General features: G+C 40.6%; 1 protein-coding gene across 2 annotated transcripts; it reads left to right on the top strand.

Moving 5' to 3' along the window:
* The first annotated feature begins 13,287 nt into the window (after window positions 1-13,287).
* Window positions 13,288-69,518, top strand: UBE2E3 (ubiquitin conjugating enzyme E2 E3). Of its 2 annotated transcripts, XM_083864638.1 has the most exons (6): window positions 13,288-13,382; window positions 14,669-14,871; window positions 17,041-17,091; window positions 63,986-64,118; window positions 65,765-65,912; window positions 66,935-69,518. In XM_083864638.1, exons 2-6 carry the CDS (start codon window positions 14,678-14,680, stop codon window positions 67,030-67,032), a joined length of 624 nt encoding a protein of 207 aa, XP_083720764.1. In that variant the 5' UTR covers window positions 13,288-13,382; window positions 14,669-14,677; the 3' UTR covers window positions 67,033-69,518. The 2 variants fall into 2 exon arrangements, with proteins under 2 accessions (XP_083720764.1, XP_083720765.1); XM_083864639.1 differs by lacking the exons at window positions 65,765-65,912; window positions 66,935-69,518 and adding an exon at window positions 38,711-38,735 and having other exon boundaries at window positions 63,986-64,108.
* The last annotated feature ends 2,571 nt before the right edge of the window (window positions 69,519-72,089 follow it).

Genomic DNA, 72,089 nt, shown 5'->3' with positions numbered 1-72,089 from the left:
TGTGGTGTTCAAGAATTTTAGCAAAGTTAGAGGCCAGAGAGCAATTAAAATTAATAACTAGTCACTTTCTGTGAAGAAGGTTATATAGAAATATGCTTGCTGTCAAAAGTGTTAATTTATCACTTACATGACACCTAGGGAACACAAGTATGCTGAAGCATGAAAACACTGCACTGGAGTTAAAACATTTTTTTTCCTTTCTTTTCTTCACTCCTTCAAATAAGATATATGATGTTACTACTGAAAACCTATTCATATTTTAAACAAAATCAGGTCTGAATCACATTTAATATATTCTATCTGAGGAAAACAAATAACTACATAAGAAAAGTCATTTATTTACCAAACCCCTGCAGCCATGGTATAACTTAACCCAGTGCAAAATGTTACAAAATATGAAGCGTGACATTCCACACAGGTGTAAATGAATAATTACACACTGAACATGGAGTGTACAACAGACTGCACAGGATGCAAAAAATGTTTCCATTTTTACTCAGATTAATATTTAACTGTCACTAAATCCACCTAAGTACAATTCTAATTTTTTCCATATCCTTGGGTTTAATTTACTTTTGTGTGTGTGTGTGTGTGTGTGTGTGTGTGTGTGTGTGTGTGTGTATGAAAATATCTCAAATGTACTCACTGCTCCTATATACATTAAAAAAAAAATAGGGTGACTCAGGTACATCAGGAGTCCTCCAGGAAGTTTTGTGAAAAAATATCTTTACAAAAACCCAGATTTTTATTTATTTATTTATTTTTAATATGTTTTCTGGTGTTGTCCAGTACATATTCCTGGCCAGGAGTGATTCTCTGCCATTTTTGTAGGACCTGGGCTCATTGACAGCAAGATGAGTCCATTCTACTGTAGACTCCAGTCATTTCTCATCATTATGCACTGCACATCTGCTTTTTACTGTAATTCATGTCTTTTCAAGTGATTTAGGTATTTTTTGCTTTGATTTCAAATGGTGTATTACTTAGTTTCACTCATTATTTCTTACAGCATGTTTCACACTTGTAAGTTCTATATTCCTGGGAAACACCTTTATTAAGAATTTCATAGTACCAAGTTAAGACTGAAATATTCCAAGAATGTGTTAAGGAATCTTCATCTTACTACTGTCAAAAGGCAATGCAACTGAAAGCATGTATTTTCTTTAATCTTCCTAAAACATACGTAACATATAGAAATGTTTAAAAATATGGGAACCATTTTTCTAACTATAACCATTGCCTACTATTCCAATACAATATAGTGATCACAAAAACCCAAAGATGATGCCTTATCCAAAATATTTATTACCTCAATCATACAGTAGATTAAGAAACAAGTGCCAGCAATTCTGTGAATATCTAAATCCATGAAGTCTTCTTTCTATTAGAGTTTCACATTATGACTGACTGGTTTGGATACTCAGTAATATTAATGAGATACCCTAAGTTCACTTTTTATTTGGCACCAAAGAACACACACAGCAGAAAAATAATTTCAAGGCTGCACCTGTGGGAAAGCCCAAAATCAAACTTTGCTTGTGGAGAGTCCACAGAGAGGAGAAACGCAGACTAAGAATATAATCTCTGTAATACCTAATACATCGAGTCCCTCAGTTCTCTGCAGGGATTTTCTACTGTCTAGCAAAAGTAAGATCAAACTGCATTCTTTCTTTTCAAATGAATACAAAATACATTTCTTTTTTTTTTATGGTGGCCATCTTCTTTGATAAAACTTAAAGACACTTTAAATCTTTTACTCCTCTTCCAAGTTTTGCCAAAAGTTTAAGATGCATTTGTACAGTATAACACAGACATTTTGTTTCCTCAAGAAACCAGTCCTGAAACCAGATGACAGGAGAACTAAGAAGGATCAGTTGGGTTATTATGGCAAGAGGTGACAAGGTGGGACAAGCAGGCACTTAACTGGAAAGAGCCAGAATGAAAGGTCAAATAAGGCAATGAGGTGGGTGGCCAACCTGACACAAGAGAATTTAAGAAAACGAAAGCAAACAAACACAAAGAGAAAGAAAGATGAAAAAAAATCAGAGAAGGGAAAAAGAAATACATAATGGATGAGAATATGGAGATAAAAAACTAGCTTTTTGGGGAGTAAAGACTGACACTACTTAATAGCTAGACCCTCTGGAGGATATAATCTGAAATTATTTGCTAGAACATTCATTCATCTTCACGCAAATTATGTGAAGAAAAGGAGGAGGGTATCTCAGAGGAGATGTTATCCACTCAGTCCTTCCACTTCTCTGAGGAAACAGCATCTGCTCAGCATTTCCAAGGCAAGGAAGTGAAAACTAGCTTTATATAACAGCTACAGATGTAGACTGCCAGGAAGTCAAAGTAGTTCATTGCTTCTTCAAGAGTCTAAAAATTCACAGCTCTGTGATCCACTGGAAGCTTGTTGGGGGCTGTAACAAACAGTTTGAAGAACTCTCCTGTGGAGAATATCAATTGTGGGAGCACAGAGGAATGATGCAAGCAATGGAACCTACAAAAGAAAAAAAATCTATATATTTCAGGTGACATAAGAGATGGTAGTGATCAGAAGCTCTGGATGTCATTGATATTCTCCAAGATGGAGCAGAGAGGGCAAAAAGAAAGAATGTTGCATACTGAAACTGCAAGAATGAGAAGTTGTTCAGAATAGATATTTGAACAATGCTGGAAAATGGTCTTCAGTTAAAGAAGGCGCATTCTCCAGAACTGCCGTGGGAAAGAGGTCATGGTGAGAGGAGTTATGGAGCTCTGCAACAGCTAATGAGTAACTAATAATCAGTAAATGTATGTAGTCACTGACACTATAACTGTTTTGGAAATGTTATAAAAATGGGAATAATTGTAAAGATTACAACTAACCCGATATGAAGATGAGATAGATAACAAATGAAGGTCTTTGGTTTTATTTAGTAATTTATTGTGAGTTTAATGCTAATTTAAAACCGAAAAATGCTACTGAATTATTTTAATCCTTTCCTGACATTAGTTTAATGAGAGCCAGAGCATCTCATCAGCTCTTGTACCCTCCTTGCTGTTGAGCGCACTGTGGCGGGTAGTGCTGAACACAATGTAAAAGCAATCCTCTCCACAACTGCCCATGCCCACCACGTCACTGCTGCAAGCCTCATTCTGCAGAACTGGGGAAAGGCAGACATCAGGAAAGGAGCACAAGGGCTGCAGCTCTATTTGCATCATCAACCCCTACAGAGCTGAGATCTCTCCATTTCTCTATTGCACCTTTTCCAGAAAAAATGCCCTATAACAGTAACTATTGAACAGTTGTTTGTTTCTTTTGGTGGCAGGAAAAGTACATGATACAGAGGGAAGAGGTAAGGTTAGCATCTCAGTTTTGGCTTTTGCAAAGAAAGGAACTCTTTCCTTCAAAAGAAAATGTAAATTTTATTTCCAGAGAACAATCCCACAAGGAGCCTGAGCAGTCAAGTCTGAGGCTTGATTGTGTGTCCTGCTAATGGCCAGGGAGGGTATTAGTACTGCTCCCCTGCCTTAAAATTAGATGTTTCACAACAACCCTTTATTCTCCTAATTTTTAAAACTGATTATTTTCCAACAAACTCTGAATTGACAGTACCTGTTTTTAAAATTACTTTGGCTAGATTACATAGCCATACAAAAGACAGCCCAGAAGACAGAGGTTATTCTGTATTTCCAACTGTTGGTCTCAATAAGCCTTAACAATATGCACTGATAGATGGTTCCAAGGATCCTGAAATGTAAATAGGGACAATTCTCATTTTACAGATGAGGGAACTCAGATACAGAATGATTCTGTGACTCTGGGGTCAGAGTGTAGCAATATTATCTATGTCATCTGTCAATCTCTGCTGCCCTTTCCCACAGTGTATGATCTTCTCTCACAAATTAATAACCAATATTAAAACAGGCCACGATTCTAAATTCACTCTTTCCTTTCCCCAGATAGGGTTTACCTGATTTATTTCCTCTTCTCACTCTCCATTCTGACCTTTTCTGCTTTCCTCTTTTCTTCTTAAGCTGAGTATATTGTGGGACTAGCAGAGCTAAAATAACATGTTATATTTTACCCTGAAGGCTTTGAATGTTATGATCATTCCTCTCTGTTTCTGCAAGGGGCTCTGAAGTCTTCTATGTCTTCTGCTGTCATGAGACTTACCCTTGAGTTTAGGAGAAACACTGTTTATAATGTAAAGTAGATGGCAGGAGAGAACATTGTCTGAAAATAAGCTGTTCAGGTAGTGACTAGAAAACAAAGCTTTTAAATTGAATAATGTTATTCTGAAACTGACCCAAATTCTGTGAAGGACCAGCCTACAGAGGGAAGCAAATCTCTTAGATTCCAGGCAGCAGGGTAACTATTAGTGAACAGGAACACCCAAAGACAGACTAGAAATCTCCCCTTTCTCATGCCTGGCAGAAAACAGCTATTTATGTTTTAGTTGGAAGTTCTGTTGTATGAGGAAATGTTTCTAACTTGAGTACAGTTCTGAACAAAATACAAGTTTGCTTCTTCAGATATGATCCTGGCAATTTCTCAGCTCCTTTGCCAGCTGCTGAAGCATTTTGTAGCAAAGGTGGACAGGCCTCACCCCAAAGCAGAAGTAGACATTTTGTACATTTCTAAGGAGTTCCTTTTCCCAGAAATCTGTCAACTTCTTTGAAAGGTATTAAGTCCTGTGACTGCTGCATGGTTACTGCCCACCAAAGAAGGCTGATCTATTCTGGTCAATATGCTCAGGTCTCCCTGCAGTACAGCCCTTCCACATTCACTGCAAGTTCTCCCACTCATTTCTCACTTTTGTTTTTTACAGAGGGAACCAGAGATTATCACTTCCCAGGCCTGAGCCTCAGGCACAAAAGCAGTTCCTATTCCACTGGATATTTCTTGTATGAACTATGCTTTTTGATTGTTCAGAATGACCCCACCAATAGCATAGTAACTGCTAGGAAAGAATGCAAAGAAAAGAAGTTGCATTGCACTTTTAAAACCCTTTTTCCATTTAAATGTTTACTTCTTGGGTAGAATTCTGTGAAAGATAAATTTGCCAATGTAAAGACTGACTTGACTGCTTCCTTGGTACAAGAAGCCAATGAAAAATAGTATATAATTAAAAAGAGTTTTGTTTGTTTCAGGATTTCTTCATTGAAAGAGACATCAAACAAGTGTTTCAGCCAGGGCTTTATTAGCACCATAATAGTTCAATGTGAAGATTGAGTAATATAAGTAAATAGAAAAATGTCTATTTTTTGTGGAGACTTAAAATGCAGATTGCAAAATTATTAAATGGATATGCTGATACTTCTGATTTACTGAATCACTGTGTTTCTATATCTCTTTTATCCTTGATTTGATGCTGAGACAGTAAAGCACCACACCAATTCATAAAATAACTATATACTGGATATTAGGAGGTATCATAGGTAAAACATTGATGGGAATTACTAGCTTTTCTCGAAACAACCTGGCCATCTGTTTATATGTTGGCATTTAAACACTTAACTTTAACCTGTGTTCCAGTTCAACACTAAATTAGATTAATTCGATTGACCAAGATGTTCTCTCTTGAAATTTCTACCAGCAGGATTAATACAGTCTACTAGGAAGAACATTACTATTTAAAATCATGATCAGCCTGACAGCAAAGGCCAGAAGTTCATTCTCACACACAGCTGAAAGAGAGACAAAAATAAGCAGACCTCAGGAATAATGATCTCCATTTAGCTAATTAATTAAAACAACGTAAGGTAACTTAGGAATAAGAAAACCCCTTAGAGATTTTTTGGTGGCTTTCAAGATCATGGATACAGTACAAAGTAAAGTCATCTTTTGATGTTAGATGAGTGGAAGCAGCTTCATTGGCATATTTTTTTCTGCTGTTTTGAAGTTAGCACCATGTTCTTATTTGTTCTGTCATAGCACCATCCTCTCTATTTTTATTTAACCCAAAAGCACTCATAAAACCACCGTATGTTAATATTCACATTAAGTACTAGTAAAAACATAATAAGTGGTAGTAAACGATAACTGTAAGAAATTCCAGTATGAATAGGCAATATTATAGTTAGTCTGATCCAAGCAGAGCTGGCATGAATTAAGCTTGCATTTCCTACACTTTCTCACCAGTGTTACAGAGAACACAGGAGCATCATTTCAGCTCAACTCCACTTGGAGACATTAAAACACTTTAAACTTAGGCTTTAACTGACACTTTCATTGTGCTAGTTATGTTTTAAACTTCCACCTCAAGTTCCTGCCCCACTGTGCCATCTTCATGAATAGCATATTCTGCAATACACAAGTGCAGTCATATAAGTCTCCTACCTGAAGAGATGGAGTAGGTTAACATACATATTTATTAAACATTGTAAGTAAAAGCACAAATTGCAATGCCACACTGCATTGTGAAAGAGGGCTCCAGTAGCAGTTGGGATTACTGCACTGGAAAACACACAACAGTCAGTATGCTGACATACATGTGAATAGAGGTAGGGAAATTACACAATGGCTATGTAAGAAAAAAAAAAAAAAAAAAAATTGAGAAATACCTTCATTCAGCAGTGCAGCTGTGCTCCACAGGGACACAGAGAACATCCTTGGTCTCACATTCTCTGCTGGGAGGCCAGGAAAGACACTCAGCTCCTACCCAGCCAGCCAGTGAAGGACTCCAGAGAGTGCCTGGTTCAGTTCTCACCCAGAAAGAGGAAGCTGCTCCAAATTGTAAAACAGAAATTCTCATTACAAAAAGGAACAAAAGCTCAAAGAAGAGTTTGTTGTTGAAACCATGGGACAAGACTAGAATCAGACTGGTCTCACACCTCCTAATCATAACTTTTTTCCTGTGCAAAGATTTCTGGCTGGTGATACTAAATGAGCTACTTGAAGATAGTCACATCTTGACATTACACAGACGGGGTGATAAAAACAACTGTAACATTGAAGCAGCTCAATTAGAAGTTTGCACCACTTCACTCAAATACTTCAGAGCAACATTTCAACATACTGAAGGACAAACAGAAGGCCTCCACTTGCCCTGACGATCCAGTCCTTTCTTGCTCTTGAGTTTTGCCAGTGTATTTCCAGGGCCTGATTTTCCATCTTAGATGGCTCTGGCTGCAATTATTTGAGACCTCACCACTCAGGTTCTCTGCTTGTATGCAACTGCTCCAGCACAGGAGGCAGCAGACCAAATATGTGGGAGGTCTTTAGCTGAGGCTGCCCTCCCCTCTCAGCCCTCACCACCACCATGGGTGGAGATTCCTTCTCCTTCTGCAACTGGAAACACTGGACACAAGTCCCACTAAGGGAACATGTCCCACTGACCAGGGCACAAAAGAAACTACTGGGAATTGCAACACCATCTGCTGTTGTAGAGACTGCCCAGCACGCTGAGTCAGGGCTCTGGAGGACCAGCCCTGCCCAGTTATTTGCAGGGGTGATTTATCATGATAGGGCACTGACCTGACTTTCCTGTCCCTTTGTGGGAGATCAGGATTCCTGTACATGAAGGGAGTGCACAAATGTAGCTAGTTTTTTTGTTCCTAGTCAAAAAGCAAGATACCACAAAGCTACTCCACAGGAGTCTTTGGTAATCCTGATCTTCATAAGCTAAAAAAGGCATTGCTTTTCTTTATTACCAAACAGCATCAGCCAAGCCGGTCTTTACACAGTGCAGACATGATAATGGGAAATATGTACAGGCCTTACCCTATAATTAGGGTGCTTTCAGAAGTGTCCCTGGCTTTCCAGACAGGCAAATGTAAAGCACTGTGACTCATCACTAGAAGGTGTGATGGCTCCTAGGAAATTCGTAAGATTTTCTTTAAATGCTGATGGGTTCCTTCTTCGATGGGATGTCAGAATTTGAAGAGCCTGATGGGGACTAAAGTGTCAAAATGCTGATAAGGAAGATGAAGCTATTTGTGCCAAGTGTCACCAGCCCTAAAGTCTATGAAGGAAACCTTTTACTCACCTAACCCCAGGGAAATAAATAGGGTAGTCAGACTGAGGCAGTAAGGAGCTGTCCAGGATCCTTTTTCTTAATAACACACTCAGGATGGGCCAATTTAGTCATGTACTTTTTAATTATTACTTCTCTATAAAAACATCCATCAGCTTATGAATAATGTCTGCCTCATGTGTACGTTTCTTTCTGACCTCAACTTGATCAGGTGAATTTGACTTTATAATTATCTTGCCTTCTCTAGGCTGGCATGAATGAGGATATCAGCTCCATTACTACCAGCTTATTCACTTTCTGCTTTCACTCAAACTGTGGTCTTTTGGAGCCAGAGCTTTTATGGAGCCAAAGGTTTCCAATCTAAGCAGTCCGTAGATAGCACTAAGACATATGCTTGTGTGTAGACTTACACATAATTCAATCTGAGATAGTTTAGGGGTGGAATGTCTCTATTTGTAACAGGGAAATGTAATTTTTACTAGGCCTTCAACATTATTCACTATTACAGCTTTCATAGCAGATTATCACACACACCAAGAATGACTACACTGTTTTACTACACCCTGTGAGCAGAAAAGGGGCAGATTTCATATTGAAAGTTTTCCAGAAATGCTGGTCTGCCAGGGTTGTATCTGTAGAGCCATGCTCTCCCTAACTTAGGACTTACACACCATACTGCTGAATATACACCGCAAAATCATTTAATGGAATTGATGAAGTTACTTATAGACATATTTTTCTCATGCTTTGGTACAGGTAAAAGTCTGCCAGTATTTACATTTTACTCTACTGTAGTCAAATATTCAAGACACTGCACTAAAAATTAAATGTATTAAAGCAACTGTAACTACACATCAAGAAGAAATTTACAATTAAAATTTCAAGGGAAAAAAGTCCTCTTGATTACAGATGAAATAATGCTTAATTATTGAGGGAAATATCCCTACAAAAGTCAAATTGCTTTTGTCCAGTAGCCAAGAACAATTCCACCTGAATTTTCTCAATTTTTTCTTGGTTTTCCTAAATCTTTACAAGTAAAATGAAAACTGTGGCAATTCGAAGCTGGTGAACATAAGCCACTTTCAACAAAAAATAAAGTATGGATTTTTTTAAAAGCACTGATACTCATTTGACACGCACAGCACTGAATTCATATGAATGACTACAGGAACTCCAACAGGGCCACTGTGTTTTTTCCTTGCATCAATAATCCACACACAACGAAAGAATTTACACAACAGAACACAGAACTCCATGGGAACACATGCAAACATATCCACATGACTTTGTGCTTCAAAAACATGCATTTATCTGGTACGTTTTTAAGCACTTGATGCTAATCTGCCCATCTGACCATTTAGTCTTCTAGTGTGTAAAACGCAACTACCAAATACAACGTATGCCGAAGAGTAGGAGTTACTGTCTACTTCTTAGCATTATGATGAAGACTAATTAATATCTGTAGTGCTTTAATGAATGCTAAGTATTTTTCTATGGATTTAGATACAGCAGTATTCAATGTTACAAAGAATCCTAGCTAACAACTAACTCCTGTGTTAAAAAAGAAGTTGGCAAAATTCTCCTCCTGATTCTATTCAAGCACGTAAGAATTCAGAGAAGGAAAGATATCTTGAAAAGTCCTGTCAGAATCCCAATTTCCAGGCCTCATGACAGGCTGCATTACACCAGTCTCAAGATTATTGCTGAGCTCCAGCAGCCTCCAAAAAGTCATTCTTCAAACAAGAATTGAAGCACAGCAGCGATCTGGCTCTTGCCTTCATCTCTTCTGCCCAGCCCCCTTCCCATCCTTCCGCCACCACATTCCCATGCCAAACTTTGTAAGGTGGCAACACAGAACCAACAGATGGGCTAAACACCAGCTGACAATGGGACCAGGAGGTGGTTTCCTAATGGATGGTTCCTGCCCACTGCCACGTTGACTTTATTTCTCAAAAAACTTACCTCTGCTGTTCTTGTAAATTCTTGAGAACACAAATGAAACCTAGTAGAGACATTGCTCTTTAGGGGCTTATTTTTCCTTCATAAACCCCAAATAATCCACAGTATCACAATATAAGAATAATCCCATTTATGGTGAAGGCACAACAGCATGAGCTGCAGCTACTGCAGGCTCCCTGTACTCCCTTCTGTAAGTCACTACATCCCTTCTTGGCCCAAGATTTTTGCCTAATCTGCTTTCCTAGAACTCTCTGTTAAAAATGCTAATATCTTGGGAAAAGACATGAATATTTGAAGAAGAGCTACTTCACAAGGAGCACTAGTTGCTACTGTGACACTAACTACTAATAAAACACTATCTAAATTTTACCCCATTCACTTAAAAATATAAAAGTGTTCATTTCCTGGTTCTGCAGCTTGTGCCCATCCATCTGTAGCACAGTAATAGGGTGCTGTAGCAGGGCTCCAGCGGGGGCTTTAATACAACCTGAAATGGGAATACACTCGGGACAGAGATGCATTGCCAGCTTGAGTTGAATTTATTGTCAGGAAACAATGATTTTGTGAAAAAGAAGAGGAAATATACAACTATAAACATTGAGAAGTATTTTCAGTTGGGCTGCTCTTAATCATGAAAAATGTAAGCTGGCCTTATTTTACCATCTGTACACCCTTAAAATGATTGGGGCCAGGAGATCAAAATGCTTTTCACCTAGTTTTGGTCCCATTGTTTGCTGTAGAAGCACTTCATGTCAGAGGGAGGAGACTCCACTGTGAACTCCTAAACCTAGAGAAATATTTTGAGATGTCCATGCAGTCGAAGGCAGCTGTTCAACTTCTGTGTGCTAACAGAAACTTCATACCTGTGCTCTGACAGTACAGGGAGTGAGACACACCCAAAAAGACATTGGGCTTCTGAAAATAACATCTGCCAATCTACCACCTTTGCAACAGGGCTTCTAAAAAAACCCCAAAGAACACAAAACCACCAAAACACAAACAACAAAGGTAACTGATTGGTAAAAAAAAGCAGGCCTCACTCTGAGTGCCCAGTACTTAGGAAGGCTCTGCAATGCCAGATGCCTTTGCACAATTTGGGCACCTGATAAACTGACAGAGAAAACACACTCATGATGGTACATCAGTTAAAATTACACTGAAGTCAAATTATAAGGGATATGAAAAGTCACAGAGATGAATATATGTAGATTTGTAACAATGGCTATTAAAATTGTCATTTCTTCCTCTCCTTCAAACTGTATCTTTCAGTGCAGCCTTCTTTCTGTGGATGACAACATAACAAACATACCTAAGGAACATACAACTTCATAAGAACAAAGTGTCATCCTCTGAGACCTGACATCAAAGAAATATTAAATCAAATAAATATCTGTTATGTCCACACATCGCTGTACTAAATTCATTTTAATGTACTAAAAAATGCTGAGAAAAAATAAAATCTAGAATGGTTTTTCTATTAGTCTCCATTAAATGGGCTTTATTAATTTTCACTTCGTATCCTGAAAGCCACAAAAGCTACACATGTAGTAGCTGATGTGGTGTGCAACTCTTGGCCAATCTACTTACTTTCATTCTGAAGATGTACATTCTTCTCCTACTTTTTTGGGATGACTGCAAATTTTCACCTGAAATAATTTTTAAGACTTAATCCTGACTTTCAAAGTTTCAGCAAGGCTTCATCTTCAGCATCATCAACAGAATGGGAGGAGGGGAGGGGAAAGGCTCTCTGTGCTGACTGATAGATTTTTGATATTGCTGTGCTTCCTTTTTACTAATTATGCCCAGATTGCTCATCATGCCAGATACTGTTTATGCTAGGAATTTTCTACAGCATACCTCAGGGGCAAATTGCCTGTAGTGGTGAGCTGGGAATTCTCTACAGCCTACTTTAACAAACAAACTTCCAGTATTCCTCCACATCACATCATTCAACTTTCCTGCCAAATCTTCAGTATACTTTTCAACTGAGCTAACTTCAGCTAGCCCCAGAGCAGGGTATTCCTTGATGCACCGATGGTTTATTCCCTCTAGAGCACAGTATATGCACTCTGACCCCTTGATCTTGCACAAGCTAAGAAAATACAGTAGGTTTAAGTCATTAGGTTGTTTATAATGAAAGATATCCAGGCAAAAGCCCTTGTGCTGGACAGCAACTCTTAGTCTTGAGATTTCGTGCAAATTTCACAAACACTTATAGTAATTGTTGATTTCTTTTTGGCAGAATGCAGTTATCCACCAGCTCAACCTCATCTACTTTTCACAGATGGACAAGATCTTTTATAAAGAAACTGGATTTTAATGCCCACATGACCAGGCTCTAAGATTGGAGTATTTCTGTTCCCTGGATTTGTGGATGGCTTTGGGCAGACAGTGTGAGAAGCTGGTTCAGTGCACACCACCGGTCTGCATTCGGGATGGGCCAGAAAATAAGCTACATCTCCACACTATACCACCTCTCTGTGACACCACAATTGCTATCAATTATCCCCGTTCCTCTTTAAAACATTTGCGATTGGGTGTGCTGGCTGCTCGCAGAACTACTAACTCTGTTTTTGATGGCGAACACTGCTGTTCGGAGCGGTGGGGCTGCAGGGTGGCCGGTGTTTCCCCGGCTCCCACGTGTGACAGAGTGCCCAGGGCAGGCACTGGTGGTGGCGGGGAGCGAACCCGCCGAGGGTCCCGTACCCGTGTCCCCGCCCTGGCACAAGGCACCGGCCGAGGCCTGTGAGGTGTGAGGTGTGAGCTGGCGGGGCCGAGGCCGTGCGGGACCCCTGGGGCTCGGCCGCTGCCGGGGGCCGGCCCGGCAGTTCCGCGGCGGCTGGAGGCTGGAGCCCTCGGGAGCCGGGCTGGGCTGACGGCCGCCAGCGCCGCCGGGCCGGGCCGAGCGGCCCTGGAGGGGCGATCCCCCCCCGCCATCCCCGGGCCGCCGCTTTGTCCTTGCCCGGCCCGGAGCACGCGCGCCCCCGGGAGCGGCGGGAGCGCGCCTGCGCGCACCCCGGCGGCCGGCGGGCGGGAGCGAGCGCCCCCTCTCCTCTCCCCTCCCCCGCCCGCCGGGAGCTCCGGCGGCGGCCGCGGGCGGGCGGGGGAGCCCGGGCGGGGCCGGGGGCGGGAGGCCGGGGGCGGCCGGGCCCCCTCCCCGCCTCCGCTCCGCGGCGCGCGCCCACCGCCCCCCGCCCCGGCCCCCCGGCCCGCCGCGGGAGCCCGCGCCGCAGAGCGGGGCCCGCCAGCGCCACCCGCCGGCCGCGGGGCCGCACCGCGCCTCCCCCCGTCCCCCCCTGCTCCGGCTCTCAATGTTCCACACTGCCCGGCCACAGAGCCGCCGCCGCCGCCGTAGAGCCCCCCGGCCGCCTCCGTCCCCTCCTCGGGCGCCGCGGGCCCGGCCCGGCCCCCCGCCATCCCGCCCCTCCGACCCAGCAGCGGGACAGGACGCCGGCGAAGGTAAGGGAGCGGCGGGCGAGGCGGCCGCCGCGGCGGCTGGGCGAGCGCGGTGGGGGGAGGCGGGGAGGAGGCGGGGGGGCTGGTAGAGGAGCTTTGTTCTTGTTTTCGGCGCTCGCTGCCTGGCGGCGGCCGGGGGCGCGGGGCCGGCCCGAGTTCACGCCTCACTTGGTGCACACGCACGGTGCGGAGCGGAGCGGGGCCGGGCGAGCCGCCGCCGCCCGCCGAGCCGAGCCGAGCCTAGCCGAGCCCAGCCGAGCCGGGGCGGGCTGGCGCTCCCCACAAAGCGCGGCCGGGCGGCCGCCTGGATCCAGCCCTGCCGCAGCTCCCGCCGCTCCTCCTCGGGCCCCCCCGGCCGCCGGGGCAGCCCCCTCCTTCTCCCCCCACCCCCCCGCCTTTCCCGATCGGCGGAAAAATGTCGGTCTGCCTGGCGGAGCTGCGCGGGGAGCGGCGGCGGGGAGAGCTGTGCAGAAGGTGCAGTTTGAATTATGCTTCTTCCCCCTCCGGCAGCTCTGTGGTGGCCAAATGCAGTTCTCGCTGCTGGCCATGTAAATAACCGGGGCTGCTGCTACCCCAGTGGCTTTAAATGCATCGCGGGGCTTTTCCCCTTCCTAAAAATAAAGCCCTCCTACCGACAAAAATCCAAACCTCGTTCCCCCCCCCCGTGCCAGCCCTTTAAATGCTCAGAGCAAGTGTAACATTTCCATCTGAAATCAACCCAAGTGTTACTGGCAGTGTATTTTCTCGGAGAGAGGGGAAGAGGGGGGATCTGGCGTTTGGACCCAATAAAATGCTCTGCTCCAGTGTAAATATTTACAGGTTATTAGTGACTTTTTAAAAAACATTTTCAGTGAGGTCTGTTATTTACAGTGTGTCATAAGTTATTAATGTTCATTGCCTAAGTACCCTGCTAAATCTGTCTCATGCTTTAGAACAAAGTCGACAATTGGCATATTGTTTAAAGTATGAAAAAAATGCGAGTGGGTTTAAAAATTGGAAATATCTGTATTTTCAGAAGTGCAAATATTGCTTTGTAGCTGTCAAACTCCAGCCTTTGGGTATGAGACAAAGAAGTATATTTTGATTAATTTCTCACTGAAACTGACTTGTCACCTATTCAAAGTTTTCTGGAACTTGGGGAATGCCAAGAGAGAGTCTTGCCTGTTGTAATGAACTCTGCTTCTTTCTGTCCCCAAAAGTCCAGTGATAGGCAGAGGTCAGTGGAACTTGGGGAATGACAAGAGTCCTTCCTTGTGTATTGATTCTGCCTCTTTTCCTTCCCCCAAAAGTTCCCCACGATGTCCAGTGATAGGCAGAGGTCAGACGATGAAAGTCCAAGTACCAGCAGTGGTAGTTCAGATGCCGATCAGAGGGATCCGCCTGCACCTGAACCTGAAGAGCAAGAAGAACGAAAACCCTCTGCCACCCAGCAGAAGAAGAACACCAAACTATCCAGCAAAACTACTGCTAAGCTATCTACTAGTGCAAAAAGGTAAAGGGGAGAGTGAAACATCCTGCAGTATCTTTGCAGAGTGTTTGGAGTCAGAGTACTTGTGCTGCACTTGTCAGGCAGAAGGATTCTTCTTTTAAAGCTATGTGGAAGGGAGTGAACTGACAACTTTGGTGGTACAGGAGTCTGCTAAGCTGTGTTTTAATTAATCCAAGTCTTGTTGGGGTAACAGTTGCACAGACTTGTCCTGTGTCTTTAGAAGAGTTGGTACAGAACTTGGTACCTTACAGGCTGACTGGGAGGGGGTACCCAGGTGCGTTTTGTATTTGCAATATGCGTTAAAGAGTTTTGGCACTTTTTTTTTCTGAGTTAGGTTTCCATGCCTGATTGGTATAGGGTGGAGTCCTCCTGGAGTGTTTTATTATGGTCTGTAGACTGATGACAGGTCTGTAGACTGATGAGTGCTGTCTAATTAAAGAACTCGTAAAACCCCAGTGGTTTCTCTGGGCCTTGTGAGAACTTATGATGATGCACAGGAGAGCCTTACACACCTTGGAGGAAAGGGTTCATTCCACCATTCTCCTGGGAGAAACTTAGGTTCTCCCTTAGGATCTGTGGATTTAAACCATGACATTCTACAGGTAGCCTCTACCTTTAAGAATGAGACTCTTCAGAAATTTTGTTTAGTTACATTGGTTCCACTTTCATTTGCATATAAGCTTATTGACAGTCTGGCTCTCATAGATGTATACTCTGGTAATTTTCTCAAAGATCAGCTGTGTGAAATACTCAAACTTTAAATTCTTTAATTCCAGCTGTCTTTGGAGATGAAAAATAACTTTCCAGTCCTTTTCCTCCAGCTGCTTTTCAACGCAAACATTTACAAGTATCCTGTAGCAAGAAAAGTTGTAAAATAGCTGTAGTAGCTTCAAATTTTGCTTATTCAGCGTGAGTGTTGTAGTTCTGACTTTTACTAACAGTTTAGTAATTTTGTATTGGATTTAAACTTTGTAAGTTCTTTTTGAAATATGTTAGAATTGCTGCAGAGAATGGCTGTGTGGCTTTGATGACTTTTGAGTTTGTTAAAGAAACCCTTTGAAATAGGACGGGCTAAAGAGAAAAAAAGTTTTGTTACTACTATGTAGCGCTTGTAATTTGTTGTAACTTGTCTTTATTTGACTAGCCTGAGATACAGGTTTTTGACACTGAGTTTTCCCATCTTGTCTTTATTTCACTTAATTGTTGCATGTCTAATTGCATGCATCTCATATAGCTCAGTAGGCTCACTGAACTTATTGGTGTTAATGCAAAGGACATCCAGAGCAGTTTCTGTTAGCTCATCTTTTAACACCTCCTATTTGAATGGAATTCACAGTATTGCTCATATGGGTCCTTTTGTGAAGAGAAGTCTTACTTGATATTTTTAAAAGGAGTTTAAGGTGTGTATTTTGAAATTGCACCTCTTAGGTACCTGAATAAACTTAAATTGACATGAAGTTTTCACTACTCATTTTTCAGATCTTAACTCCCTGTGAATATTTGTAATAGAGTAAAGTTATGCACAGATTATTTCAAATTATTGTATCACTTTTTATCACATAAATGCAGCTACTGTATAAGGTTGCAGGAGGAAAGGCAGCAGAAGGTATGGAGAGAAGCAAAGTTGATCCAGAGAGATTATTCCAGTAACAGAGACAGCCTGGCAGATCTGCAAATCCATTTTTTAAACACACTGCAAAGTAGTAGGTAAAATATTGTGAAAAGAGTGTGTCTGCTGCCAGCACGGTTCACTTGAGCCTCAGTCACAGGTCCTGTAGCTCTGGTTTAAAGTCATTGTCAAATCTGCCTGTGCAGGCTCCCCCCCGCCCCCGCCTCATTTGCATATTAGCTTGAAAAGAAAATCTCCCTGCTAAAAAGTGCTCGGATGTGAAAAAGAGTTACTTTTCTGAATAGTTGTGGGAAATTTCTACCCAACTCAGCTGTAAGCGTTCTGTTTACATACAGCATGGAGCAGGAAAAAAGCTGCAAAGTTTCTCAGCTGTGGGATTTGGTTTATGCCTCTGAGAACAAAGAGGAAGCAGCCATGTTAGCATTACTGAAGGCAAAGCCAATCTTGCATTTAACTGCATGGTGGTAGAGGGCAGTGTAATTCCCTGATTTATTCTATAGACTATCTCAAATGCTTTGTGTCTGTTCTCATTTCACCAACAGAATCCAGAAGGAGCTAGCTGAAATAACCCTTGATCCTCCTCCTAACTGCAGGTATGTAATGGCTTCTTAAATTGTGGTCGGTGCTAGGAAATTAATGTGCTCAGGTTAACAAAAGGCAAACTTAGTGTTTACGATGGGTGACTGTTAGACAGGAATTGCTTACAGCAGGTTGAACAAACATACAAAACGTTTGAAACTGAAGTTTGATATTTTGTCTGCATGTTGGAGGTGTAGTCATTAGTGATTGATGTACACAGTAAAATCTATTCAGTTTGTTGTTCATAGCTGGTCACTGCCTTCTCGAAATATTAATTATATGAATGTCAAAATATGCTGAAGCTTTCAACTTAATGTCTGTATGTAGTTTGAACTGGGTTTTTGAGTGCTGAGTTTCTAGAGTGATTTTCATGCTGAAGTAAAGAACTGTATGTGATTTTTATATGCTTTCTCTTAGTATGTTGTTTAACAGATAAACTGAAGTATTGCCTCTAAAATTATGTGTCTGTTGGTCAAAGTTGTAGTCTCTTGATAAAGAATATCTTTAAGGAAGTTCCCAGCTTAGGAGGCACTTCTGTTAAGTTTTAGAAAATGAATTTTTAAGCATGGAAGACTGAGTGATTTAGTTTTAAAGTGATGGTTTGGAACTGAAGCACTTGCACCTGATCTGTAGGAAAGTTATATAGCACAGTTAGCTGATTTCTTTAAAGCTTTTGCATGTTTTGCTTTTGTTTAAAAGATGTATAAAATTTTTCATTAGCTGTGAGCATACAGTGTTTAGATTTGCAGTAAAGCTAGCTTTAAATGGTGTTGCTTTCATTTGAGGCATCTCAGTAAGATTTCTGACTGGAAGGTATCTTACCCGTGTTACCGTGAACCATGTACATGCTTTTTAAAAAAATGCTGGAAATGCTTTCTGATTCTGTGTTGGAATTGTTTGGCTTTTGAATAGTTGGAAAGGTTTGGTGGGTGTTTTGTGAATTTGATAAAATATGAGCTGTTCTTCTGGCTCACTAATCCATGAGCACAGGGGCTAAAACCAGAGCAGTGTTTTATTGAATTTGTGGTGAAGGCGTCTTGTCCTGAGGACTGTGCTGTAGATTGCCTGTGGCAGTCTGATGTATTTGCATGCAGGGTCAGTGTCTCTGTTTAAGGATTTGGTGTTTTGTTTTGGTTTTGGTTGGTTATTTTGTTTGGTTTTTTTGGTTTTTTGTGGGGAGATGGGTTTGGTTTTAAATAACTGCTTTAGATAACTTCAAATAGTTTACTGGGATCTAGTTCTATGTTGGTCCTGCACTTTATATTTGGACCATCAAAGGGGCATGGTAGAAGAGAAACGATTTAAATGAAATAGAACCCTGAGGCTTTGCTTACAGTTGCCAAAAAGATAATTGTAGCAGTTTCGGGTACAGCAAGTTACAGCTTTTAGAAGGAGAAGCTTCCCCCTTCACACTCGGCAGCACTATCTGATACTTGGCTCCCTGGGAAAGCATGCTCTTCTCATATTAGCACAAGAGTATTGCAGAGCTTTTTGCTTGTGAGCTGGTACAGCCAGATGCCCAGAGATGCTGTTGAGAATGATGAAAACCCCCCAATGTGTCTAAAATTATTCAAGTTTCTTTCCTACAGAGAGTAGGAAAACATGTTATTTTTTGCCAGTGAGGAAGTCAATGCTTCTGTTCCCATAGGTATTTTTAAGAGGAATTCAGTGCATTTACTCAGCAACAACTTTATGAGGAGTGCATTTTTACCTTTTGCAAAATAAAAACAGTATCTACAAGAGAAACAAGCTTCTGTAACAGAAGATCTGGGTTTTCATGATAAACAGTTTGAACAGAGTTTCAGTACCCAAAGTATTTACTGTTCCATCGAAACTGACGTTTTTGAAAGAGCCTTTCTGATACCAGGAGATAAATACATCTGTGTGTTACATGCAGAAACAGTTGACACTTTTACTTTCTTATAGGGTGTAGTAGCACAGATTAGGCTACAGACAAACACAGCAGGCTGATGACACCTCTGCATTGTTCATCAAGCAGCAGAATGCTACTTATTGCATTTCTTGTGAAAGGAAAAGAATTTGTAAAAAAACCCTCAAAACATGGATACGAAGCCTGAATAATTTGGGCATGTTCACATGTGCTTTTAAAATAAAAACTGTGTCTAAGTTCTCCCAGAAACAGTTTTGCATGCACAGTTGTTTCTCTTCCAGTTCTAGAGCACACCCTTATCATTTGCAGTCCACGTGTTGCAAGCTTCACAAGAACACAACTGGCAACTAATGCTCTTGGATGAGGATAGTCCTTCTGGTTATTCAGTTACATAAGTAATGAAAAATTAGCAATTCTTAAAATGCAGTAATGACACATATAAAATGTTAAATGTTGCTTTAACAGGATACAGTACAAATACTGACGATTATGTTGAACTCTCTCATATCATGTTAAACACTGATATCTGCTGCCACTTCTCACCTGCCAGTGCAACTGCCCAGAGTCACCCCATGGGAGTGACCCAAGGCTGATTTAGCTACTTTAAAACGGCACCGACTGGCTGCACTGTGATTCTCATGCAAAAGAGGTGTAGATTTCACCAGCAGTTATTTTTTCTGCAGTCACATCTATTGCTATGAAATCTGCTTTATAAAAATGCCAGAGCCCCAAGAAAACCCTGTTCCTGGGTAGGCTGAGCAGGCCTGGGCTGCACATTAACTTCTATTTTGGGCACTGGGATAGCAGAATGACAGGCACTGTAAAACTGACTAAACAGTAGTTTTTTTGCTTGCCTGTCTCAATAGTAAAGATTGATTTCTGATTCTGTTAATTGGACACTGAACTGTTGAAACAATCATGTTGTCGTGTATCATGCTGTCATGTTTGTGTGCAGGGAATACAAGCTGCATCTCAGGGGTACCAAATATAAAGCTTACTATATTCATGCTGATAGCTTGACTCTTTAGCATGCAGTAGTACTAAATTCCTGTGATTTTGGTGCGATTTTCAAGAAAGATAAAGCATCAAAAGCAATAAAATTAAGTTCAGTTTTCAGCCACTAAAGATGTTGGAGAAAAATTAAGTGCTGCTTTCTACTCATGTTTTCTTCTGTCCAACAGAAAAGCCTGAAACAAGTCAATTACTGTCCAACATACACCGTAGCACTAGGACACATAGGTAAACTGAGGACAGGTATCTGATTCCACTTTTTCTTTCTTTTGCTAGCTTAACTCAAAGCTGTGCTACTTGGTGCAGTGTGCTGTATTTAATTTCTTTTGTGCTTTTAATAGCATAAAGCAAAGCTAAAAAGATCTTGGCCCTATTGCTCCTAGGCAGCTCAGTTTCAAACCATGGCCAAGTACTTGTACATACTTCAAGGTGTGGAAGTGTGCCAAACCCCACTGTTACAGACTCTCAGGTAAATACTGCAAAGGTTGTGCACAAAGTGCATGGTAAATCTGGGCTGCAGAGATGCTTCTAAATAGGTTTGACATGTCTGGAATAACTATTTTCAGCTCATAGCATAAAACTGTTTAGATCAGAGGTCACTGTTCTGTAGTTAAGGTTATGTCTGAGGCTGCTGTTGTGACCTGCCCAACCTGGAGGCTGCAGCTCAGGTGGAGGAGGGCACTGCTGTCTCCAATGCTCATTGTATTTCCTGGATTTTAGGGCTGGTGCAAGTGGGGCTGTTCCCAGGAGCACTGTGATTTATAGCAGGTTCCTTTAGCTGTTCCTGGCTGCCCTGCTGATCTACAATCACAAAAATGTGTACTCCCAGTTTTCTTTGCTCACTCTTCCTCATTTCCATTCCTAAATTAAATATTGTTCTTCCTTGTGGAAAAGTTTTTGAAGTTCAATTTAATAACACTCATGTCAACTTTGTTTATAGTTTACAGTTGATTTTACAACAAATCCACTTTAGTGTAAACTTTGCAGGAAATGAATGCAAACACAAAATTCAGTGTAGCCACTCAGAGCTTAATTCATGTGGTTTAAAAAGTGGTAAATTGAAATAGTGTATCTTTCCCAGACAAGTGAGAGAATGTAAGTCCTTTATATCCTGTACTGTAATTTGGCTTTAGTCTCTTCTCTTTGTTAAATTGAAAAAGAGATATTTGAAAGTAAGTGGTTAAAAAGAAAAAAACGTAAAGTGGAAAGGCCAGGCAAAACACATGCCTTGGAGCACTGGTCAGAGAAACAACTTGCTTTCTTTGTTGCTGCTGGGAAATGGGACTTCATTGCTAAGGGAAACCCCAAAGGCACCCTGCTCTGTCTCATCCTCTAGCCAGTGTGTGCCTGACCTTATAGGTCTGTTGGAAAGATTTTCCTTAATTGGGATTATCATATTGATTCCTATTTATTTTCAGGCACTGTATGCTAATGCATACTAATGTGATTTCTTGAGCAGTACTGCAAAAGGTGGCAGTTGATTTTGCTGTTTGTAGCTTCTCTGAGACTTGCAAATAGGTTGATGGTTTATGAGTAGTTCATTTTGAACTTATGTATTTTAAAATAACACTCCAAAGTATGTGGACTAAGAACAAATGGAGGCAAGACATGTAAGGGGTTTGTTTTAGCACAAGATTCTTCTGCTTCCCAAGAACTGCATTTGTCCCTTTCATTAGTGCCACATCTTGGGCTAATTCCACCCTGCAGAGTGCTGCCAATGCCAGGGTCTGGAGTTTGACTCAGAGAAGAATGCCTGCAAAACCCTGGCAGGCGAACACTATTACTGCTTCAGTTATGGACCCATGAATCCAGATGTTTGTAACTGTCGGACTGTGCTTGTTATTCCATCAGTGTGGGAGCACTGCAGAGTGTGTTTAAAGCAATATTGTGAAGGTATTCCTCAGACCAGCAATTGAAGCTCTTTCAGTTGAGCTGTCTGAAACAATGAGGAGCAATGAACAATTGTTCTGGTGGTGCAGAGGTAGCGCTGGATTTGAGCTAAAGCAGCCTTGTGTTTGTGAGGAAGGTGCTGCAGCTAAGCTTGTAGAAGCATTCCTTTTGTTAACATACTCTGTCTGCAGTAAGGTTATAGGCAAATGTTTACTCTGCAAACAGTTGTGCCTGTTGAAGATGTTACTGCAACAGCTGTGGTTTGTTCCAGTTCTGCCACGGAGGTGACTACTCCAGTCAGAAAGTGAAGCAGATTCATGTGATTACTCTGTAATGTTCCCCGTGGAGGGGGAAAAAAAAAAAAAAAAAAAAGGAAAAAATAATCCAAATTTGCTTAAATGGTTTAAATAGGTGATTCAAATAAACTCTGCTGGGTTTTTCCTCTCTCCTCTCAGACCAGGCATTGTTCACACAAAGCTTTTTGCCACACACACCAGGATATGAATAAGCCAATCCATTCCTTTGTCTCTCAAATGTAGTAAGTTTCCATCTCCCCTTTGTCAAAACGAGGCATTCTGTTGCTTTTATGAAATCAGGAGGAGAAAGAATATATTGCATGCAGTCAAATAGCAGGCCTTTATACAGTAGCACAAGGATGTATCTTCATGTGTATGTTTTCTTCTTCCACTCGAACTGTTGACTTTTCAGACGGTGTAAATCCCCCAGTTTTGTGTTTATTCTGTTAATTTCTCGTTGGGCAAATGTCTTCATAGTACTAAATACTGAATCCTACAGAGAAAAAAAAAATTGTCAGTTTTTCTGGCTTCCACCTCTGTAGTGAAAACCCAGTTGTGAACACTAAATGGTTCCCTATAGAAGAGCAGTTAAGCTGTGTGAGATATAGTTATGTTAAGACTTCGTCCACAAATGCTTGTGCTGAAGGTGAATGAGCAAAATTTAGAAAAAAATCACCCAAACTCTACTTGATAATTTATCTTGTGACACTTACATTATGCTTTTTATTGTCTCTCCCTGCCCAGCACTTTGTCACCACTGAGTGCAATAAATGCATTTTACATGAAAAGAAAGCTGAAGTTTGCAGAATGGTTTTGAGAATACAACCCACACGATTTTTTTCTAACACTTCCTCCCTATACAGAAGTTTACAGTTAAAAAAATACAATGAAGAGGGTTCATGTCTTCTCTAAAAGCACATTTGAACTCTCAAGTGAATATTGGAATTCTACTTGTTTGTCTAATTGCCCATCTCTGATTTACTAGAATTATTTTTCCTAGGCATTTTCTTCCCTTTTCTTTCTTCCTTCCTTTTTTCTAACCGGAAGGCTATAGTCCAGGTCAGAGTAGGAAAGAGTGGTGTTATTTAGCACAGCAATCAGACATCTGGTATTTTTGTGTTTCTGTCCAGTTGTAGTAACAACCTTTATGTTACACAGGGGCTTTTACCTTATTTGCTGGCAGTGAGTGAAACTGCTTGAGGAAAAGGGATGATGCAAATTTAGAAAGGCATTTCAGTAAAACATTTAAGTGTTAACTAGAGCCAGAGTTCACTCTTATTTAATATACTTTCATTTAAAAAATGCAATAGTGAAAGATTGTGTAACTCCTGAACATCTTGAATTGTGAGAATATTTAAATTACTTTCTTTTCAGTTGAGACTAGATGACAGATCCTCAAAATGCCTCAAATTTTGGGTTTTTTTCCTCTCTGCTAGTATTGACCTCCTGCAAGCTATAAACCAAGGTTTTTTTTATCAGCCCCCACATAATGAATTTCTCATGCAAGTATTCTCAGTGGCATAATTAAGAGAGGGTTATGCAACACAAATCAACATATCTCCCTATGGGAGTAAGTTTTCATGCCTTCAGATTTGCAGGTTTGACACTTGTGTGAGCAGTGGCCGCAGTACTGTCCTACCTGCTCTGAAATCTCTGTGTTAGTCCAAACATTTTACAGATATTTTACTAGTTTTCAATGGAACTACTGTCAAAATGAAAAGAAAAATAAAATTAATGGTTGTCTTCCTATTTTAAAGTTGCAGAAATATTTCAAACACTTTTCATTCAGCTATTGGTGTTAAAGAATTGATGCTCATTTTGTCTTGAGTTTTATCTAGAAACAATAGAAAAGCCTGATCAATTTTTTAAACAATTCTTTAGGTATTGTTGTGCAAAAATTTGTGAAAAATGCCAAGTAATGGGTCTTAGAGTTAAGGACAAATCTGCTTTTTTGATTTGTATAACTGTACAAAGGCCCTTCAGGCTCTGTGATAAAACTGACCAAAATATGCCATGTGTGTGTTGTTTTTTTCGGTTTTACACTCAAACAGTGCATTGCTCACTCCTGTCAGCCTGTCATACTTAGTTTGTGATCAACAGTGTACGTGGCAAGGTCCTAGCACTGAATGCTTCCCCGTCAGACTGACTTGTCTCTCTGTATCCGTTTCTTTACTAATACAGACTTGCGACGCCTTCTTTAAATTCAATTTAACAAAGTGCAAATACAAAACAATCAGCTAAATGGCATCAAACCCTTTATGTAAAATTACCTAATTCCTATAAAACTGATGTGTGGAGATTTCCTGGAGCTGGTGTAACTCAGGTTTGCATAGATGTGGAACATTTTGAGACAGATAATACAGAGATCAGGAAAAACACCGTGATCATATTCTGTGAGTTGAGGGCTGGGTAGGCAGGAGCAGGGGTATGCAGCTGCCATCTCGGGCAGGGACATGTGTACCATTAAGCTATACAGGAACTGTCCTGTTCCTTCATGTTGATGCCTTACTTAGAGCCAGTAACTGCTGGTGATAAATGAGTCCTAGCCTGCTTGCATTAATGTGGATTAATTTTCCCTGTGCAGAGAGTGCGCTATACTGTTATCTAGTTCAGAACTGTGGCTGGAGCAGTTGTTAATTTTATAGCATTTACTGTAAAACAGACTGGCCAGACCTTTCAGGAACTCATATACAAGTTTAGTTGTCAATGATTAAACTACTATTGTAAGCATTGCTTTCAGAAACAAAGGAGGGGTAAGATTTTTTTTTTATGAAACACCATAGTGACCTGTAGTTAGCAGTGAGTCACTTTTAGGTTGGAAGAATCTGTAGAGGACCATCTGACAGTCCCTAGTAATCAATGTTTTCCTTATTGACCAGGATACTGGCCTAGAGCATATAAATACTGCATTTGGAGTTAACAGTGGGGACAAAAGCGTTGTAGGCGCATTGGAGGACAGGACTAGAATGCCAAGTGATGGGGGCAAGTGTAGGAAGTCACCTTAAAAATATTGTGTAATTTAATAATGAGAACTGCAAGCTGATTATGCTTTAGTAGGCATAATCAGCTGCACAAATCCGTGGGGAAAAAAAGTCTGTATGAGGAGCAGTTCTTCACAATAGGTATAGCCAGTTTGAGGATCATGTGCTTTGAAGGAAGGAGGAAAGAAAGGAAAAGATCTTTGGATATAGAAGAAAGTTGCTGCACAGGAAATAAAGCAATTGTTGCTAGTCCAGTTGGTAGTTATGAAAAGCAACTTCAGTTGCCATAGTGAAGACCTAATATTGATGTAGGAATACCTGGACATAAAGACAGCATGCAAAAGGTGGTGGGTCTGCATTGCCGAGGTTTTTAAGAAACAAAGGACTGACGGGAGTGGTTTAGATACAGTTGATTCTACTTCAAGGAGGAAATTGACTTAGTGACCTCTTAAAGACCAGTTTGGCCAGACTAGCATTTATACTGGATTTAAATTATAATGCTAAAGGAAAGCTTGTGGGAAAGTGATTTTCACTTCATTTAAAAACTGTATTTTAGTCAGGGTTTGGGAGTATAATCACCTTGGAAATATGCAGGTGCTATGATTCCAAGCAGCAGCAACAATTACTAAAAAAATCACTGGAAGTGCACAGATTTTATCCTGTTGTCAATTAAAAAAAGCAAATGTCTTGTGATTTTTCCGTTGATTTGTTGTTCCACTCTGTCCCACTCCCTCGTGATTTTTGCTTTCTTTTAATTTTTTACCTAATCCTACTTTAATTGCAGAAAGTTGTCACCTTCTGCTAACTAGAAATAAACTAGGCATGTATCCTCAGTTCTCCAGACGTGTGTCACCTTTGTGAGGAACAAATAGCACAATAGATCTGCAGAAGATCTTGATTTTTTTGGTACTTCATACGTTCCGTGCTTGGGTTTCTCTGTGTTTGTTCCACAGGCACATAAGTATCTCTAACACTGAGCTAAACAAAAGCAAGGCAGTTTTTTGTCCTTACACAGAGGCAGTTTGCAGTAGCTCTGCAAGCACTAATGCATATTGCCCAGCACCCCAAATGGATTCAAGCACATCAGAAAGCTGTTGTGTACATGTCTGTGACCATGGATGCTGTCTTGAGGCACCCTCTGGAATCAGAGCTCAGACGATTGTAGTGAAAATGTAAGCAGCCTGGCAGGTTTCCAGCTGATGAGTTAATGCTGCTATAAACTTGAGTAGTTCCTCTCTGAGGCATGCAGAAGGGTGCAGGCGCTGGGAAGGTAGCCAGCAAAGTCAAAGAACAGACAGCAAAGCTAAAGGCCAGTCTCAGGGATTCACAAAGAATTGTCTTGGAGGTGAGTTCCTCCCTTGCCAGAAGCCCTTCATGTAGCTTCAGTGGCAGGGCTGGACGTCAGTTGGCAAATTAAGCTTTTCATTCAGCGTAAAGCCAGCCTGCCTTTTGGGAGCTTGTTTAACATAGCTGGAGCAAAGGTAGCTGTGCCCAGCACTCAGGCCACTCTGTGACTGGCTTAGCAGTGCAGGTGCTGCAGAAAGCCAAGGATTCTCAGTCAGGGCTGGCTCAGTTCATTGAGCTTGAAGCTGCAGAGAGGGGGTTTAGGTTTGAACTCAGGTTATCACTTCACTCTGAAGCCTAGACATGGAAGTCACCAAAATGTGACAGGGTGAATCAGTAGAGCATCAGCTGGTCAGATTTCATTGGACAAATGGAAATATGGATGCCCTCCTTTCTGCAAGGGGAGGATAGCAGCAGTGTTTTTGCTGTAAACGCTTTGAGCAGAGTGGGTTTTGAGTGATTGGGAAAGTGTTTCAATAGCAATAGTTCAGCTGATGGCGGCTCTTGCTGTGAAGGCTGCTATTGCAGCAGACAATGGGCAGATTCCCCCCCAAATACACCTTTTCTGACAAGAGACCTGTCTGCCATGTCCCCGCTGCCTGGGTTTGGTAACACTTTAGTTGGTGTTTGTCCTTCCCCCTGGTGTCCCAACATCCAAGGCTTCATCTGGGCTAGAGGATCTGAGGGATGAGTGAAGTGGTGCAAGGATGGTTAGCTGACACAGAGCTCTGTGTTGTCATTGTGCATCAGTGCCTGTCCTAACTTGTTCATAGGTACCTAGGGCACATCTGTGTCTACTTCATTAATATCAATGGCAAAAGCTGTAGTTGGACTTTACAGATTTAGCAACATCTCCCTCTAGAGACACCCTGAGGGCCCAAAGAATCAACACCCTTATGCAAATATCTGGCTTTCTGTTCTGTTCTGGCTTTGGACTTAGAAGGAAAATCATGAGTACTGGGTTGATTTCTATAAAGCTAATGCAAAGAGAGGTCTTGAGAAAAATCAGCGTTCACTGAACACTCTAAAGCTGTATTCACATGGAAGCAATTCTAAGTGATCTAAGTTACACAGCACAGCCCACTGCATATTAAGCATTGCTCAAGTGATACACATCCTTATGCAAAAGGTAGAAATACTATAGAACCTAAAATTCTCCAAGCATGATTAAACATAAATTTGAGAGTGTGATCTTCACATGATAAACTATTTGAAGCACAGTCAGTGGCTGAAAAAGTGTTTCTTGTCTGGAGTAGAGATTTTATGTGATGCCCATACAAGTTTTATACAGCCAGGTACAGCTCCACATTTCCCTTCTTCCACAGAGTCTTGGATTGCTGGGGTGGAGTGAAGAATTGCAGTAGCAACCTGGCTGCTGTGTATTTTGAGTTTGGTTTGCTTCTTCCTTTTTTTTTAATAAGCCAGAATTCCAGGTGGTGTACTTAGTTACACCAGAGCAAACACACCACAACTTGTTGGCTTTTTTTAAGAAACAAGTTTCTGAAGTGAAAGGAACATAATCAAAACAAAGCAGTGATTTGTTTGATAATACAGAGTAACAAACTTTAAATAGATCCATATGTGGACAAGTCGGTTACTTTCAAGGTTCTCTGAAAGCAAATGCAGTGAAACCATTTTACTTTCAAGTTTTTTGTTTGCTTTATTTTTCATGGTAATACTGCAGACTAGCATTATTTAAAGTCTTTCTTTTTTTGTTAAACTTGCTTGGTTTTTTTTTTTTTTGTTTGTTTGTTTGTTTTAAGAATAGAAGAAGCAAAATAATTTCTTATCAGTTAGCAGGCAAGCTAACAGTAGTGGCTGTCGATGCTACAGCAGCTATTGTGGGCTGACCCCCATGTGGTTCTCCCAGATAGAAAGAGCATTCTGGCAAAATTCCTGTATGATCACCAGTGTGCTTTATTAGAAATTTGAGCAGTTGGGGTCAGGGATGGAGGAAATGGAGAGTGATGTGAGCTGTACTACTCTGACAAATGATTTTTCAACCTTCTGGATGCTGTTTATGTTGTTTGCATTGCCTCTGAATTTCTCTGCAGACCCTGCTTGTTATTTTTGCTGTAGATGGCTACTGCCCACTTTTCATTCAGGCAGGACTGAAAGAGAGATTTTGATAAGTCTGCTTTTTTTTTCCTGACAAATGCAAGTTGATGTGCTTAATTTTTCTTTACTCCCAGATTCTGACCTTGGAAAAATAAATATAAATAAAGTCTCTTATCTGGATTGTCAGACTCAGCTGTGCTTGCACTCTCTTTTTGTTTTCAAACATGCAAGTAAGGAGACAGGAATGACAGTGAACACACCTCTCTCCACACCTGAGATAAGCTGGATACCTCCCTGCTAAAATCATCCATCCAGGCTGGGCAGCTTTCCAGTAAAGATGACATGTGCCCACCAGTGTGATAGCAGCTGGCTTCAGGAGGCAGGAAGATAAGAGTGCTGTTTGAAAAAAAAAATGCACCAATAGAAGTATCACTTTGGTTTTCTGCTTCTTGAAAGTGTGTGAAGAACAGGTAATTTTGAGAGACTGTATTGCCGAAGGTCTTAGTCCAAATCCATTTATGCCTAGAAGAGTTCCATGTTTGTTAACTTTGAAGCCTGAATGAAAAAAAACAAAAGCAACACTAAATTGAGGAGTGAGCAATCCATGCAGTGCCCTGAATGTTATTTCTGACAGTGTTATTTCTGATCTGTTGATCTTTTTCTGAAGTTGGTCGCTGGTCAGTCCCGGCGGGCTTTGCAGTCGATGCCATAAGCAATACTTGATGAGTGTCTGAGGATGCTGTGCTACATCTGCTTGTGCTTTCCATATGCAACTCTGTTCCCTTCAAAGTCATCTGGCAGAGTGCAAAGCACTGTGAGTCATCCTGGCACTGCTGGAGTGTGTAACTACAGTCTCTTAGCTAGGTGCAAGCCAGAGCCTGGCTTTTATCCAGTTTGGATTCAGAGCAGGACACAGAAACACCCCATTGCGCTGTTCTGTCCTAGGTGGGTGGATAAACTGCAGTATGGAATTGCACCAGCTGCATGTGTTCCTAAGAGGCTGAAAGCTCTGTTAGGAGTGAACATGTTCCTGGGGCACCCCAGCTCTGTTCCAGAGCCAGCAGTGCAGCACCAGGCCAGGGCACCTCTTTCTCCTGCCGAGGAGCCGTGCTGGGCCCATGTGCTGGTGGAGCATCCATGCTATGCCTGTAGTGTGGCTCCAGTGCCTGTGCTGATGGACACTGCACCTCTCAGTCTGTCAGTAGTTTCTCTGAAGTTTTAATGGTGGAGTCTGGATCACCACTGGTGTAGAAATTTGGGCAAAAAGATTTTCCTGAGGGAAGTTTGAAAGATGGAAGCTATACTATAAAACCTTTCTATTCTCATTTTTGGAATCTGCAGTAAGCTGTTCCTGATATTATTAATTCTTCTGGCATATAGAGTTAATTTATGTATTAGTTTTCATGCGGCTGTATGAATTATAGATTTAATTATGGTCCAGGTGCTCAGAGCTTTGCCGTTCTTCTATATGTTAAATATAAAGAAAAAATAAGTCTGAGTAATTTTTTGGCTTATTGAATAAATGTAAACACTTGGAAACTGTGCCAGAGTATAAATAAATAGAGGATTTACTTTATGTCATTATCTACTCCAGGGTATTCTGCTTTGTGGGGAGAATTAGTACTTTGCATTATACTGAGACACACCTTTTTACAGCTACTACTCTATGCAGCAGAAGATTAAAAAGTTTTCCTATAATTCCTTGTATTTCCAAATTTTCTTTTGCAATTACAGCTCATTACTAGGGGCCAAAGGTTGATTTGAGTTTACGTAGCCATGACGAGAAACACTCTCTGATTCCCTGGTAGGTGTAAATAAGCTACTTGTAGTACTCCTCTTCTTCTGAGTTACTTTTTTGCCTGACACAGTTTTATTCAGAGGACTTGAAGGTCCTCGTACAGCAAAGCTACTTAAGTGTGTTTGCTTCTTCTCCTAAACCAGTTTTCCATCCTACTTTCTCCTAATCTATATGAAAATTTAATTTTTGATTGCAATTTAGTTCCACAAAAATTCTTTCCATAACTATCTGTTCACAATCAGGCTGGATACAAGATCCATGAAAAAACCCTTTTTTAATTGAGATTTCATGGGATATTTGGGAAACGGGTAAGTATATGAGGCATGTTAAATAACTGGGACTTGCTTCTCTTCATTCCTCTTTTGTTTCTACATTTTTAGTTATTCCCTTTCTGCTCTGTGGCCCTGAGTCAGAGAAAGCCCACCTTTCTCACCTTTTCCAGGAAACCATGTGTATGTTTAAATGCTTTTCCAAAGGGAGTGTGAATTACTTTGTTTCAGCTGCCACTAAACATCACTTGACAGAGCCTATGGGATAATATGCCTGTGTGATTGCTGCAGAACTGGGGGCAAAAAAAATAATTAAGACTATACTTCTTTAATATATATCACTATTAGAATATGCCATTTATGCATGTAATAGTATGAAATTTTCAGATGAGGGTCAACTAATTTATTCTTGCAGTAGTCCCCTTATGCTTCTTCTAATTTGTGGGTCAGAAAAATGCGTGTCATGATTTCATTTTTCTTTTGGCTGCTGCAGCTACCCTCAAGAGTCTGCTCTCCCTTAGGCACAAATAACACATTTGATGCATCTCCTGAAGAAGCAGCCAAAAGTGCATGTTCTGACCTCATCTTTAAGCCTTTCCATTTCCTTTACTCACACTTAATGAAGTTACTATCACAGCCATTAAAGATAATTTTCTAAAAGTAGATTATGTAATTATTGTAGTTGTACTGGTTTTAGTATAAAGTCAAGTATTGATTCTGATTCTTTATTTTGGCCCAGTGTGGCAATGCCAGTTTGCTCTGATTGTTGGATTTGGAAGCCTGTGTTGCTTGTTGAGGTAGCTAGGGAGTTTGTTCTGAGGAAATCAAATGGTTTAGAGCACTTTGATACTTTTGTTTGAGAAAAGAAATTAATTTACATTGAAGAGACCCTATTTTAATGTGTCAAAAGTTTTTCCCATGTCTCTTTGATGCTTGGGACAGGGGATCATTTACAAATTTTTGCCAGTATCACTCCCTTCAGCTGTGGTTCACTAATATTGATGCTATGAGGAGCTGGGCAGTTGTCTTTTAGATATCACTGGTGTGAATGGATCTGCAAGTGGGTTCTTACACTTTTTGTAAGCTCTCTTGATGCACTGTGCTGTTTGATAGGGGAAGTACACATGCAGTTTCTTTACTTGAATACACCTCTAATGTGGTTAAGTTTAGACTAAGATCTGGAAGTAAACTCTTCATAGGGATTTTCCTATAACAGAGCCTAAATTTAGCCTTCTTTTATATGTGCATAATTTTAGATCATGAAGTACCTACACTTTGTGGGAGGTTAGTGAATGAATGGGCTGGGGGCTGACAGTGTATAGGCTTTCAAGTCCTTTACTCAAGAAGGAAATGCAATTTATGTCAGCATGTTCATTTGATGGAGTACATTTATAGGAGGATTTATAGAGCTGTTGGGTGTTAACTTAAAACCATGTCTTCATTTGCTACATTTGTTTGTTTGTTGTGTCCTTAAGTTATTTAATAAAACATGCAGTGAAACACTAGTAAAGCTCCTGGACTTTGTCTTCCAAACAGTTGTTGTTGTTAGTGTTAAGGTTTTCATGTCTTAAACAAAACAGTAATTTTTCCTTATAGCAGAAGTATGATTTTGAAGAGGTATTTACTCTTCATGTGTCATTGTGTATTTTTCTTTTAAAACTTAATTATATCAATTGGGCCTTTTCTGGATGTTGGAAATCAAATCAAGTCACTGTGACTTCTGGAGATAGAAATTCTACTGTATAAAATCCTTATTAGTATAAAAAACATTCAGAGAAACATTTCAAGGGAGTGCCCACACTCTTCAGATTCCCTTTGTCTCTGAAGGCCACTGTGGTCTTGACTGCTGTATTTCTGTGTCTGTGGTAAGTAAGTGCATACAGTGGTGCTGTGCATAAGGCAAGGTTGGCTTGGCACTGCTGAATTGTCATCAGGCTGGTCTTGTTATTACTCATAAACTATGGTTCACTGTAAGCACTCTATGGATGCTCCCAGTTTAGTGCTCAGGAACTCTTTCCTTGGAAATTGTGCGCCTTTTTAATGTGTCATGGCTCAATTATCACATTCATTTTGGCTGCCAAAATAGCCATATATATTGTCTAGCAAGTGACAGCCTGGGCCTTTATCTCTTTCTGGCAGTTTGCCAGCTGTTTAATTGCAGCCCCGTGTTTGCTTGCTGTGTGTCACATCTTGTGGTATTCTATTATACCCAGCTAAAACAATATTTTGAAAATGTTTCAAATGTAAACTAATTGCGAGACTTTACATCCTGTTATTTACATGATCTGCTAGGAATGTAATGTAGGTCATTTTCCCCCCTACAAATACGAACATTTGTACCTCCGATCATCTTACGAATTTCCAGGGCAGAGAGAAGACAAGATGGGGATGCAGAAATGCTACCTCGTCCCCTTGAGAGATGTAATTAAAGCTGTACACTTGCCATGCAATTTTTCATTTCTAGTTTCCAAGACGTTTTTAAAGCCAAATGCTCTCTTTGTTCTGCCTTTAGAAAAGAGCAAGCATACAGAAACTGAGCTGACATCTCAAAAGGAATATCAAAGCCTGTCAGCCGTATTTCTGCCCAAATGGATACTTTGGGTGAAGATGATGTTGGGGTTTGCATGAATGGTGTCTCAGAGAGGCAAAGAATGCTGCAGGTGCTGTGCACAGCACGTTTGGTGTGGCAGCCACCTGCTTTCCATCAGGAAAGACCTAAGGCAGGGCTGGCTCTGTGTCCTGCCACCCCAACTTACCTGGGGGATGGAGCCACTCAGAGTGAAACCAGGATATTGGAGGGCTAAGCAGTGCACAGCACTTAGGTGTTCAGGGAATCCTTGAGCTAAGGATGAATTTTACCTGCCTCTCTTTGTACAGATATTAATATCTTTCTCATTTTTTCTCTGAAGAGCTTTTATCTTGAGAGTTTCAGCTCCTGGATGGATTCCTATGTGGTGTAAACTACTTTAGCCTTAAGAGCAATGAAGGTACATTAGCTAACAATCTTGGCTATGTAGATTTTTTGGCAGAAACGTTGTTTTTCCACTGCTTTAAGAGGAAATCAGGATTTGTTCTATTGCTTGTTTAATAATAAGAATAACTGTTTAACAAGAAAGACATGATAAAATTCTTAGGAAACAGCTTTACAGTTCAGAGGAAGACAGAACAGAAGAGCACTTAAGAAAGATCCCATTTTTGTGCAAAACACTAAATTTATAATTTAGTAAGGATTAGCTTTAAAAAAAAGGAGAAAGAATAAGTTATCCTGTAGGCAGGATTAGATCTAAAGGATTTTTTTTCTTCTTAATTGGAGGGGAAAAGATCCCATCTAGCTAAAGACATGTAGCATACTGGAAGAGATTTAATATTAAAATGGGCTTTTAAAAAATAAATAAAATCATTAAGAGTGCTCTTAAACGTTCTGAAAAATCCAATACTGTGTGAGGATAATATACTCAAGCATGTGCACATATGATTTTTCTGGTTAATCTACTGGAAAAGTTGTGGTAAATAATCCCCTTTTAACATACCTTTTTGAGAAGCTGACCTGTTAAAGTAGGGTTACCAAGTGAGTATTCTAAGGTATTTAGGAGAGAGTTGTGCATATATGGGGCAGCTGGAGTGAGAGTGGTTGTGGCAGTTCTGCTGTGCTGTCACTGTGTGTCTCTTCAGGAAATGCATCAAAACAGTCACTACTATTTTTTTTTTTTTTTTTTTTTTTTTTTTTTTTTTTTTGTAGCAAGATCTGCACAATTCCAGTAGTTTACAATGTGACCAGTCTATCCAGTGTCAAAAAAAAATGCCACTTTGCTTGAGTTTCTGCTTGACAAAACTCCTCATTGTTCCATTAAGCTTTTGTGTAAGTGCTGTATTTAGTATGTTTTGCACATGAGTTTCTTACGTATCCCAAATCTCTTTACTTTCTGGTGAGTCTGAAGACATCATCAGCTAAGTTTTGTAGTGTACAGATAAAGTAGGTGCTGAAAGGCAGCCTGCAGAAACCCTTCCTCTCTTCATGCTGCCTGGTTTGATAAGGCAGGTGTGCATGTGTACCATTGACACGGAGGTGTTGATGTTTACTTGATTTGTTAAGAAGTTGTTATTTCTAAGGAGAAGTTCTAACACTCAGTGAATAGATACCCTCTCACTGAAAAAGACTTATGTGTTAGATGTGATAGTTGCAAACTAAAGGTGGCTTTGGGGAAGTGAAGTTTCTTTACTATTTGAGGTCTTAAATATCCCTGGGAGTTAGATACAAGGAAGTTAAATCCCAGCAAGTCTTGTACAAAGCCCAGCTGGCAAAGGAATGATACCAATTACTCGCCATGGCTGGACATTCACTGTCTACTCAACAGCAGATGTGCAGGAGGACACAATCAGGACAAGTCACAAGAATGAACAGCCCATTCCCCACTACAGGCTGATCAAGCCTGAATGTTGAAATAATGAAATATTAATCAAATGCAGGAAACTGATGGGAAGGAGGGTGAGAGCAAATACCCATGCTGCATTTGCTGTGGAACTATTGAAAGGTTCAGTGTGGAGCAGCCAGTGTGGAACTGTCACAGGCTCATGGTTCACACTGAGTGTGGACCAGCTGCAGAACTGGTGCTTCAGGGTATTGCTTGGCTTTTCACATCCCTAAGCTTGCTGTGCTTCCTGTTCCAAGTCCTGTTTCACATGCTGCCTTAGTTCACTGTTTCTGACTTGCATCTTTTTCTCCTGTCTCCACAGCTGTGATTTCAATAACTGGGACCAAACACTGGCCTTTCTTCAGTGGAATTATACTTACTGTATAATCATAGCTACTTTCTTTGGGGATTAAAAAAAAAGAAAAACAACAAAAGAAAAGAAAAAATGGTGTATCCTTGGCAGAAACATGCAGCATGTTCAGGGTTAAAGCAGACTAGGAAAAAGGACACTTCCCTTTCTTGTCAAATTAGCTTTGGTTTCTAAGATCCATCACGCTGGAATGCAGCCCTGAAGCCCAATTTTCTTTTAAGGAGGAAGCAGAGCCAATTGACTTAAACTTTTAGTTGCATCTGCTGGCAATTTCCACCAGAAGCTAATTACATCTCACAGCTATCACCAGCAGATGACTGACTGGTTCCATCTCAAAAAAAGAAAGTTTAAACCCACACAGGGGTTTCTTTTTCTTTGAAATTGTAACACTGGGGTAACATTTTTCAAGCAGGTATTTTACACACAAAAACAGAAATCTCCAAAAATTAGACAGATTATTATATCATACAAATAAAAGCTCTAGGTCTTTCCAAATCTGGAGGTCATTTATTGGGCTTTGCACTGTATCCCGATATCATATCAACACTACACGGTGCATTTTAAAATTGTGATATGATTAACCCAGCTCACTTTCTGTGTCAGTTCTGTAAATTACTTCAGGATAAGTAAAATAACTCGGACCTTTTTGCTACATTAATGCTTCAGGTTTGAAAATGCTCATGGGTACTGAAATATTTGCACCTCATGATACTGTGGTTCCGCAAAAACAAATTTTGCAAGAGTGAACCTTTTCAAGGGTGATTCTCTTCAACAAAGAATGGAGCATGACTTTTTTTCAGCTAGCATCACTAGATGGCGTTGCCTAGTAGTGTAACAGCTGATTGATGAAATTAATGTAAATCTGTAGAGTAATTAAAACATTTAAATCTTTCAGTGTGTATGTCTTAGGGTTTGTTTTTTGTTGTTGTTGTTGTTTTTTCCTTTTCGATCATGCTTCTAATTGTTCAAGAGAGGGTGTTGTGCTGAAGTATTACTTCTGCCTATTGCAGCTCTTAAGCAAGAAGTGTGCTGGAGTTTCTGCTGTGGTTCTGCTCTTCCTTGGCTCACTTGAACACTCCTTGAAGTGGTGTACTGAGGGACCAAGGCTCAACCAGAGCCTGTGCTGCTGTATCAGGCACAGTTCTCTCTGTACACAACTGGTTTCTTTTAATGGTATGCTAAAATATTAACAGAAGGACTGCTTGGAAGATGCCAGAGCATACAGGCAACAAAAACACTGCCAGTATTACTTTATAGAAAGCTCCTGGTATGGCATGCTTTTCTAAAGGATGATGTCCACTGTTATTACAGACAACATGAAATAAAACATAAGTGTTATTTGGTTCTTTCGTTCTGTTGTTGATTTTGTGGTTTATACACCATGCTGCATTTTTTTCTTCCCGGCTGGTTTCCTCTATTTTGTCAGTGGTCAGTCATGCTCTGGCAGCAGCACTGACATGACTCTGCTGTGCCTGCATGTGGGGCATGGCCATGCTTGCACACTGTTCTCTGGTGAGCTTTTTCCCAGGCAAGGCTGGAGGGAACCTGCCTTTCATATGTGTAGTGTATTTAGCTGAAAGCAAAAAGACATCAGGTAGGTGGGTTTATTCAGGGAGGATGGTAAGGAGAATTTGTGAACCAAGCAGCTTTTGTTCAGTGCTTTCAGTTCAGTTCTAGCATCTGCCTCTTATAAACTGTAGCTGAGAATTTGGCATAACCTACTCCCTTTTCTTAGTTCACTAGCACTTTTAATTTTAAAGACCTCCTGCTTGACATTATAGTTATTTTTAAATTCTTTCTTAACCCATTGCAGATGTCTTTATCAGTCAACTAAAAAGTAAAGAATTATTGTTGACAGGAATTGGTATAACTCCTTTGTTTTGTTTCTTAATTTAAATAATATTTCTAGATAATGTCAATAAGTTTGCCTGTAATTATACATTTAGAGAGACTGTGCACACCTCTGGTTGTTTTAATATTTGTATTTACAGAACAGTATTTTTAAAGACTTTATGGTAGAATCTTAGTTGTAGGATAATGTTGAGGTCCAAACAGGAACAGTTTGGACACCTATAAAGCAGTATCACATTTCACATAAGAATGAGGAATAAAAAAGCCAAGTTAAAGAAACCAACAAACAAGAAGTGTGTACCAGACTGTATTTTGATGAAAGTTGGTCACCAAAGCTTCTGTTTATAAAAGAGATTTAAAATTGAGTGCTAGACCTTATTTGAACAACTTTCTGGAGACCTGTGCAGTGTGTTTCTGTAGATGAAGGTAGTTCTTTGCTAAGCCTCACTTCAGAGAAATGGCAGATAAGATCTGGGGAGAGAGCAAGGTTGTTTGAGAACTGCAGCACAATGCTCAACAGCTCCTCACGTGTGCTGGGGAAGCACTGTAAGAATACCAGGACAGGAAAAGCCTTAATCTTCCTTTACACATCCATATGTTTATAAATCAAAATAACATGAGTAGCTATAAAGTGATCAAGTCACTTACGGGCTAATCTTTCCTCACTTTATACCAGGTAATTGACAATAAAGGGACAAAATTTGGTACAAGAGAGCACTGGTGGGAAAGGTATACATTCATTTGAACACCCCAGCCAGTAAAGTACTGAAGCACATGCTTGCCTCCCATTGAAGTCACTGGGTTTTAAGCACATGCAGAAACACTTTCCTGAGCTGGGTCCGAGGGAGGGAAGTCAGTTAAGTGAGGCCAAACACAGAAAGAGGAGGGGAAACCAGCATGGTGACTGCAAGTGGGAAATAGCTGTTGTGTTCTTTGTTTTACAGGGAAAAGCTCTACCTGTAGCTGTGCTATGCACTGCTAAAATGTGTGCCAGACCTCAAAACCTCATCTTCAAATATATCTGATCCTCAGTGCCTCCACGCAGGGTGTAGCCCAGTGTGAGGTCAGTGCATTGGAAAGCACAGGCTTTGGTGCCCGAGCAGGGTGAAGAGAGAGAGCAGGGGAGCTGGGGCCTGCCTGCTGTCCCCTTGCTTTGTCAGCCTTCTTGTTTCAGCTGCAGAAATACGCCATTCAGAGGGATAATGTTTCTGCCACACCTCCATCCCAGTGTGAGGTCTGCAAGCAGGGAAAGGCAGAAATGTGGAGCCAGTAGTTTTGAAGAACTGCTCAGAACATTGCTGTTTGGAAGGACTCTGTTTCAGAGCATAAAATCAAAGTACACATTCAGTGCCACTCTTTTCACCTAAATTTTACATGAGGGCTGAATGCTCATTTAATCCTGTTTATTTGGGGGCATTCAGCACATAATACTAAATGTGCTTGATTTTTTTTTTATTTGCAGGTCACCTTTTAATGGAGCTGTAAAAGTAAGTGTAACCTGCACCTTCTTTTGTCATCAGTAAGTGCTGGAGGGTATAATGCTCAGGGCAGGAGTGGCTCTGGGCTCACATGTGGGAGAAGGATGGGCAAAGCCTAGCACTACCCAGTAAGTAAAAGGGTTGAAAGGCATCATGGGCTCTTGTTCATTTGCACTGTCTGTTTGTACAGGCCTCCTCAACACTACAAATACTTCCTTTGGGATACTTCTCCGAGGCTCTGTTGTGCTAATCCTAACAAAGACATGCCCAGAATGACAGTTTTTGCACTGAAGAGTTTATCTGCAATAGCTAATGGTTCTCCTGCTTGGTTGAAAAAGAGATCTAGATAGCTTGTCTTGATGTCCTCCAGGTCAGATATAATTAGGAAACAGAGCTCAGGCTGCTGCTTTGCACAGGGAGGTAGCACATACCCCTTTCAGAGTGTCTTACAGAGGAACTTTGTCCTTGGTAGAAGTCAATTAAGTACATTTTCTACACAATGCAGGCAATTCCTCTGGTCCCTGTCTATAGTGAAGAGAGTATGATCTGGATGCACTTTGCACATATGCCAGAAATGCAGGCGTGGGCCAGATGAAGCAGCCACAGATCTCAAACCTCCTTTTCCCCTCCCTGATTTGCAGCTGTTGAATTCATTAGCAGTGCACATAAATGGGAAATAACCCAAAGGGGGTTCAAATTCACAGTACACTGTGAATGCTTTGGGCTGTAATCTGGACAGGTGTTGGAATAAAAAGTCAAATCAGGAGTCAGTGTCTTTCTGAGCTGCCCTATTCTGTCACTGGAGCAGGTTATAACCCTGCTGCTGCAGATCCTCCTCATTCATCCCTTTCTTGGCAGCTCCTGTGTTTGAATAGGCAATGTCTGCATATCTGTGGTGATGGGAGGTGATGAGAATTAGGATGTCTCACCCCAGAAGATCATCAGTCCCTTTCAGGCACCAGGCAGGAATGGGCAGTGTCTAGAGGTAGCTGCCCAGCTGTTCTGCCTGTCTGTCTGCTGGGCCTGGATGCTGACTGCTGTTCCTCTAGCAGTCATGTGAGCACTGAAATTGGGATTAAGTTCTTATTTCTTAAAGAAACTGTGTGTATTTATTTTGAATCACAACTTTTTGGAAGAAAACCCAACTGTTTAACCATGGCATTTCCAGGAAGGTGGGAAAAATGCCAAATGGAAGCAAATGTAGTTTTTACTGATTGTGAGAAGCAGACTTGAGGATCTCTGTTACACGTGGATGCCATCACTGCAGAAATTGTCTTCCTCTGCACAGGGCTGAGCTTCCCTGTGTAAAGTCAGCATTGTAGGAAATCATATAAAGCAGATATGATATCTTATCTCAGTGCCAAACATGGGAATTTCTCTGTTTGCTTTGAATCAGTTGCAATAAGAAAAAAACACTTTGACTTGTCCCCAGCACCTGAAACATGCCTTTATGATTGTTGGTGATTTCATATCAGTTGTTTTTCCAGATCCAAACACTTTGGATGACTTTTTGTTGGGACTGTTCTGTGAACATGGAGGAAATTCATGTTAAGTACCAGAAGCTGGGAGCTGAGAAAGGCCTCAGCCCTTGTGCAGGCAGGGCTGTGTTGAGGGTCACTGTGGTGTCAGTGAGATCTTACATGAAGCCATGTGCATATTTGAAAATATAGTTCAACTGAAGCTTGTCAGGAGGAAACATTGGAGTCATGCACATACAGAGAAGTTGATGCAGGACATTTTGTGTGTAGAATGGTGTAATGACATTTGCATGAGATGCTCTGCCTGTCTCCCAGCTCAGACCCACTGTGTCGTAGCTTTAGTTTTTTCCAGACGCTGTGTGAATCAAGTCAGGAGCAGGAGGCTGAAACAGCAATATAGCTGCTCTCCACTCCTTCGAGACAGGGAAGTACCAGCATGCCACCAGACCTGCTTTTACTACATGGGAAAAACATGCTAAGTTCCCTTCTTCTGTGTGTTTTTCATCTGAAGGTTAGAGCACAGGCTGAAGGAAGAGGGACTTTGAAGGGCCTCTGCCTAATTATCCATTAGGCCCCTTACAGCAAACAAATAAGTTGGAGGCTGTATCCTAAGTGGTCTACTTCCTGTTGTACAAGCCCACAAAGGAGTAGTGCTGTTCAGTTCCTGCTTTCCCTTGGTGTTCACAGAGCTCACTCCCAAGCACCTCCTCTGCCTGGAAGCCTGCTCTGTGGCCAGGAAGACACTCACCCTGTTAGATGTGAGACAAGGAGGGGGGGAGGATCACTGTTTCCAGGGAAAGTTCTTTTGGCAGTGAATGTTTACCTGTGAGAGCCAGGAACAAGCTTGGGCACCTGCCAGTCCATTCTGAACCTGTGATTTGGCAAATGTGAGACAGTAGAAGGGAGAGCACCCAATGAAAGTGTGGAGAAGCACACCTAAAAGATCAGTTTGTCCAGCTGTGTGCTCTGTGTCCCTGGGTAGCTGAGGCCCAAGCACTTCTTTTCACAGGCAGACCATCCTGCAAGGAGCAGCAGTCTGCTGCAGAGGGGAAGAGCAGGTTGGCAGCCTTCTCCCTGTTTGAACCTTGGCAAGATGTGTGCCCTCAGGAGTGAGCTTGGAGAAATGCTTCCCTAGCAGAATGCTTGACAGCAATTTAAATAGCTGGTCCAGGACCAAAGGAACCTGCTTTTGCTTCCAGCAATGTGTGGTGAAAGGCAGCCCACCTCTCCAACAGTCTCATCCTCTTCATGTTCTTTCTGGCAGCTTGAAACGCACCTTGTGATCCTGCTTTAGACCAGAGAGTGGTAAAAGGCAGTTACTGGCCACGTGTGACAATAGCCCATGTTTCGGCTCTTTCCTGACCCATTCTCCAGACAACTTGTTTTTCTGCATCATCCCAGGGTTTCTCGAATCTCTCTTATAACCCCTGGCTTTTAGTTGGAGGCTTCAGGATTATTTTATTTTTTACAGTTCTTCAAATTGTCTAGAGGTCCTGCTGGAATTCTTGGTTAGCTTCCAGGTCTGGCATAAAGATGAGCTGAAATATCCATATTCTCCACTCTTCTTTTCGTTGCTGGACAGGCAAATTGTTGCTTACCTGAGGTCTTACTTCCCTGCAGAGACCCTGGAGATGCAGGAAAAGGGCTGAGCAAGGATTTTTGTGTGGGCAGAACAGGGGACAGAAGTGTCCACCCAGCTGCTAACAGTGACAAATGTTGTGGGGAGAAGCACTGTCTGTATTTGTTTGCCTTAGGAGGACAAGGAGACATTTCCAGAGAGAGGAAGGAAAACACAGTTTAAATATATTTAATATTCATTTGTGCTTAAAAGCACATAAATGTTTATAATCAAATAGATAATTCAAATTTACTGAAGTATACCTTCAAGAAGGAAATATTGCAAGCTAAGGGCTTTGTGATTGCTTTGTTGATGGAGGATGGACTTTGGCGAGGTTATTACAGTATTGACTTGAAGAGGATGGATTTGCTAACAGGGCAGGTGATCTTGTCTGGCCTCAGCCAAGGAAAAAAAATGAGGGAAGTTAAGAAACTAGTGCCAGCTTGTAGCATTGGCTGAGTAATCTCAAACAGCCATAAATATATTGTAGCTTTAAAGTTATGGAATTATATGGTAAGGAACAGGAAGATTTCATTCAGTAGACAGGATAGTGGCAGTGAAGAGAATTAGTTTGCATTTTTATTAGGCATTCTCATTAAGGGAATGGGAGAGCAGGATTTATTCCCTCCCTGTCTCATAAGGCTTATTGGGGATGTTTCACTAGTGAGATCCTTAAGCATCTCAAACTAATGAAAAGATCATTTCAGGGCTCTTGAACTGCTTTATAGCTTGTGATAACAGAAAAGATGTGTTTATTTTGGGAAAGATTGTTTAACTGGTAAAGAAATGTTCTTAAGCACTGGCAGAGCAATATGCCAGCAGTTGTCACATGCATATATAACACTGTAGCTGAATATGGATCTAATCTGTTTACCAAGAAAGCAAATAATAAGATTTTGGGGTTTGCCCTTGCTCAGAACAACAGTGAATTAACCTGAAGAGATTTTGTTTCTTATGCCAAGAGATTGTATATTATATTAAGAGACTTTGTATCTTATTTGGAGAGATTGTAGAGGTTCTGACAGATTTTTCTGTAAAACAAATTTGAAGAAATTATAAATAGGTTTTTATCTAAAGCACTGGAGGTCTGATTCATTTTCAGTTTTATGGCCTCTTTTTACATTGTTTATGAATTCATTGGCTAAACGAATTCATTAGTTATACATTATTAATATTAGCAATTTAGTTGTTAGTTGTTAAATGTTAATTATTGTTAATTCATTAGCTATACATTAAAGTATACTTTATGCCTTAGATAAATGCACAAATTGCCATATTTTAATGAATCTTGAATTAAGTAAGTGAATTCTTACTAGCATTTTCTAGTGTCTAATGTGTAATACTGTATTGGTTTAAAGCAACTCCACTGACATCAGTGACATTAGTTAAGCCTTACGCAAAATTGAGTACAGAATTTGGTCAAAGGGACTGAATATACTTATTCATTTTAATAATGCTCTGCGTAGCCTATGCCAGCAAAATATACCAACTAAATATACCAACCATTGTATACCCTGCATGCATCCCGTGAAATGCTACAGATTAAAATAGCTCTGCTGAAATCTTTCAACCTCCTCCATTAAACCTGGGGGGAGCATCTACCTAGAAAGCCTTTAAATAGAAAAACGTCCTCAGTTTTGGATCTTCATTGGCCTTTATTGCCTCCCTCTCTCCTGCCCTGTTGCATGTTTCTTGGATCTGCCACTAAAAGCCATTAACAGCTCAAGAGCTAAACCTGCTCATCACATTGGCACAGGCAGTGAGTAGTCCAGCTTCAGGCTGAGAAATCAGTTCCTCAGCCTAGATCCCCCAGTCCCCTGAGGCTACTCAAGGAAAGGGGACAATAGGATCTCCTCCTATAGTGTGTTCTGCATAGAATGTTTCTGAAATTGTTCCAGCCAACGTAAACTCTTACCTCTCTAGGAATAGAAGGTAATACTGTGTATTTTGCTGATCTCATTTGTCATTTTAAAGCTGTATTTAGCTGACCTCTTGCTGCTGGCATTTGTTACATTTCCCAGATAATAAAACTGAGCCTGTTTGACTTTCCATAACCACTGGGAAAAGGGTCCTCTCTGCCCCACTCCTCTCTACAAGTTCCCATGGACCCTCTGCTGACAGCTCCTCAGATCTCATGTGAATTCTCCCTGCAAGCCTGGACCTGAGCATTCTGCTTTTGTTTCATCTTTGGGAATGCCTTTCTGTGCTGCTCTTCTAAGTAAGAATCAAGATTGCATCCAGCTGCTCCAGACTATTTAAATTTTTCTGAAAGCGTGTTTGTCCTGGAACAGCCCTGCTGAAAGGAACAGAGGAGTGGGATATGCCAAGTGTCTCCTTGGCAGCTCTGAACAAATCCTGCCTGATAACATGTTTCTGTTTGTTGTTCAACAGTGGAGTAAGTTTATTGAATTCTCAATGATCATAATTAGGCATCAAAAGTTAATGTTGTGTCAGCATATAAAAAAGATGTTGAATGTTGCCTTGGAGTCAAATTTCAGGCTTGGTGTCACTAGTTCCTGCGTGCATGGTACATCTGCCAGGCCAATGACACCTGTAACCTCTTCTTCAGCAGGTGTTCCCATACAAGACCAGTAACAGCTATAGTATAGGGCAGCTTGTCCATCCTTTTGGTGCAGGACATAGAGACAGGCCCTCAGGTGCTGAGGTGCTTTCAAGCCAGACTTTTCTTTCTTTCAAATCTGGTGTGAATAACTTCATTTGATGAACAGTTCCTTGGAATGCAGTGAGTCAACTGATAGAGTCCAGTTTACTTCATCAAATACCAATTTAGTCTCTACCTCAGCAGAGTTTATTTTTGGTGTTTCTGTAACTAATAAAGCCAACCACATAGAGTTTGAGGGTTTAGTTTTTGGGCATTGGGTCTTTCTGGTTTCTTGTTGTTACAACACCCATGGGACCTGTTAAAGTCTGGAGGTGGCATTTGACCTGGAAAACGCCCATCAGTTACAGAGCAGGGCACAGCCCAGAGGCCAGTAAACACCATACAGACAGCTTTAACTTCTCAGCATTACCTGTTTTATGCCAAGTGGGGAAATGGATGATGCAGCACTTAGCTGGCTTGTTTCCAGAGTTCATTCATGAACAAGGCCTGCTCCCACCTCCCTCAGCGTTGGTGTGTCATATATTCCCAGAGCAGAGTGTGGCACTGAGATGAGTTTTGGGAAAAGCAACTTAAATGTTTTTTCCATATTATTTGTGTTCACCACATGATGGTGGAGTTTCCCTACTGCTCTTTCCTTCTTACTCTGGTTGCTTCTTTCTGCTGCTGAAGCCTGATCATTCTTGAAGGCACCAGTCATTCAGTAGCTGTGCAGAAATCCCTGAGAATGTTTCTATAGGTTTTAACTGTGTTGTGTGTGCTTTTGCCAATGTGTCTTCTGTGGGTGTGTCTGTACTGCAAGACTGGGATATCCAGCCTCAGGCAAGTGAAGAAATTTCTTTGTCCTTCAGGGAGAGCTGGTTTAGTTCAGATGTGCTGCTGCTGGGATCATTTTTTTGTCTTCTTCAGCGATGCAGCTGTGTTTTGAATCTAAGTCCTCAGCTTAAGTAAAAGTAAAGTATTTGAGAAACTAAATCAAAAGAAATCAAATGTTTCTATGTTAAAAAAAAAAGAATGTTTACAGTTTTATTTATTGAGATAGAGGGTGAATGAGATAATGTCTTTACAGATGAAAACCATTCTCACAGCTGGGGGGGTCTGCAGAATAAATTATTCAATACTTTGTCTTTTTTTTGTGAATATTTGAGTATTACCATGTATCATATCAAGCTCTGATTTAGATACAAGTTGCAGAAAGTAACATCAGTGTCATGTAGCTGAAAGAAAGCAGGAGGCAGGGAAGCAGCCTTGTGCATGGCAAGCGTACAAGATGTCATGGTCAGGGGACTGGGAGCAAGCACGGAAACTCTCAGTGTATTTGGCTGACAACTGACTGTGAAGAAATCAGAGGCTTTTTTATGTCTTACCATTTGTAGGCTTTCTTACAAAAAATGAGTTTGGACTACTAAGCTTAGAAGGAATGCAGCTGCTGCTGCTGCTTGGATAACTTTACAAATACCCAAGTCTAAAACAATTGCGAATCTGTATGTGCATATGTAGTTTTATTGTGAACAGACTAATTGCAGTATCTCTAAAACTGTGCATACAACTGTCCTGTACTGTACAGTTGCTTTAAATTTCTTTTTTTCAAATTGAGGATGCTGAATTTTCCTGTTTTCATATGCATGTAATACATCCTGTAATTTTTTATTTCTTGTATATTTACCTCATTCATCTGTCATGACACTGGCGTTAGTTTGATGTCTTTCCTAGCAGAAAGGCCCTGCTATTCTCCAAGACCTTTTCCTCCTTATCAAAGTTACTGGTTGTATAACATGTAATTCCTTTTAGCAGTGGAACTGTTATCCTTGTAATTCTCTCAAGGGATGTTAGTGGTGAACTCAGCTTGGCATATGAGCCATAGCTATTCTCTGGTATTTTGACTGGCAGGAATCTGGGTATAGACAGTTTCCTGTATAAGTTATAGATACAAAATATTTGTCTTATTAATAGGTGGTGTCTCTGAAGTTGTGAAAAATTATTTAAGACAGAGTGTACAGTCAGGTAGTTAAAGGGAATGTCAGGAACTTATAGGAGAGTTGAGAATTAAAGTTGTCATGTGTAACTTTGAATTTAGCATTACCTAGTTTATGAATATTTAATCATCTCCTCTAATATTTCCTTGTCATTTTCCTTTTCCTTTTTTATTCCTTACTATTGAAATATTTCTAGATTAAAAAGAAAGATTTTTAAGGAGAAATAAATGTTGACAGGAGGAATATAAGCGCTGTTAACAGATCAAAGTATTTCAGGTGACTGCAGCAGATTTGCATTGATACAGTTTTGTGATTAAGATGCAAACAGCTAGAGGCAGTGTATCATCCTCTTTAGACTTAATTTATAGTAAAAACGTGATTATTTTCATATTATGCAACAGACGCAAACCAGCTAAGAAGTATTTTGCCAGTGTGGGGAGGGAAGGGTTGAAAGCAGAAGAATGACAAGGAGGATGGTAGATTCCATCAAGTGACCTTGCAGCTGGGAATGCCAAGGCCTGGAGAATAACACTGTGGGAAACCATACATTATGCCTACTGCTGTTTATCCTTTGTCTGTTTGAGAAGTAGAATTTCTGTGTAGAGATAACACAAGTGTTTACAGAAACTTGGAGGCCCACTCCCAGATGTGCTTGAGCTCTCTGTCTTGGGAGAGAGATCAAAACAGAGATCGTAAAAAGCAGAGAGGAAAGTCACAGCATGGTGTTAGCCCAGGGGTGTGTGGCTCTTTGATAAATGCCTGCAAACAGCAGCCCTGATGCTGTGCCTTGGGACCGGGCTGAGCCTGACAGTGCCCGTGCCCTCATTTTGGGTATCTGCAGCCCAATGTGGTTTTGGGATCCTTTAGCCAGCAAGGTAACGAAATAAACTTACTCTTTGCATTTCAGCTGTGGTTTTTTTGGTTGTCCCCAACCAGCTGTGTGTGTTGATTCACACAACCACATAAAAAGAGGGTCATTTAACTAGAAATTCTGGAAGAAAAAACCCTCTAGTTCTCAGTAGTTGCTGTTAGTTGTATGGCATGCTCAGAAGTAAAGTTTTGTAAATGAAACTCCTCCAGTTTGACTATGACTCTAAGGTGAGTAATTCAAGCAAGTTGGAATAAGTGATGGTGAATGACACTTTGGTATTGCTGTGTGTTTGATATGTATTTTCAACAGATAGCAAGCACATAACTATGTAATTTATAATTAATCATTCTTCCTTGAATCTGAAGGATTGTCTAGGAGAAGGAATTTTGTCTTCATGGGATGAGGATTGCCTTCATTGTAAGAAGAGTAACAGTTAGAAGGATTACTAGGGGCAAACTGAAGGAAGGGGCAGAAGATCTCTTTAGGAAGAGATGGTAAGCATTCAGCTGAGCCAGGTGGAGGAAAAGAGGTAGAGCAAATGTATGCTCATTCTGAGAGAACCACAACAGGTCTCTGCTGGCTGAGCTTCTAGTGAAGACATACATTTTTTCTTGCATTCCTGAAGGGAGGTTGAGAAGGCTGTCAGTGGAGTGGGAAGGTGTAAAAGAGCTTGAAAATTTGAACTATAAGGAAGCTAGAAACATACAGTCTGCAGAAGTGTTACATTAGTATTGTGGACCAAACTTGTCAAAATTAGTCAAACAACAAGCCTGGAGGGAAGTCAGTGTTTAAAAGCTGGGATTTATTTTTCTGTTGGCTGCTTTCTGATGCCAGATAGACAGCTATGTTTAGATTATTTGTGCTTGGCATATCAAATGTACCATGTTGTTTGGATACAACCCTTAGCCATTCTTGCTTCACCTTGTTCTTTGACTCTATGATCACAGCTTGGAGCTGTGCCCAGAGACCATTCAGAAGCTAAAATCCAGCATGTGCCTGTTTGTTAGCCCGCACTTTGTTGGAAGCGCCAGCAAAATTGCCTCCTGGCTTTTCTTTGGGTTTGAGGGTGGAGCCTGACCTTCAGAGCATTAGAGATTTTCAAGGCTGGGATATTTTTGCAAGGTGGGTCCTTGCTGCTCCATTCCTGCTGCCTGGGGAGGGTCTCCAAGAGGCATCCCAATGGCACTCTCTCTCCAGAGTATGGCAGGTTCACCCTTTTCAGTGCTCCACATCACACTGCAGGTCTGGTCAGGATTTGTAGCTCCAATATAATTGAGCTGAGTGGATTAGTTTATGACTGTGTAGGCCGTTGATTTTTAAGTGACTAATGTAATTCTTGTTCGTAGGAAGGCTTGGCATAACCGCTTAGTTGATCCAAGAAGCACAGAAATGCCAATCTGCAGAATATATATAAAGCTTTCAAAACAGAAAGAAGAATGGAAAGAAGCATCATCTGAACTATATAACCATGATATGTTCCACTTCATATTGTTAATCACTGTCTTTATACCTTGAGTGGTTTAGCACCTTGTATAAGGGATGGATTGCTGCATCTTCCATGGCTCAGATGAATCAGTGGTTAATGAGGTCATGCCAGGTGCTGGAGGTCTCTCCAGGGCAGATCTTGAAGGGGAGGAGCAAGCTCTGAAGTGTTTGAGAGGCATGTGAAAGTGTTACAGATTACTGCTTCAGAGCATGCTAGGTGATCTATCTTTTCAAAAAGCCACACTTGTAAAACTGCTGTTGTAATGGCAAATGTTTTGTTAACATTTAAAAAAACAGAAGACTTGTAAAAGTGTTTAAAGCATTCAGGATAGCATGGGGAGCCAAGTGCCCTGGAGGAAAATGGTGTAAATCTTTTCTTTGTCTTTATATATAAAAAAACTTAGGATGGGCTCTTGAGAGCTGCCAAGATTGACAAGGAAAGCTTACGGAAAAAATTAGAAATGACTGATATAGATCAGTTCAGCATTGACTGTCAGCAGGAGAATAATACCACATTTTGCAGTACTTCTCTTCATAGGATATATTCAAAACAGTTTCTTATTTAGTCTGATTGAAAAAAAAAAAATTGTTGCTGCTTTAGCATTACACTTTTGACTCCCATGTGGAAGCCCATGCTGGTCTCAAGTTCATCACAGCCATACAGTTCAGGAGCAGCGCTGCCTTGAAATAATGGGGCTCCTTCCTTTCTTCCAAAGGCACAGAGGATGTAACAGGTAGTAGAAGGGGCCAGTCATTTCCAAGTTTTGCTGCTTGGGAGCTGTGGCCATACCAGCAGCAGAGGGATCATGTCATTCTGTGCCTGCTAAAAGGGCAGCTTCATGTCACCACAGTCTTCCTGGATAGTCATCCACATGTGAACACAGGTATTAATTCTATGTTTGCCACTTCCTTTTAGCCACAGAGGTTTTGTTGTAAATACTAGTGTTTGCTTGGAAAAGCAGCTCAAATTAAGATTGTGATTTAGGTGTCACTTGGTTTGGGACATTGCTTCTGTAGTGTTGGTTCTTATAAACTTGGTATTTCTGGATGCTTTTGAATATCAGCTACTGAGAACCATATTTTAGGTACTTCAGTTAGTATTTTGGAGAAGGGAGGTAGGATGATGCTTTTAACAGATGACCTTTAACCCTCAAGGAGCACAGAGAGTATTGTAGGCTTATTACCTAAAATGCATGCATCTAAATACATTTAAAACTGAGTGCTGATAAAGATTACTGATTTTTATAGCATGTAATCAACAACATCCACAGGGCAGAATTTGTCCGAAATAGAAGTGAAGGTATTCCTTCCAGTTTTAGTCATGACAGTCTTTCCAGAGCAGGTGGCATTCAGCAGTCTTGGTGTTCTGCCCAAGGTGAAAATTCTTTTCTCCAAAGAGGTTTAAATAAAGCAGTGCTGATGTTAAACAGGATATTCCCACTGTACAGCTACTACAAATCTGTATGTCACCCTTTCCTCTTGGCTCTGGGCTTAGGATAAGTTTCCTAGGTAGTTAAGGATCCTCTTCCCTTCCATAGCACAGTCAGAGCATGGTCAGATGTTGCTTTGCAATCAGCTGCACATACAGAGGTGCTACCAGCTGCTTTCTGTGGTGTTTCAAACCCCTCCCAACTCTGCCAGCTGGGGGATTCATGTGAATGGGGTCTGTATTGGGGGTCTATATTCCCACTTCATATTAAATCCATCCAGTTACTTGGTAAATATCCCTGTGAAATAGGTTGTATCAAACTGACAGTCTCCTGTTTCAGCAGTACTGCAGGAACAGAAATATTCAACCACCTCTTCAGCTTTTTCACTATATCCCCCAAGAGGAGACATTTTGAAATCATTTCCTTCCTTGTAAACTGTAGACTTGAACACTCAATGCTTTGCAGAGTATATCTCTGCATTCCCACTAGCATTTATTTGGAGTAAAATGTTGTGGACAAAGCTGTTGCATCTAAGTAAATATCTGACTTGGTCCACTTCTCTTTCCATCCCCCTATAAGATTTTATTTTAGATTATCTTCAATAAGTGCAGCACTTGAGTGGCCATATGCTTGGAAAAACATATAGATAATTTACAACTGTTGTTTGTATTAATTTTTGTAGTTCTGAAGTTATTTTAAAAACACAGCCTAAAGGATTTCTTCCAGAATTAATGTTTTCACATAAATCTGGAAATGCCCATAGATCTGCTCAGGTCTCCAGAAAAGTGCATTTAGTTCATTAATTTCATGCTGAAGTGTTAACATTTTAGGTTGTTTTATTAGGAGAGAACAAAGAACTCCTGCTGTGTTGAAAATTTGTTACACAAAATAAGGATGAAGAGATTCCAAAAGAGCTAGTGTTAAGCATTGAAAACTGGATGAAGTTGTGCAGATTGGAAAGATTTCCAAGACATCTAGTAATTAGCTTCCAGTTCATAGGGAGTCCTGCCCTGTGAAGGCTGCTGCTGCTTGTGGTGAAGGGAGAACAGGAGTGAGATGAAGCATAACTCCGAAAAGCTGGATCTTTGTGTAACAAATTATCAGTGGGCTATTGAAAACTCTGAGTACCCCTTTGGAAAACTAACTCCTTCCAAATAAAATGTCCAGTATTTCTCCCATTGCAGGGTCTGTTCTGGCATTTGCTTGGTGCAGTGGGGAGAGGGAGCAAGCTATCAGAGACCTCTTTATGGCTTTTCCTGCCTGAGCTGGTGTGCCAGTCTGCCCCACACCAGCCTGCTGTGCTCCCCAGGGGCTGCACCACAGCTGGGAGTTGCTGGAGTGTGACTGGCTGGTTCCCTCCCCTGCCCAGCCCAAAATGCCAGAGAGGCTTGGCATTGCTATCAGGGCTGGCACCTGGCAACCCTCTCCAGGGAAGTAAGGCAGCACACTCAGGTGCAAGGGACCCAGAGCCAGGCCAGAGCTTGATCCTTTTGTTGTTATTATTATCATTATTGTTGTTATTTTCTGGCACGGGTTTTTTGATTTCATTAAGGAAGATTTAAGCAAGAAAGAAAACTTGCCATTTGAGTTAGTTTTGTAAGTTGTCTCTTGGGAGCACTTATCTACACCTGGTTTTAGGATAAGAGGTGTTTGTGGGATTTCTGAAGTTCAGAGGTATAAACCTTCAAGCACTGAATGGGAATTGCTGAGACTTGGTGCTTTGGTTATTTGTCAGAGGCTTGGGAGACTACTTCTGTACCCTGTTTTGCCCCTTACTTGTGCACTTTCATTAAGTCATTGCCCTGTCATGTTTATTATTCTTTGTGTAAAACTGAATATTAATCTTGTCTTGGATATCTGCAGTAAAAATGGTTAAGAACAAAATTATATATTTACTACTTCTTTTTTTAAAAAAAAATATTTTACCATCTAAACATCAGCAATCAGTCCCAGCACACTCACTGCTAGTAAAAATATTTATCTTTTCAACTCTGAGTCTATTAAGTGCAACGAGCAGACAGCCTATCTTAATTTTTATAACAGTGCACTACTTAAAAATTAGGCATTTGCAGCAGAGAAAACACTTTATTGAGATTTGTTATCAGAAAGAAAATTATTTTTCCTAGATTGCAAACGTAAGTCAGTGTGTGCTTAATAGTGTTCACTAAATTATACTGACTGAAAATATGAAGGAAATAGAGTTATGTATAAATATATATTAGGACATGTTGGAAGAGATTATACTTGATTTGTATATAACCTGATGAATTTTGCTGCAGTAGACATTAAGCTTATTCTCTCCACTGATAAATCATGCTAATAGCCTCAAATAAAAACCATACATACACAGTGTGAGCCTTTTCTTCTTAAGATCACAGCCATTATAGAATTTCTGTGTTGTAGCAGTGTCTTGATTCCTGAATGTGGTGCAACTGGTGCAGCTCCCTGAGCTGTTGGAAAGAAGGATTCAGCACCTGGTGTCAGTGCTGTCTATGTGCTTTTGATTTGCCCAAGGTCTGAGCTGCCGTATCCTCCTGCAGGCAGTAAATTGCCACTTCCCAACAGCTGCCTCAAATCTGGGCTGTGGGAGAAAATGACTGTTCTTACAATGGAGTTCCAGCATATCTTAGTCTAGTGGTACCAGTATTCAACTGCAAAATTCTGTGGGGGTCACAAATTCCCTGAGCAGTGGCAGGACCCCTCCCTTAGAAGAGGGGTACAAAGCCCAGGGCTAACCCAAGCAGCCTCTGCTCCTTACACTACAACTCTATCTGCAGAGAAGATTTGCTTTGAATATTGAATTATTATTGGTACGGGAAGCAATAGTTGGGCTGGATCTGGCTTTTCAATAAACATATTTTACTAGGCGAGACTTGTTTCACTCAGATGTTTATTGACCTTTCTTTCCCCTGAAATTATTATTATTTTCATATTTTTCTTTAGTGTAGTACACCTTTGTGGAGTAAAATGAGCTCATATCTGACATTGATTTCTGTGTATTTGTATGCATGATGTTTCTCTACTCCTTTGAATTGCTCTGCTTTTGGAACTAAAGTTGGTATTCCCAGAGTGTTTTAATGCTTTTTATCCACAAATCACATTTATATATTCTCTGTACCAAGTGTTGCTTCAGCTGTCTCCAGTTCTGCATTACACAAAGCAGATTCCAATCCTCAACTGCTTTTGCTTTGAAACTCTCCAAGCACTCATATTTAATTAGAGAAGTGGACATTGTTGGGCTAATATTTCAAAACCCAAATGAAGCCTACTCTGTGCTGGTATAGGGCAGTTAAAGCTCATAATGTTGGGTCACTGTAACATACTAAATGAACATTGTGGAATAGTGTCAGAGGGAGGATCCTTAGCCCCAACATTATTCCTGCTCTAGCTCTGGAATTGCACACACAGAATATAATTCCAGTATGTGTTAAGCCAATTCAGGTTGAGCTGCTGCAACCCCCACTTTTGCCCTCCTCCCCACTGCAGCAGTCCTTGTGCTGGTGCTGGCCTCCGAGCCAGTCTGCAGCCAGCTGCTGCATCCAGGAGTCTTGGTAGCAGGCACTGGTTACTTCTCAACCTGCTCAGCACCACAGAGCAATTAATATGAAATAATAAATTAGATATATAAAAATTATCAGCAGTGATAAACTTGTGTCCTGATCAGAATGCGAAGCTTGTCATCATTTCACTCTAAGCAGAGTTTAAAGCTCATAGCCAGAGTTCTGGTGTTCATTTCAGTGGAAAAGCAAAAAACATGAGAAGCTCATTTAATCAACACTCAATGTAGGAAATTTTGTTAGCCAGTGTGGAGACATAACTAAAGACAAACCTGAACATTGAACTGTCGTGCTAAACAAGATTCTTGAGTTTTGCTAGTCAGATTCACACCCCTTCAAAATGGGTAACTACTGTCAATTCAGCTAGTCCACATGGTGACCCCAAGCATGTTGGGAAAGGAGAATTTTTTTGAGAAATACAGCCTTTTTCTAGTTACAGACATTTGCATCAGACTTTTATGGCTTCAAGGGAAGCCATCTGGCTCAGGGAGCTATGGCACAGCATTTTCTGGTTTGTTAGGCTGTACGGTCTCATGTAGAAATGGATAGAGACAAGAGGAAGAAAGTATTTAAAAGTAATAGAATTACATTTGGGAGAAAGCCTGTGCTAGAAGGTTAGGAAGACTGGACCAAGAACTGACTTAGATGCTGAAAATACAGACTTCTTTTGAATGAAAATTTTTAGTGCTTGCTGCAGGTTAACATTCAGGAAGTTAGTGTGAAACAACTCTAAGTACAGAACTGATATGCAGGTATTAGAGGTCATTAAATCCTCAAGTAGGTGCTTCTTATTCAGAATGTTAATGTGTGGTAATGGAGACAGGGTTATCTGACTGATTGGTTTTGTTTTTACTTCTGTGGGGGCATGCTGGAACTTCTTTGCTGAAGTTGAAAGCTGATTTTTTAGAGGAGGGGGAAAAGGCAACTTCTAGCTCTGTTGTTGTGAAGTGGTAGAAAAGCCCAATGCTGGACAACCTGGAGGTGGAGGTTCCACTGTGGGAGCAGCAGGCATGTCGGGTGTTCATCTTCCTGACAGGTGGATACACACACATTTCAGTGAAGGTGACTTCTCAGCAATTCTCTTTCTTGGTCATTCATGAAGTTCCTGAATAAATCATGTTCTATAAATTGCACTTTATCCTTTTATGATATTAGAATCAAATTTTTCCACAACATTAATGCCGTTCACAAGTTTAATCACAGAGTCTGCGTTTAGGCTTCAATTGTCAGATGGTGGTGATTCTTTAATTCACCAATGTGCTTTCTGTCTTGAAAAACACTGTTCATAAGTGTTTCTTTCAATTTTTGGATGAAGGTACCTTCTTTAGAAAACAAAAGTTAATCTGCAGAGCAGTAGAAGATTTTTTTAATACATTGGTCACACTTTTAATACATTTGGAATTGCCTTATGTCAAAGTATTTAGTGTGGGTTGATCGCTGGGGATTTCATTTGAACAGCTTAGTTAACTTGCAGGCTTAGTCTGTTGAAAATTTTCCACTTATTGTTCTTAGGCATGAGTATTTATAAGTTTACTACATTTTTAAAGCCAGTTGTATTTTTAGTTTAATTAGGTCTTTTAGTGAAATTGTTTTAACTGTTCTTTCTTTCTCCATCTGAAGAGTGCGTGTAAGGGATATTGGGAATAATAGGTTTTTCTCTTTGTTGACATTAAAAGTGTCATTGAAAATATTGGTAGGAAATCCTAACCTGGATTTCTCAGTGTCACTTAGCTTTGTGATGTGAAGATTTTGCAGTGAAGGGTGGAGGTGGCTGATGTCTGAAACATGTGGATGCCCCAGAACAACTGAATGACTTACTGATACTGTAATCTCAGTCCAGTGGGTAAGGTGGTGCTCTGGAATTTGGGAGATTTACGTTGCAGTCATACTCCACAGCACACATTTTCTGGATGTATTTGTGGGACACCTTAAAATAAGGCTGCACAACTTCTCAGGTACCATGTGATTCTTTCAGTGTGAATTGCAAGAATCAGTATGGAGGCTAAACACACCGAAGAACAAATATCTGTGTATTCCAAATGAGTTTTGTTTGTGTTAGAGAGTTGGGAAGAATTCTCTCTCACAGAAGAAAAGCAAAAATTTCCATATTGGCTAACCCCAGATTTATCAGTAATTTTGAGGGGAAGGAAAATGGGAACTGTGTACCTGCCAGATAAATTTGTTCAACGAAGTGATTTGGGCCTACTACAAATTAAGCTTTATATCAACAGCTAGAAAACAGTGTTTCGACACTAGTACTACAGGTCTTTCAACACTGAGTGAGCTGGTCTTAGTTTTATGCTAAATTAAAACTTTGTTATTATGAACACATGGTGGAGTAGCAGGAAATGTCTCTGTTTACTGACTGTCCTGTTATGTGTTTTCTTGGGTAGTATGGATAATTTCTCCAGTGTAGGGATAGGAGAGGGACTTCTGTGCATATTTTGAGTTAGTTCCTGCTGAACGTTTGGTTTATTTACAATTTCTTGATGCCTGTGAGTCCTGAGATTTCTGTCTTCCGAACTCATGTTTGGCGAACTTTTTTGTGTATTGCCTGGATACAACTCCTCTGTCAAGAGCATAGACATAGAGAATCTGATGTCTTTTGTTACATGGTTTAAATTAAGTATTTCTATTGTAATTTAGCAAACTGTATTCTGGTATTTAGTTATATTAAAAAAAAAAAGAAAAAATTACAGGAATTCTGCCTCCATAATTGGCTAAGGTTGTTCTGGATGATGGAAAGGACCTGCACAGACTTCTAACAGCAGCAAGAAAGGCCCTAGGAACTAGCAGGAGCACAAGGAGGAAAGTAATCTAAAGCTATTGTAGCAATGAACCAATTTAATGGGGCTTTAGGCAGTGGAAAAACTGTCAGCTTTCCAAAATACATTCCATGAGTTTTCTACATATTACAGCTTTGATGGAATTAGCAAATGATTTGTTACTTAGCTTCCTTTGGTAAAAACAGTGTATTTTCTTCTACTAATGGCAAGCTTAGCGCTGGAGGTTCTACTAGTCTAAAAAACAGCTTTCCCATCAGGGTGATTAATCTGCACTGGCTTAGATCCCCTGATGGTACAATGTGACCTGAACCAAACACAGCCACATGGTCACATTTCTATGCCAGAGCAAGTGACTAAAGTTCACTCCCTGCTCTGGCTGCAGGAGGACAAATGACACCTGATTAAGCATAAAGCTCATAATCCACTGATGGGCTTTGAACGTGTATGGTTTGGCCAAGTTGGTTTAGGCTGGATCAGCACTTTGCTTGGAGCAGCCACGCTGCCTTTGAGAAGCTCTCAAGTTGCACTTGCTTTGCACTGATCCATGTCCTTGGGCACAAGTCCTGCACTGCTTTACAACCAGCTGAATTATCAGGGGATCCATGAGGTAAAAATAGGTCATTTGTTGTTGTTTTTTCTTTTTAATGCTAATTTCTAGATTTCAGTCTTAAGGACAGGATAGACTTTAGGGAAGTGACAGAAGGAAAGATTTGTTCACTGAAATAGATCCTTGTATGCTCAATTCCACAGAGCCTCTGTGGGTCTGCTAGAAGCAGTAAATAACCTTTTCCAGCAAACAAATGTAGCAGGTAGTTCAGTGGCAGGTAAAATAAAAACCGTTGTAGCTATATAAAGAACACAATAGACTGGAAGTTTTTCTTTGTAAAAAATTGCACATAACATGTAAACTTAAATAACAGTGAGCACCTTATCAAAACGTGTTTTCTACAGCGTTTTGATACATTGCTATAGACAGCCCTCATGTGTCCAACCTTAGGAAAATGCTGTAATCCTAAAATTAGGGCTATACTTGTAGCTCTTGCCAGTGAAATCAGAATATTTTCTGTGTCTATGGGATATAGTGCCCCGATGCTGTAAGTAGAGGTGCTTAGGCACTGGTAGGGATAATATGAATGCTGAGAATAAGCACTCTGGAGAGCCTTGTAAACAAGGCATTGAAAAATGAAGAAAATGGAAATTGTTATCCATGCTTGTCACAGGTCACAGTACTGAAAGCCACCCACAAACACATGCCTTTTAATTAATGTTCATTTCCTTTCTTGCCCTCTATAACCAAAACCACAAGAGTGCCTCCACACTTGGAAAAGAGAATTAAGAAAAAAAAAAAGGATAATGCCCAAATTTTCTTCAAAATGTTGAAAATATCAAAGCAAGAAAATATTTTGAGCATTTTCTATTCCCATGCTTAGCATTAAAACATAAGTACTGGTGAGTGATTTGTGCTCTTTGCAGGCCTCACTCAGCAACCCAGCTTGCATCAGATAGTGACCCTTTGGTTGCTTGTGAGATTATTTTTTGTTATTTAATTCCCAGCAGTATGCCAGTGCTAGATGAAAAGGTACTGTGCTACAAGATTGGGTTGTCTAGCTCTGTTTTCACTCACTTTCTCACTGCATGGAGGAGTGAGGAGGATTTTCTCAAGTGCTGAGCTTAGTGTCTTGAGTTAGGAGCCAGGCTCCCCATGCTGTTGGTGAAAAGTAGGTGTCACCAGAGAGAGATGGAAAACATTGGTGTAGGGAGTATTTAGATGCTCTGTGTGCTGCAGTCACTCTTCTCTCTACCCTGATTGTCTGGGTAGTTTGAGAAGCAGACATCAGCATCCACACTAGATATCCTACATGGTAAATATGAATCTCCACCTCTGTGATAAGTTGAAGTTACCTGAGCTTGGGGCATTTTTCTTTAGCTGGAAATGAGTTCATCAAGCTCAGAAGCTGGGAGGGTGAAGCAGGCAGCCTCCCTAGAGATGGGGTCTGTGTATTTGCCTGAATTGTATATGCTGATGGGATCTGTCACAGCCCCTTTAGTATCTTGTGGTGTCACACTGAACTAGACCACCCAGCAGCTTTAGCTGAGACAGTGGTGTCCAAAACACAGCCTTTTGTGCTGATAACATCCTGAGTGCCTTTCTTCCAGCAGGATTTGTAAAAGTCAATTTTCAAAGTTGTGCTGAAGATTTTGCAGAACTTCACTATACTGTAGCATTATGAAGTGGATTTTTCAAGCACAAGGTTGTGGAAAATGTTTGAGAACATTTTTCTTTCTTTATTTAGTATTTTCAGTTGAAATGAGAAAAATCAAAAGAGATATCTTACTCCTCTCTTAAAGCACTATATTAACTTATTCTGCTGTAAAAATTGCGTAGTGACAGAGTTGTGGCTGAGCAGTCTGTGAAGAACTTCCAAGAGTTTTACTTTTGCTGAATCTCATTTTGAAATAAACATTTGGGAAGCATGGAGGGAGATCTTTCCTTATGTAATTCTCACCCTAGGTGTCCCATTTGGTTTGTTAGCTGCTGCCTTTGTAATGATCAGTAGAGATCTGATTCTTCCTGCTTGGGTATCACACCTGAGGGTGGAGCCTTTGAGAGAACATGAGAAAATATTCCACCACTCAAACCTTTGCCATGCAGGCGCACCTGGTGGTTTTCTTGAGGCATAGACCAAAATCTTTAGTTTTATGATACCAATGACATTTCTCATAAGACTTTCTGAATCTGACAGACTTCACTGCTGGAAGCTTCCTAAAAAGAAGCACACCCATCCCCCAGTTGTATGCTATTGCAGACCTATATTCTATGTCATAATAAAGCACAACACAGAGTTAATATCAAATCTAGTCAAATTACATTTTCCTTCATCCTTTTTCTTCTCAATTAGTACAGTCTCAGTACTATGAAGTTGCATTCTGTTGCCAAATTTGGAGCCCTGTGTTTTAGAGGAGTGCTGTTGACAGCAGTGCATTTAGCAAGTGCAGAAACCAAAATGCTACCAGCATCATGTAGATTGGAAATTTCTTGTCCTAGTTTCTTATCCTGCATTTAGTTCCACATGGGCAGCTTCAATGCATTTGATTTAATGAATTGTAACAAAAGCTGAACTTGGATTTCTTTAACTTCGGCATTGGGAGTCTAACAGGCTTCTTGCTGGTGTGAACGCTCTTAACACCGTGCTGGAAAAGCTGTTCTTCATCTTTGGGAAACTTGAGAGCCAGGATTCAGCAGAGTTAGGTTTGAAAGACCTGGTGTGAACCTCTGGGCCCCTCAAGTTTAACCTCATGTCTTTTCAAATTCACCATCTGAAGTTACACTTGTAAGTTAAATCTGTTCAGTGGACTAGCTTGGCTACAACATGGTTATAAATCCTTTGTCTTATCTGAATCAGGTATATATCCCTCAGTGGAGTGGTATAATGAATATTTGCTTAGGAAGCAGATGCAGGCAGTTAACTCTAATATATTTTAAAAAAGCAATCCATCTTTAATGTATGAAGTAAACCCCTCTAATTTTGCAAATAATATTTTGTCATTTCTATTAAATTGCTTTGTTATTTTTCTGATATGTTTTTAGCCCATATTGTAAGAAAATAATCAAGTGGATTTTTTACTGAGAATAAAGTATTGGTGTCTTTACTGAATTTATGACGTTCAGAAGCAGATTTAGGAGGACACCAGTCCTCCTAAGCAATGGGCTGCACTTGTATACTCTGCAGCCAAAACACTGAAGTTGTCATCAAACCTGTTGCTCCATCAAGATTTGTGTTTTAAAGAACCAGATAGAGAAGGATTTTTTCGTCTGCGTAGAGTCCATGTGGGAAGTTGTAAGGAACTGAGTCTGTCAGTGATGAATAGAGAAGAGGAAGAAAACCATGGAAGTTCCCCATTGTAGTGCTATGCCTGGGGTGTTCTGTCCAGTGTGGCAGACAGCAACAGAGTCCAAGGCTGTCACTCATCACAGTTCTCAGGGTTTTAGGTGAGATGGTTGCAGCCTGTGCTTGCAGTAGGAAAGTCTCTTGTACACCAGGAGAGTTTCTGGCAATGAAGAGCTCAAGAACAGCCCCTAGGTGGCTTCCTGTGCCAGCCTCTTTAGTCCCCAGCAGGAGGACAGCATTTCTACTGGTTGTATCAACATAAAACATTAATAGAAATATTCAATAGAAAATATTTTCAATAGAAAATTGTGGACAGAGTAAAGCTTCCTTACTCCCAACTTTCAGCCTGGGTTTTCTGCTGTACTCTGGGAATGGAGAAGCAGTTCCCTCCCTGTGTCTTTCTGCAGCCCTGAGTGATGCTTTTCAGAGACAGGAGCCAAAGGCAGAGCCTCCAGCAGGGCTCCCGCACCGCTCACAGCTTGGACACCAGCGAGGTGTGGCCTCTCTGCTCTGCCTGCAGGCAACCGAGTGGGTGGAACCCCACTGCCCTGTCCTTGTGGAAATCACTGCAGGGGCTGCCACTGCTGGGAATTCATCTGCTGTCTTCTGCTGAGTCATAGAGAAAGTGGATTTATTTGCTTCCAGAAAAGATTACCTTGGCATTTATACAGAAGGCAAAAGTGGAGTATGTCTGGCTGAGGATGATTCCTAGTGGAAATACACAGGTTGCCAAAGCCAGGTGAGGTGTCTTGACTCTTATCTGTAGTCTTGTGTCTCCTCAAACCAATAATGTGGCAATTGCAGGGAGTTTTAGGCTGCTTGTGAAGCAGGAGTATTCTTTTACATCTCTGGAAGTGAGACACTGCTTCAGCTGTTAAATAGAAATTTAACAAATCTCAGTCAGATATAATAATTTAACATTTTAAATATTTCTCAATTTCTGCTTTCTCTAAGTGCAGTTACTGTTGCAGCTTAGTGTTTCTGTTGACATTGCAGCAATCTTTGCTCAGCAGTTAGGATGAGTTTCAAACAGAGCATTTTCTTCTGTTACAAGGTTAGAGCCTTGCAACCCTTCTTCTGTTATAGCTGCCCCTTTTCTGTATTGCTGGTGGTAATGGGGAGGAGAAGAGCAGATAAATAACAGGCAGAGGGCCCTGGCACTGGGCTCATGGATGCCCATGCTCTGACTTGGTAACTGATACCAGATAGTTTGACCCTGGACTGGTGCTGCACTTAATTGTGACGTTCATTGGGCTGAAACATGTCACTGATTTGATACATCCATTTCATTAATTTGATTGAATTGCATCCAGCTGTTGGAAGTGTACGACGGAAAGGTACCTGACATGCAGGGCAAGAGCACTAACCTCTGCATTAAACTATAAAACAGTCATTAGACATCTAATGCTGAAATTTATTTGCTCCACAGAAATTTGGTTTTCAAGCACAATACTAATTAGCTGTAAGCTTGATGAATGTCAAGAATTAATTAAAACATTTCAGTGGCCTGTGTGGGTTTTAAATATTGTTAATTATTGACCCAATATTTTCAGTTCTTACAATAATTGCCTTTCAGGGAGCATGAATAAAATTATCTTCTGCAGTGACTCAAGGTACAAATGGTTCATTTCATTACCAAAAATGGACCTGTTTGCTTCTAGATTTCCCATTTTTTCCCTTAAAATGTATCTAGTATTTTCCTTCCCCTTTTATGCACACATTGCAAATAGAAAGTAAGTTTTTAGACCCAAATGTTATTTTTGACAGCACTTGTAGGTTTGGTTTTATTCCCCTAGCTGTGCTCTAGAGGCCAGCATTCTCTTGTTACCTACTTTTGTTTTGGCAACAGGAAAATTGCTACAGCTTCATAAAATATTTTTTTGTTTTTAATCAAATAGGGTGTCATCCAAATTCCATTATTATTTTGTCCTGTTTATGAAAGAACTACAACATTTGGTACATGAAATGTCTACAAGATAAAAAACAGCTTGGAAAATTATGAATTGAAAGAGAATTCATAATCAAAATCGGCATTTTTTTCTCAAATATGATCTTAATGTAAAAATAGCTAAATTTTTCATGTGGGGATTGCAGATCTGTAGTGCAGACTGCTCATATTCCTTGTCTCTGATGAGTGTCTCCATGTTTGACTACAGAGTAAGGATGAATGTCCAGCATGCTGTGTTGCAGACTGCAAACAGATGTGTGACCAATACGTGGGGTGACATGACATAGGAAGAGCCTCAGCATTTGTAGGGAGTTTCCTCTGTGTGTCGAGCAGTTCCAGAAAGCACAATTTCCCAGGCTGCAGTGTGGTGCCATGCCCTGCTCACTTCGTCTGCAATCACGTGTGACAGTCCTGGGGCCTGTTCCTGGGCACCACAGAGGGAGAAAGATGGGGCTGCTTCAGCGTGTCTAGGAAATGGAGGTGGTGCCTGGGAAACTGCCCAGGTGGGGGGAACTAAAAGGATCCTCTACAGTGCTGTGTTATTGGCTTTTCTGCATAGATGTGATCAGTCCACTGTGTCTGAGTGAGCTCAGTGCTGTTGTTCTCCACAGCAGTCAGTTCAGTAAGTTTGGATCTCAGCAAGGTGGCTTCAGGACCCTTTCTGGAAAGGTTTGGTTAATTTTTATCCAGACTTTCTTACAGATTTTATTTTTTTGGTGGTGATTTCCTCTTTTTTTGGCAGGCAGGTGGGGTTGAAGGATTTGTTGTTTGGTTAGGGTTTTTTGTGAGGAGGTTAGATGGTTGCTGTGTGATAATAGCATTAGCGATACCTCAGAAGTTGAGAAAATGCTGGTTCATTATCCATTTTTTCAAACCTTTAGTAATTAATTATGCTGTAGCCCTTCCCTTAGTGAGAAGGGCATTCAGTATTGTATTTCTTAAAATAAAGTCTTTTTGGCTCGTTGTCTCATTGCCGATTGCCCAGAGGCACAACACAAATATATCCTGAAGAAACAGTTATTTGGAATGACTACTGCAAGAGGCTCAATTCCATTTTACTTGATTCTCTCTCTCCTCCCTATTTTGCTGCCCAAGGGTGCAACATTTCCCTCTAGCCTATGAAACAAGTAGCAATAAATGTGTATCAATGTACTTGAAAGCCACATTTTTTATGAAGATGTGATCTGTTAAATGCTTGAAGAAGATGAATATGGTCAAGATGTAAAACTCCTTTTGTGTATGAATATGATGGCATTGAAAGTGTGATGGAGAAAGGGTGATGAAAGGGTGATGTAGAACCTCACAGCAATGACATACTCAAGAAAATACATCTGGGGATATGTTTTGGACAGTGTAAAACCAGCAGTTCATGGTAATTCTGTTTCATTGCTGTTGTTCCAAAGGGACAGCGGAGTACTCAACTTTTGTGCCAGTTTAAAACACCGAGCCCACTGGAATCAGCTGGAAATTGGGCAGGTGTTAAAATTAGTCAAATGGTTTTTTTATTAAATAAAATGAATGCTGAAGGAAGTCCATAAAATGTGTCTCTCAAAGGTACATCTGACTCTTTCTTTCCCTCTCCTCTTTTTTCTTTGCACAGTGCCGGTCCTAAAGGAGATAACATTTATGAATGGAGATCTACTATACTTGGACCTCCAGGTTCTGTATATGAAGGAGGCGTTTTCTTCTTGGATATCACATTTTCATCTGACTATCCATTCAAGCCACCAAAGGTAAGGGTAAGGTTTTTATTGTGCTTATCATTTTTTTGTGTGAGAAGAATGCAGTTTGCAGCCAAGTGAGTGCTCATCGTTTTCTGAGTATCAAATTTGTTTATGGTCTCTTGAAAACTACAAGGTTCAAAATCTTGGCTTGCAGTCTCAGAAAATCCCATCTAATTTACTTCTTGATTACTGCACTCAATACTGATTTTCATACTTCACCAAGTAATAAATGAGGTGATAATCAAGAGCAAGAGGCAAGATTCAAGAAATTTTAGTTCTAGTAGAAGACAACACAAGACATTCTTATATTTCCTTTTTCTCATTCTAGCTACTAAAATATCTGTGTAATAGTCTTTTCTGTTAAGAGCCAGATTCTATATTAAATATTATAATGTAATTTTTTTTTAAATAAGAAAAAGATAAAATAAGTTCACGTAGAAAACTGGAGTCTTAAAATTGGGTCAATCAGTATGATGGATTTCCATTATTTTAAAATGTCTATTTACTACTGCTAAAATCAGCGATCTTGTTTGATAAAGTTTTTGAGCAAAAGCTCTTGATATTAAATTATGCTAATCTTAAATTAAAATGTCAATTCCTTGCTCAGAAATAGTATGGACACCTAATAAATTGTATTTTACTAATGGATCTGAAAGAATTTAAAGGTCATTTCTTTTCCCCCTCTCTTACTGCCAAATTACAACTCTTGACCAAGTCACCAGAAAAAAAAAAACACTGCAAAACTCACGACTGAATACATTCTACCACACAACATCCTCTGACTTACAGCTTTGGGGGCTCTAACTTTGTTATTATAAATCTCATACCTTCATTTAATATGTTCTGAGTTAAGAATGTTATACTGAAGTGATGCACAGCTTTAGACAAATTCTTCATTCAAATCTTGTAGATTTTTTTGAGTATGATAGTTTTTGTATTTTCAGGATATATTGTGGATTCCACTTCCCCCCCATCAGTATGAAAAAGAAAATTTTCTCTATTTTCTTGTGCTTTGTGCAATTAAAGCAGTCACATATTTCTCACTTCTTATTTGTGCAGTATGTTCACATGTTCTCTCAATATTAGTCTGAAATAATTCAAAAACAATGATGGATTTAGTTAGCCTAATAGCATTGTTTTGGCTGTATATTATATTCTGCTTAATGCAGGGTAAGGACAAAGATTTCATTGTTAATTTAACAAGACTAATTTTCATGGTCTGTATTTAGTCTTCTGAAAGAAAGAAAAAGATCAACTAAACACTGTGCATGCAGACTAATTCTGTGAACTTCTTCACCTTCAGAAACCACAATAAAGTTATATTTATGATTAGAATATTCCTGACATGTGGTATGTTCACTAAATAGCTACCATACTGTAAAGTAGGTCCTAATTTTTGTGGGTACCATACAGAGAGCCTGTGTGAAAGCAGTTCATGCCCCTAATCTCATCATGGTAGGTTTCTAAAGGCAGCCCTGGCTACAGAAATAGTCACTCTTCCGTTAAATTATAGTGGTTTGGAAGCCTAGCAGAGAGGAGTTGCCTCTGCAGAAGCTCTGCAGAACTGAGCATCCCACAGGCTGCTCAGAGCCAAGGGGCACCATCCCTGGGCAGCACTGAATGACTCTCTCTGTCTCTTGTGCTGTGATTTCCAGGTTACTTTCCGCACCAGAATTTATCACTGCAACATCAACAGTCAGGGAGTCATCTGTCTGGATATCCTGAAAGACAACTGGAGCCCTGCTTTGACTATTTCAAAGGTTCTGCTGTCTATTTGTTCTCTTCTGACAGACTGCAACCCAGGTAAGAAGCTGATAGTTCACTGAGAGACTCTCAGTTGTTTGACTTAGTTGCCATGGAATGTAATTTGTATATTTGATTGCATACAGATAAAATAAAATTTAACATTTTTGAAATTTGCAATGAAGCACTCCAGATTGGATGTGGTCCCACTTTTAATGGTGTTTTTCACTCCTGTGACATAACAGAAAGCAAATAGCACTAAGTCCTTTTTTTTCCAAGATATGATGGAGAAAATAAGCTGATGTCATTGAAAGTCTGTATTGAGGGAGCTCCAGCAAATGAGTGTTTAATCCAGGAAAGGGGCAACATTCTCCTGAGTTATAAATCCTGCGTGTCGGAAGGGGCTGCAGGAAGTCTCTTAAGACAGCAGTTGAAAGGTTTAATCTTGCAAATGTAGGGATGTGATGTTCAGAGAGAACTCTCCCTTTTTCAAAGGGACTTCCTTGATCCCGTGGGGAGGGGAGGAGCTCCACGGAAGCAGTACACATTCTCACTCAGCAACACCTTGTGTGACCAGTGTCATTAGGCAGTGGATGCTAATTGCCTGCGGTCAGGGCAGGAACTGAGCAATGGTGCTGCCGTTCATTTACAGAAAGTGGTCGCAGTTAGGGAGAAATGGATCAGCCTCTTAGGTACCAAGGCTTGATGACTCCTGGAGCAGCTCCCCTCGGTGTGTTCTGCAGCCCTAATGCTCTAACTCACACTGGTCCTGTGACTTCCCTGGCAGGCAGCACTCGCCGAGTGTCTCCTGCACCCCAAAGGGGTGAAGGCAGAGCACCTGCCTGAGGCAAGATTCATTCATATGCAGATAACCACAATAGATTTTCCTGTTTTCTTTTTCTCTTTGTTGTGCTTTGTTCATCTGTGCTTTCTTGGAAGTGTCTTATATGATAAGAGCTCCACTCTATTTCTGGTCTAAACTATATTTTGGAATGGATGCTTTGTTTTAAAATGCGTTTTTGCTTGGAGATTTTTGTTACTTGTGAGATGGATTCTGATTCATTTTCTCCTGCCTTTTGCAGCTGACCCTCTGGTTGGAAGCATAGCCACTCAATACCTGACCAACAGAGCAGAACATGACAGGATAGCCAGACAGTGGACCAAGAGATATGCAACATAAATGACAAACTACTTGTGCAGTGTGAAGGTGCAGAAGGCAACTTTGCAGTGTGCAACAAATCTTTATAGCCTTTACAATACGGACTTCTGTGTATATGTTATACTGATTCTACTCTGCTTTTATCCTTTTGAAGACTGGGATACTGCCCCCCAAAAAGGTAAATGCTATCAAGAGTAGAAGTTTGTAGCTGTAGATTAGTTATGTTTAAAATGCCTACTTGCAAGTCTTGCTTCTTTGGGATATCAAAATGTATTTTGTGATGTACTAAGGATACTGTTCCTGAAGTCAACCAAATATTATAGTGCATTTTAGCCTAATTCATTATCTGTATGAAGTTATTAAAGGTAGCTGTAGATTACTAGGAATTATGTCATTTGTATTAAACCCAGATCTATTTCCAATATGTGGTACATGCTGTTGTGAAAACTGTTTTAACTTTTACCTTTGTCAGTTTGTAATGAAAGGATTTCCTTTTTCCCTTTGTAGCTCAGAGAGCACCCAGTGTATCATCTCAAACACAATAAACATATTCCCCAAGGAGTAGTTTCTTTGTTTTCCTGTTTTAAATTAATATTTTAATAAATTTAATTATAGTAACAAGGCAAGGCCAATGTATCACAGATCCCTTTGGATAATTTTTAAATTAATATACATAAGCAAAGGCTTGCTATTAAATGTTTAATGCACACCTGTGGATTGTTTAAGTTTTCCCTGTTTTGTTTTTAACAGAACAAGTGAAATATCTAAAATTTTCTGAAATTGAATACTTTTCAGCTCTTTCTCAAGTTGAAATGATCACATTTCATATGCTTACTCCAGAAGTTAACGTAGCTGGTTGCTTCAGGGCCAGTCCTGCTCTCAGAACAGGCTGCCTCAGTCTTGCTACAAAGGTTTTTTTGCAGGAGGAGGGCCAAGTTAGAGTCTGGTGCTTTTCGTTCTGAGTAAAGCACATTGGACTTGCTGACCTAGAGAACCGAGTTATCCATTGAAAAAGATCTTCCAAAGCATGATTGAACACTGTATCATCTACCCAGAAAAGAGAGGAGTACAATAAATTTAATCAGATTTATATTACATAGAAACAGTTGTGGGAAAAATAACCTTTCTTAGTAAAAATGAAATCTCTAAAAGTGTTTTAGACTACCTTTCCCCCCCCTTCACTTTCTGCCTTGGAAATTTTGTAACATCTGTAAGTACAAAAATACAGCTTTATAGTACATACAGTTTAAAGGGTAGAGTCACTAATAGTTTTCTAATTTAAGCTTTTATAGTTTGCCAGTCACAATATTGATTATATTAAAAAAAGGCACTTGATTCCTTTAAATGATTTTTTAAATTACACTTAATTTTAAATTTTGCAGTCTCCCTTACTAGCTGGTATTTTCAGAGATAACATACTAGTTCCTTCAATAAGATGCTCTGCTCATTTAATATATGAAAACTGAATGTTAAATTTAAATATTAAAGCAATACAAAAATGCTAAAAATTTAGATCTAAAGTTAACCATTACTATACAAGTCCCTGGTTTTTGTATCCCATAACCTTTGACCATGAATTGTCCACCTTACTTTAAATATTTCTACAGATGCCTGAAGGTGGCTTGAAGAACTGTGTATCCCAAATATCTCAACCTAGAAGCCAGTCTCTCTTGGTAGCTACAAGATAGCTTTAGAGTTCAGGTTAAAAAGTGCAAAAGGGAATGAGAAACAGGATCTGGCAGGTGAATATGCCTAAGTCAGGTAACAGACTAATGCCAGGAGATGAAGTGCTGGAAATCACTGCTGAAGGTGACCAGAATTTCTTGTCATGTCATTGGATGTGTGAGAAATAGCACAGATTGGCAAAGAAACAAGGGGCTATCACATCTGGGCTGCACGTGTAAAGTCTGCTCCCTGCTGACCATTAGTGCACTTGGGGGCCACGGGGTGCTCATGCACCACTCCAGTGACCTTCCAGTGGAGAGCAAACTATGGAGTTCACACATTAACTGTGTGTGTTGCCTACAGAATTTACAGATATTTATATCATGAAATAATATGGTATAAAAATACAGGTTTTAATTCTAATTTTAATGTATTTTGGGTTTGTATTGTACCTACGACTTCAGATACCTAGCTGTACAAATGGGATGCCTTGTTAGTGTTGCCCCATCTTGCCTTCCTTGCAATTGGATCCTTTACACTGAATTCCCATCCTCTTTTTTTTTTTCTTCTTTTTTTTGTTGGTTTGTCATGATTCTGTTCTTTTTTAATGTAGATTTTTTTTGTGTGTAAATTTTATATTTACTGAAGTAAAGGTTGTTTTTGTGTAAACATTTAAACTTTAAAAGAAAAAGAAAAGAAGCTAATTTTGTTTCTCAAGTTCTCTCTGCTAAACCATGCAGTAGAAAGAAATTTGTATTGTTAAATAAATCAATTAGTTGTTAAATGAGAATGTGTGTCTGTTTTCATGGGGAGGGAAGAAACCCCTGCTGGAAATATATCCAAAGTACTGACTGCAAAGAGCATCTGGTGTTTCAAACTATTTCCTTCCTGGCTGTGCTGGGGTGAATACTGTATGCTACCAAAGAATGGCACTGATTCTCTTCTACTGTTTTAAGAAGATAGAACAGAAAATTATCACCAATCACTGGGCTCTATATTTGGGAAAAAGTGAACTGAAATAACATTTTTGTGTAAAGCTGAAGATACTACAGATGCCCTCTTCTTCGCCATTTTGGATGGTCTTTTCTTTTCCTGTTGTCTTTGGGATTTGAATGGGGAATGTGTGCAGGTGGCTGGGAAGCTGCCCAGACTGGGCTCCTTGATGATCTGACATAAAGGGATCTGGTGTGGAAACCAGCAGTCCAGCCTGTGACACTGCTGAGGAATAGAAGGGCTAAACATCTCTTCAGGTGAGCTGGTGGCTACGTTCAGAGCAAGTGAGAAGGGATGGGTAAATATAAGTGTTTTAAAAATAAAGATACTGCATACAATGGAGAAGCTAATAACTATCACCCTTGTTGTTTCTGTATTAACCTGTCCTTGGTGTCTCAGTGTGGTGTGGTGTGCCTTGTGTAGAGACAATCTTGCTTATCAGCATTGAGTAGTGATCGTTCCGAGTCTGTAGCCAGGAAGGGAGTCATGGAAAGCAGGGCAGCCCAAGCCATGGGCCAGGCTTGCTCAGCCTCATAAGGAAGGCAACTGAACCAGGTCTGGTTCATGCTCTGCTCCCTCCCTCCCTCTTGGGTGGAAAAGGAAATTCTTCCAGGCTTTGTGGTACACCAGTTGCTGCTGTGTACCGGCTTACTTTTTTTCCATGGGAATTGCAGAAAGTGAGACCAAGCTTTTTCCTTTCTTCACCTTCACGTGTGAGACCCAAATTTGTGGCCTGTCAGAGGTGTTCTCACCTGCTTGTACCGTAACAGGAGAGCTGCAGGGCTCTGGCTGAGGGGCTTTGCAGCGGCTGGATGCAGTTCTGAGCCATGGGGCAGCCCTGGCTGCTTGGCTGCCCCAGGGCTCTGCCTGGGTCCCCACAGTGCTGGAGGGAAGAAAGCTGCAGAGCACAGCAGCTCCTACATAGATCTCGTGGCCTTCTTCCCCTGGGGTTTTGTCTGCCTGAGCAGCAGCAACAAAGGAAGGACTCCTGACTGCAGGCTGAAGAGGAAATTCCACCTTGTCTGCATTTTCTTCAGCAAAAGTCATCAATTGATATTTATGTGAAAGAAGGAAGGCTTGTGCAGGAATCCTGGACTAAAGCAGTTGCAAAGGACAGTGGCAGTAGTGTGACTAAAGTGCAATTTGACTCAGCCATAAACCAGTGCTGTATTTTGGCAGCCTGTGCTGTAGTCAGGAAAACAGATGCATTTGAGAACTTGGCACTGCTTTATGTACAGCATCCCTTCAACTTCTTGGTGGCACCAATTGCATTTGTGCTGCACAGTGATTTCCAAGGCTGAACCCCCACTCCCTTTTCTTCACTAACCACTGACTGAAAGTGGCTGCAGAGGTTCCAGGACAACAGGAGGGATTATGTAATAGAGCACTGGTTCCAAAGGGAGAAGCAGGACAACAGCACGGCTGCCTGTACTGCTGCCTGACCTTGCTGATGTCAGTGAGAGTTGGACACATTCAGTGTTCTGCATGTTCAGCTTAGATGAGAGAGCAGATCATGTACTTGGAAAATAGTGGCTGGAACACTTATAGTACACTGGGGCTTTTGCTTTTTTAATCCTTTAAAAGGGAAGCCTGCTTCAGCTTGTCTCTCCCCATGTCTCTGCATGCATGTCTCTGGAGGGCAGCTATGACTTCCTCTGTTGCTGGGTAGAATAGATGGCATCCAACATACTAGCAGCTATTTGGAGATCCTTAAAAATAAAAACTGCCAGGAATAGATAGAAGAGGCACAGTATGAAAATATATATATATATCTCTTCTCCCTTCATGGGGACCATGGGCTCTGCATCTAGAGGGATCTAGGATGTGGTGGGACCACATGCATGAATATAAATGTGTAGAGTTGTCTTATTGCTGTTGCTATCTTCCACAGCTAAGGTGTGGATGGCCCTCTCTATTTATATAGTGTTTCCAAGTATTGGGAAGGATTTTTTAACTTTGCAGTCCAAGGTAAACACCTCATTTAACCATCCTAAATTACTACCATAACATCCTTTGACAGTTAATGCTATAGGTATGTATTGGCTGTGTGAAAAAGCACTTTGTTAGGTATTTCATGCAACCTGGTATGTGAGCACTTCATTTTATGTCTTCCAGTTTTATCCTGTGAAAAATAATGAATAATTTCATCTGTTCTCCTAGATCCTGTTGGTGATTTTATGTGTCATCATTATTATTAGCTCCTAGTAACCTCTTTTTTTCCAGGCTGGAAAGTCCTCATTTATTTAATCTCTGCTAATATGGAATATGCTCTGATTATCCTGGTCAGCTTTGTCTTTACATTTTGTAATTCTGCTCTAGCTAATTTAAAGGAATGAGAGCTCCACACTGTATGCAAGATATGAACTCAAAGTTCATCTGGAACATTGTTTTCTGGTTTGATCTGTTTGCCTACTAGTTCA

This window comes from Zosterops lateralis (genome assembly GCF_965231275.1).
Source record: "Zosterops lateralis genome assembly, chromosome: 7".
Taxonomy (NCBI): Eukaryota; Metazoa; Chordata; class Aves; order Passeriformes; family Zosteropidae; genus Zosterops; species Zosterops lateralis.
This window is presented reverse-complemented; position numbering and strand designations above follow the sequence as displayed.

Excerpts from the sequence above, each read along its gene's own strand:
- UBE2E3 (XM_083864638.1), top strand. The coding sequence starts at position 14,678 with ATGTCCAGTGATAGGCAGAGGTCAGACGATGAAAGTCCAAGTACCAGC. Across the intron at positions 14,872-17,040 it reads CTATCTACTAGTGCAAAAAG|AATCCAGAAGGAGCTAGCTG; the intron begins GTAAAGGGGAGA and ends TTTCACCAACAG. Across the intron at positions 17,092-63,985 it reads GATCCTCCTCCTAACTGCAG|TGCCGGTCCTAAAGGAGATA; the intron begins GTATGTAATGGC and ends TTCTTTGCACAG.